The sequence below is a fragment of the Protomyctophum parallelum genome (assembly GCF_964188405.1).
Source record: "Protomyctophum parallelum genome assembly, chromosome: 13".
NCBI lineage: Eukaryota > Metazoa > Chordata > Actinopteri > Myctophiformes > Myctophidae > Protomyctophum > Protomyctophum parallelum.
Window position 1 is genome coordinate 7,982,013 of NC_139708.1, and position 68,737 is coordinate 8,050,749.

General features: G+C 44.2%; 3 protein-coding genes across 7 annotated transcripts in view; 2 read left to right on the plus strand and 1 right to left on the minus strand.

Annotated features, from left to right (window-relative positions):
• kpnb1 (karyopherin (importin) beta 1) overlaps positions 1-19,547 on the plus strand; it is a 28,476-nt gene extending 8,929 nt beyond the window's left edge. For all 4 annotated transcript variants that reach the window (XM_083780177.1, XM_083780178.1, XM_083780179.1 and 1 more), the window contains exons 9-22: positions 485-586; positions 946-1,170; positions 3,327-3,518; positions 4,815-4,945; positions 6,999-7,146; positions 8,346-8,417; positions 9,464-9,608; positions 10,541-10,623; positions 11,112-11,219; positions 12,075-12,218; positions 12,697-12,802; positions 13,681-13,795; positions 15,113-15,274; positions 16,383-19,547. In XM_083780177.1, the coding sequence (XP_083636303.1) occupies positions 485-586; positions 946-1,170; positions 3,327-3,518; positions 4,815-4,945; positions 6,999-7,146; positions 8,346-8,417; positions 9,464-9,608; positions 10,541-10,623; positions 11,112-11,219; positions 12,075-12,218; positions 12,697-12,802; positions 13,681-13,795; positions 15,113-15,274; position 16,383 (1,734 nt within the window). In that variant the 3' untranslated portion in view covers positions 16,384-19,547. The remainder of the gene's footprint in view (positions 1-484; positions 587-945; positions 1,171-3,326; positions 3,519-4,814; positions 4,946-6,998; positions 7,147-8,345; positions 8,418-9,463; positions 9,609-10,540; positions 10,624-11,111; positions 11,220-12,074; positions 12,219-12,696; positions 12,803-13,680; positions 13,796-15,112; positions 15,275-16,382) is intronic.
• A 4,860-nt stretch (positions 19,548-24,407) lies between these two features.
• On the plus strand, positions 24,408-49,135 carry LOC310868763 (uncharacterized protein). Of its 2 annotated transcripts, XM_083779225.1 has the most exons (10): positions 24,408-26,793; positions 28,854-28,915; positions 31,362-31,466; positions 32,492-32,629; positions 33,046-33,194; positions 37,956-38,124; positions 41,015-41,143; positions 42,088-42,223; positions 47,159-47,295; positions 48,997-49,135. In XM_083779225.1, exons 1-9 carry the CDS (start codon positions 24,944-24,946, stop codon positions 47,271-47,273), a joined length of 2,853 nt encoding a protein of 950 aa, XP_083635351.1. In that variant the 5' UTR covers positions 24,408-24,943; the 3' UTR covers positions 47,274-47,295; positions 48,997-49,135. The 2 variants fall into 2 exon arrangements, with proteins under 2 accessions (XP_083635351.1, XP_083635352.1); XM_083779226.1 differs by lacking the exon at positions 31,362-31,466.
• Positions 49,136-55,397: 6,262 nt separating this feature from the next.
• On the minus strand, positions 55,398-56,954 carry LOC310868453 (tubulin-specific chaperone E-like; the record flags this gene model as incomplete). Its single annotated transcript, XM_083778911.1, has 1 exon — positions 55,398-56,954. One exon carries the CDS (start codon positions 56,952-56,954, stop codon positions 55,398-55,400), a length of 1,557 nt encoding a protein of 518 aa, XP_083635037.1.
• Positions 56,955-68,737: the final 11,783 nt, after the last annotated feature.

Here is a 68,737-nt window from a genome sequence, read left to right on the forward strand (position 1 = left end):
TGCTTGACCCCACAAATGGCCTTTTGTCTGAATTTTAGACATGGTGACATGACATCCATCTATTCTGTTACTATCACTCACATTATTATTATGGTAAATCATGCATCCCGCCTTATGTGTGACATCTAACTTCAACCAATGTATCTAGGACTTGCATACACTTTCATGCTTGTTCAAAATGTTTATTATGATCAACTTATCTTGTTAGTGCTGTGTATTTACTGTTGAGGTTATTGAAAGCTGTAGAAAATATCTCTGAGCTTCTCAAAAGTGGAAAACACTTGGATTTTGTTGTGCTGTTGTACTGTTGGATTTATAAATGAGAGAACCAGCTCCAAGGGCTTTCTGGGGACAGCGTTGGAAAGCACCAACCTATTATTTACAGAACCTTAGCTGACTATATCTCTCCTCCAGCAGTGTTTACAGCATTACTCGTTAAAAGTCTTTGGTCTGTTCCTTTCCTTCCTTCCTTATCCAATGTTAGGCTTCGGAGCAGGGACGTCCCCCAGAGCATACCAGTAAATTCTATGCCAAAGGCGCCTTGCAGTACCTGGTCCCCATCCTCACACAGACACTCACCAAACAGGTAGGAACCATTATGTCTGTTAATACTTTGTCTCTCTCTCTTTCCCCGTCTGTCTGTCCAATATTCAATCACAACATTGCCAAAACAGACCCGTTAACATCTTCTGATACAGTGTATTGTTTTCAACATGTTCCTTCAAACTCTTGTTTGTTCTCACTCATGTGCCTCGTGCCACCCTACTCTTCTCTTATTGTCTGAACCTGCTGTGCTTACTCTTCACCTCATCCCTCTCTTTCTCTTCTGTTTCATTACAATTCAAAAGTGTAACTTAAATGACACGGTACAGTGGTCACATACACGCATCCAAAGAAAGCCCCAAAGTGAATGACCCGTTAAAACAACTCTCCCCACCCTCCCAGGATGAGAATGACGACGACGACGATTGGAACCCGTGCAAAGCGGCTGGTGTGTGTCTGATGCTGCTGGCCACCTGCTGTGAGGATGATGTGGTCCCCCATGTCCTGCCCTTCATCAAAGAGCACATCAAGCACCCTGACTGGCGTTACCGTGATGCCTCAGTCATGGCCTTCGGCTCCATACTGGAAGGACCTGAACTCAACCAGCTGAAGCCCCTAGTCATACAGGTGACCCGATTCATTAAGACTACTGTTGGTCCATAATATATGTATATTTCTATTCTATTTGATTTGTACACGGTTGGGGCCCGGGGCAATTGCTGCATTGCTGTGGTTATGTGACGCATGCTGCAGAGTTGAGCTCAGTGTCACAATGAATGTTATTTAGTTTTTTTGCTAGTGAAAGTTGCACGAGTGCATATGTTTGAAGTGAAATGTAAGCATACCATGAACACACTAATCAGTGTTGGTTGCCATCGTCATTTCTGTCGTGTTGTATTCTTCAGCTTGGAGCTATTAACCCATTCTGACCTGAGATCAGATTCACACGAGGTTTCCGCCGGACACACACTGGTCTGATCAACCCATTCTGACCTGAGATCAGATTAAAAAAAATGTCACAGTCGTTCTTCGATTTTTCAAAAATAGATAAAGCATAACATGATGCTAACACCAAAATGGGTGCCCGGTCAGAATGGGTTAATGTGATTTTGCGATTATAAATGAATGGCTTGAGTACTTGATATCAGCTGGAAAATGTAAGGGGAAATGATAATTATATATACATTTTTAGTGTTTTCACACAAGACGGACGCATAAACATTTGGAGTGGGATTGTGCTACTTCTCTATGCGGTAAAGCTAGCTGACCTATTTTCTAAGTCTCGTAATTTCGGCACATTTTGGATTTGAGTCGGGCGATGTGATGCAGCAGGCTAATTTGGAAGATGCATTGTGTGAGCAATAACACCGGCATAGGAATTCTATAGTGTCACTCTCGGTAGCATTATATTTGCAACATGCTTTTATGCACAAAGACCAGCTGTGCGGGAGGCTCCAGAAATAATACAGGCTCATTGCACAAATATAAATCTAAATATTTGGTATGAGAACAATGTTGATTCTCTTTTACCCATTATTTAACACTTTTCTAAAATCACTTTGCAATTTTGATTGTTTAACAGAACACTGTTTGTCCAAATGAGGTTTTGCATAATGCAATGCGATTGTTATAATTTATTGAGGCCTAGGTGTTGCTTGTGTCTTTTAACAAATTCATTAGCAGCATGGGAAGGAGCAAGTAGACATTTAACATTTTATTTCTACTGGTATAGTTGATTGTTATGGTTGTGACCAGCTAGTGATGCAGTATGATGGACACATGCATGTAGACCTGGGCTGTGCTAAATGTCAGATACTTGATGAATCTGAAGCAGTTAAGATTTCATTTGGTGCTTTTGCAGTTATTCACTTTATCAAAAGTACTTATTTAACCTTTTCTTGGCTATGTTCAGTTCGCACAGCATGAGATGTATGGTAATCTGTCTAAACACTTGAATGTCCTTGCTCTCCGTTTTTTTCTGTCTTTCTCTGGTAATCTATCAATTCCACAAATCACTGCGCGAGACTGTCTGTCCTCCTCGTATCTCGAAAGACTGAACGAATCGCTTTCACTTGCTGACACCCCAAGGGAGAACGGTGTTGAGTGTGAAGTCTGTTGTATCAGCGCTTCTCCATAAGTGGCATGTGCCACGATTCAATGCGAAGACATGGGTCTGCACTAGTATAACAATTTCACTTCCCCTAAATTGTTTTTACAGCATGCCTGTGCAGTAGTCTAGCTAGCAAGTCCATGAGGGTCAGTCTGTATCCGTTTGTCCTTTTTGTTTGTACTTTTATGCTGACATTCCATACTTCACAGCCCTACTCTTGTCTAAACCACAAGGAGCTTTTGTAATGAAGGCAAACCTAGTGATGTGGAGTTGTCTGGTCTATGATGATAAACCATGCACCACGCTGAACGTGTGATGTATAACATAACCATTGTATCTGAGACCTACACGCATGGTTTTTGAGATTCTTACACAAACGCTCCTGTTAACCCATTCTGACCTGAGATCAGATTCACACGAGGTTTCCACTGGACACACACTGGTCTGATTAACCCATTCTGACCTGAGATCAGATTCTAAAAAAAATGTCAGTCGTTCTTCGATTTTTCAAAAATAGCAGACCTACAAGCTCGTAGCGCGCCACTCGGTGGCGCGCTATGAGCTTGTAGATCTGCTATTTTTCAATAGCTAAAGCATAACATGATGCTAACACCAAAATGGGTTCCCGTTCAGTTAACTCAACTCTGTCCATTTGGTCTCTCCTTGTCCCCAGGCGATGCCCACCCTGATAGAGCTAATGAAAGACCCCAGTGTGGTGGTGAGGGACACCACGGCCTGGACAGTAGGCAGGATCTGTGAGCTGCTGCCTGAGGCAGCCATCAACGAGGTCTACCTGGCCCCCTTGCTGCAGTGTCTGATAGAGGGACTGGGGGCTGAACCCCGAGTGGCCTCAAATGTCTGCTGGGTAAGCAACACTGAAGATTACACAATGACACATTTAATCTATCCATTTTCATTACACTGTAATTATAAGATGGACTTAATTATTTTAACCCGTTTAGTCCCGAGGCTGAAAAAACGCCTTCAGAAAATCTTCAGTTTTTCATTCAAAAAAATGTAAATTGCACATGGCAACATCTAAAATGTCACAGCCGGTTTTAATTTAAAGGTACAACATATAGGCCTTCCGGCATTATGGGTTAAGATTGCTATACGACGACATGAAATACTACTATAACAAGAATATACCATTGGAAACCAGGGGACATGGTGGCATGGATGCAAAGCACCACTGTTTCGTTGCACCTCTGACCTGGCATCAGAACCGTAGGTTTAGGTTGAATATTCAACACGCTTGCTTTGCTGGGCTTGTAGTTGTCAAGCTACAGCTGCTGTTGTGCTGTGAGACAACCAATCTTACCGAAAGCCTTTCCTGTTCAACAGGGGCTAAAGCTAGGTAATCGGAAATAAAAACGCTGGGATGCTTTACTTCTTTGTTGAGAGAACAAACATTCCATAAGTCTCAGAAACCACAAGGTGCTTCAGTACCTCATACGTTTTGTAATGAAAGCAAAGCTAGTAATGATGGTGAGTTGTGTCTGGTCTATGATGATAAATCATGCACCACGCTGAAAATGTGATGTATAACTTAACCATTGTATCTGAGACCTCCCAGTACACACAGTTTTTGAGTGTGCATGTTACCATCAATGTATTAAAATGTCTTCATAGTTCTATGAAATCGACTTGATTCGTCTGAGCGCTTTAAAGTTAGGAGCACATGGAAGAAGGAAATCCCTCAATAATGTAACATGTTTTTTGCTCTGGTCACAGGTACATGTTGAGTGTCTAGTTATATGTAGGGCCACAGCCCTGTCATATTTAAAGCTACAGTGATATGGGTGACATTTATATTACACGTCTTACATTGAATGCCGGCTAACTTTAGAAGCACTGAAGACCAACAAAGTAATCACAAACTGGAAAATGACCTAGCAGTCCAGTCACAAACATGACTGACTTGAAGTAGGGTTGCAGCAGATGCAAGAAATTTGAATCGGTCGGTTACGCAACCATAACACATTATTTAATGCATCAAGATTACACAAGTGTTAAATAGAGAGTAGGTCCCTTCTTGAGCAGGGAGCACATGGTTCTGGGGAGAACAGAAGTGATTGCACTAGTGGTTGCATGCATGCTGAAATGTAAGACCACCTTACCACCTATACATAATGAATGAATGATTTGTTTGCTCCTCCAGGCCTTCTCCAGTCTGGCGGAGGCCGCCTACGAGGCCACGGACGCAGCCGAGGACCAGGAGGAGCCCGCCACATACTGCCTGTCTTCCTCCTTCGAAATCATTGTACAGAAACTGCTAGAGACCACAGACAGGTCAGACAGACGGGTCAGACAAACTCCCATACAGCAAAATACACTTTCCTGTTATCTTTAAAACGTCATGCTTTAAACGCCAGGCAGGTCACCCCCCCCCCCCCCCCCCCCCCCCCCCCAAAGAAAAACGGGGAAAGAAAAAACTTATTTTTGAATTTCTAAAATTATGTAAGACATACAGACAAATGACACACACAAAACTAACATTCTTCAATGGTATGCCATCTATCCAAAAGAATAGTTGAGCTTTTTGCCATGGAGATGTCTGCCATTATCCCAGTACAACAGAGCTCAACATCTTTCCAGAAATCATGACACGGTTACTCATGATAAAGCTCAAGTAATCTATTTTCATTCTGTGCATTATGAATTATTCTTTTTGTAATACTAATCGGTAATATGGTGGATTATGTTAATACAATATAACTTTGCTTATATTGTCATACAATGGGGGTGGTTGGTCTCTCAAATTGTCAAACACTTGAAACGGCCTTAAACTTTGCTTTAACCCATTCTGACCGGGCACCCATTTTGGTGTTGGCATCATGTTATGCTTTAGCTATTGAAAAATAGCAGATCTACAAGCTCATATCGCGCCACCGAGTGGCGCGATACGAGCTTGTAGGTCTGCTATTTTTTGAAAAATCGAAGAACGACTGACATTTTTAGAATCTGATCTCAGGTCAGAATGGGTTCATCAGACCAGTGTGTGTCCGGCAGAAACCTCGTATGAATCTGATCTCAGGTCAGAATGGGTTAAGAAACAAATGCACAATAGTGATTTACCTACTAAACGTCATACAGTGTGTCTGCAAATGTACCCCCTCCAACCAATCGACTCTACTTTGACCTTGCTATGACTGGTATTGATTTAGTGATGAATAGTTTTGTCGGAAAATTGATTTACTCTCGAGGTGGTATTAAAAAGGTCTCAACGTCTTAACCCATTCTGACCTGAGATCAGATTCTAGAAATGTCTATTACATCCTGACAGTTTCATTATTAATCCATTCTGACCTGAGATCAGATTCTAAAAGTGTCTTCGATTTAAAAAAAATAGCAGACCTACAAGCTCGTATCGCGCCACTCGGTGGCGCGATATGAGCTTGTAGATCTGCTATTTTTCAATAGCTAAAGCACGACATGATGCCAACACCAAAATGGGTGCCCGGTCAGAATGGGTTAAATGAAAAGCGCTGAAGCCTGCAGAATCTGAAACGGGAGCTTCTCTCTGTATTTCAATACCCTGTTGTCTCCTCCTCTCCTTCCAACATTCATTATCTATAATAAATGTTCTTGTTTATTTCATTACAAACCAGACAGTGTAATACAGAGGAGACAGTCTTTGGCTATGGTGTCTGCAAACAAAATAAGTGTCTATTCAATTCATATCCGACACATTTCCTCAGAACGATTCACCAAAAATAATGTCTGAAATGGGCATTCATCAAAAAAAGGTTACATAAAAGGATTGTGCTGTAAGAATGCTAACAAACCATGTAAGTGTGTCTGGTCTGTGATGAGAACCATGCACTACGCTGAAGACCTGATGTATAACTCCAACACCAAGATCTGAGACCTACACACACTTTACACAGCAATTCAGTGACAAAATACAATGCCTCATGGGAAAGTCGCCAAAGCACGAGCAAAGTTGTCCTTCAAATATTTTGTGCTCGTTGAACCTGGATTCTGTTGCAGGTGACACGTCAACTATGAAGTTATTAAAAGAACCACACAAATTAGGGTTGTTCACCTTCTTTGGTGCCGTTTTCAATTGGCTTTGACACATCTACAATTCAACACAGTAGGAAACATTAGAACGTCTATCTGTTTTATCTCCATTTAATCCATACAAAGAATGGAGGGGGAGAGCGCATTTGTTTAAACCTCAACAGAAAGAACAATGCTTGGGTTAACAAGCATACGATTTGCACCTGAAAGTTAATATTTGGATATCTTTTAAATAAAGCTGCTTAATTGTTTAGTCACGGTTAACTGGGAAGGCAACTCCTTTGTAGTCAGTTGGCTTGACACCATTTGTGTGTTCCAGGCCTGACGGCCACCAGAACAACCTGCGTTCAGCGGCCTATGAGGCTCTGATGGAGATCGTCAAGAACAGCGCCAAGGACTGTTATCCTGCCGTCCAGAAGACCACCCTGGTCATCATGGAGAGACTGCAGCAGGTCCTACAAATGGAGGTAATGGATGGGAAGGAATCGTCGTATTGTGACAATGTTAAGTTTTCATTTAAGTTGTTCAAAACATTTTGAAATGGCACATCCACAAGCGCGCAGCTTGTTGTGAGCTAGCCTCGGTACCAGGCTTTCATTTTTGTTGGTGCAAAAATGTAAAGCCTGGAGGAACGCATTGGCCGCTCTGGTCTAAAAGTGGGAGTCAACCCTACCGGGTGGGCGTCGCTCCAAATGATGTGACGTAGCGCTGCACTAGGGGGGAGAGGAGGGGCCGGGGTTGACTGACAGATCGAAGAGATCCAATCAGGGCGTGCGCAAATCTCAGCCGCGACCCGCCCCTCTAGACCAGAAACCTAACACGTTAGCTCAGGCTAGTTGTGAGCTTCTACTGTAGATTGGCTATTTTCAAAAATAGTCCAAAGATTTAAGAATAAGTGAAAATATAACATACAATGCTCACTTGGACACTAGTATAATGCTACAAACAAACTGGTCATTGATGATAAACCATGCACCACGCACCACGTTTTTACTGTTTTTTTGTCTTCTTTTTTGAGTTTATCTTGTCTTGTTTAACCCATTCTGACCAGAGAGATCAGATTCATACGAGGTTTTCCACTGGACACACACTGGTCTGATGAACCCATTCTGACCTGAGATCAGATTCTAGAAATGTCAGTCGCTCTTCGATTTTTCAAAAATAGCAGACCTACAAGCTCGTATCGCGCCACTCGGTGGCGCGATATGAGCTTGTAGATCTGCTATTTTTAAATAGCTAAAGCATAACATGATGCTGACACCAAAATGGGTGCCCGGTCAGAATGGGTTAAAAAAAAAAAAAAAAATCATGATTCTGTAACTCGTTGTTAATATCTGCATTATCAATAAATAAATCTTAAAAGAATATATATATATATCGATATAATGTTGATATATTATATATTACCCAACCATAGTGAAAGGTTGAATGAATGGCTAACAGAGGAGGGTGGGAGGAATCGGACAGATTGGATGAAGGGACGAGTGGAGAAATGAAACTAGCAATGCATCAGATTTTTCACCTGAAAGATGGCAGCAGCTCTGCCTGAAGCTGACTGGCTCTCCCTCCAAAGAATCCTCCCTCTGCTGCTGCTGCTGTAGTAGCAGCATTTCATGTACTGTGATGCCATTGCCGATATAACATCCTGTCCCCTCTCTGTCTCTAGTCCCACATCCAGAGCACCTCAGACAGAATCCAGTTCAACGATCTGCAGTCGTTACTGTGTGCTACTCTACAGGTCAGAACAGTCACACACACACCACTGTCATCTCCCCCTTCTCTAGTGTATGTTGCAATGTGTGAAATTCCACTTTTATACTGGATCCAGTTGACTTGGAACTTGAATTTTGAATGGCCATTAATTGAGATGTACAACTAGTTTGTTGTGCCTTTTATGGGAGTGTGGATATTTACTTTATGTGAACAAGCTGCTGATACTAGCAGAGACTAGAATACCTGAGGCCATATTATGTATGAAAGTTCACTTAAAATCCTGGGTTCCTTTCTGAGTTCCTGGCTGCATGTTTTTAAGCATCATTAAGAAGCAACACAATTCACCAGTTCTTAAATATGAAATGTAAATATGCATGTCTGAAATGGACACTCATGAAATTAAAGATTACATAAAATGCTCACTTTAACACCAATATAATGATGCAAACAAACCGTATGAGTGTGCCTGGTCTGTGATGATAAACCATGCACCACGCTGAAGCCTGATGTATAACCCTTACCACTATCTGAGACCTAATACTACATTTTGCCAGCGGCACCAGCCAGCAAGCTGTGCGGAATATAATGCAAAATGTGACAAAATGCAACGATGTGTTTCCAAGTCAGCGAAATGTGCCGAGAGTCGAATGTTAATGTTGCTATTATATTTTTATTGAACTCTGCACACAGACTAATATACTTGCTCCTGCACCATCTTGATATCAAGTGTCCCTTTCATACATGCTGATCTCTGCGTAGATAGTGCCTCATAATGTTTATGCATTCACACCATTGATGCATATGGCGGTGGTCATTTATTTTTACCTGCCACATTAAACTGTATCTGCTGTATTCAATGAGTCGATTTAAATATGAATAAGTTCAATGTTATGCATCAGCTGTTTTGACTGGTTTTGGTTTATTGACTTGCGATTTATATATTTGATTGTGTTCATGGGAGTTTTGACAATAGCTTGCCTATATAAGTGCCTTATAAGCTGCTGCTGTTGTTGGTTGGTTTTTATAAAAAGCATCTTGTAATCTATTGATGGTTTTGGACGTGCTTTGCAGAATGTCCTTCGTAAGGTACAGCACCAGGATGCCCTGCAGATCTCGGATGTGGTGATGGCCTCCCTGCTGAGAATGTTCCAGAGCACTGCAGGCTCTGGAGGGGTCCAGGAAGACGCACTCATGGCCGTGTCCACCCTGGTGGAAGGTAAACACGCACACAGATATACATGCATTACAGATATGTTAAAGACTTCGGATGATTGCTTTGATTATCATTTCCTTTTCTTTCTTTTTTTTCCCCCTTTTTTTTCTTCCACATAATTGATTGTCTTTGGTTTCTACTGAACTAAAGTGAAAAAAATTTATGAAGTCAACGATAGATTCTGTTCTAAAGATAGTGCCACAGAATGTAACATGAAACATAATCATTTCAATTCACAGGGGGCAGGTCAGGCCTCCTGCTTTAAATCACATCCATGTGTTTATCGATGAAAAACAAACTCATTTAAATTATGAATGGCAGCGGCCCTGCATTACATACAATTCTCAATTGATCACCAGTAGCACAAACCATGTGAAAGTTGTATGGTCCGTGATGATAAACCATGCACCACGCTGAAGCCTGATGTATAACTCCAACACCAAGATCTGAGACCTGCACACTGACCCTGGTACTAGGTTACATGTCACCTAGAAGTGTTTACAGAAACAGTGATTTACTGATTTGCCATCTGTTAGCTTACTTATACCAAACCATACATATCACAACAGGAAACATTTCATAAATAAATGCGAATGATGTAGGGAGCATACTCTAGGTGTTAAAACTTGTGTAGTGCTTGTATTTGTGCTTCTTGTTGGGTTTAGAGTGTTTTATCAATGCAAGGTGCAATGACTTTGATATTACAAGACCTTAGAGGTTGTCTGAGTCATAGTAAATGGGCTAATCCAAATCTACACAGTAGCACTTTTAATTAAGTAATTATATTTCATTGAGTGGTTATTTATTTTGTCAAAGCAATCAGAGGCAATATTACACCTTGGATGGCCATCTGAGATGTGATTTCCCCTAGTACTGCTACTATCTAGTATCTATGTCAACTACCAATTCTCTAATGAAGGTGTTATATTTTTCAGTGCTGGGCGCTGACTTCCAGAAATATATGGATGCCTTTAAGCCTTTCTTGGGTATTGGACTCAAGAACTATGCTGAATATCAGGTGGGAACTTCTGAAAATCACTTTCTCTCTCTCTCTCTCTCTCTCTCATTCATATTATGTCGAGTGACGTCAGTTCCTCTGCCTGTTGTGAGTTCTACAGTGTGGATTTTATGAGGTCACAGAGTGAACCAGGGTCTCTTTCACCCAGGAGACTTCAGACAGCATGGCCTGTCTACTGTAGTCTTTTTGGTTTTGCGGGTCCCCACAATCACTGTATGCACTAAAAGTATGAGCTACACTACATGGACAGTGCACACCTCCAGAACATTGTGCCTGTCGATTGATGTCCTACCTACCTGATTCCCCCACGGCTACTGCTTAGCTAAAATGGAAAGCCTGTTTATCGGTTACAGGTTGTTTACAATAATGTTTTGTCTGTGGATTACAGCTTCAATGTGCAGTCACCCCCTAGGACGCCTCCCTCTAACCTGCTGTTGTGTTGCAGGTGTGTCTAGGACGCCTCCCTCTAACCTGCTGTTGTGTTGCAGGTGTGTCTTGCTGCGGTGGGTCTGGTGTGTGATCTTTGCAGAGCTTTGAGTACCAACATCTTGCCTTTCTGTGATGAGATCATGCAACTACTGCTGGAAAACCTGGGGGTGAGCTAGCTGTCCCTTCTCTAATTGTATCTTCTTCTCGTCCTTTTTCTGTTTTCACTTGAACACCAGTACAATGATGCAAACAAAGCATGTAAGTGGTGTCACGGTATGGTCTGTGATGATAAACCATGCACCACGCTGAAGCCTGATGGATAAACCATTTACCACTTTATCTGAGACTAGGGATGCACCGATCCGATACTCGTATCGGAGATCGGCGCCGATCCAGGCTAAAATTCTAGATCGGGTATCGGATCGGTGGCCGATCCATTATCCGATCCGATCCGATCCGATCCGATAATTATGTGTAATTACAGTATGAAAACAACTCTACCTCCTCTGTGACACAGCAGTGTAGTATTGACAGTATAACATGTGGAATGCAGCCAGGCTAGCCTGCGCACACATTAACCTGGTCTAATTGTTGCACAGTTATTTAATAAATAATTCAGTGCATTTATATCTGTGTTTGTTACATTTTGTTTTACAAAGTTGGGAAAGTAATGTTTAAGTCAAGCCTTGATGTTGCCTTACACAAAATAATGATTCCAGACTCCACACAGTGAGGCATACAGCTTAATAGGTTATTAAGTTTCTTTGTGGGGGGTATCGGATCGGTACTCTGTATCGGCAGATACTGGACCCCCATGTATCGAAATCGGTATCGAATGCCAAAAAGCCGGATCGGTGCATCCCTATCTGAGACCCATACTGACTTTCTCCCACGGAACCGGCCAGAAAGCTCTGCGGAATATAATGCAGAATATGGCAAACAAAAAGCTCAGAAATGGATCATTAGTTAACATGTACTCTACAGATTTTTGTTATTGATGTAGTACGTGTTTCTGTGTGCAGAACGAGAACGTCCACCGCTCAGTGAAGCCCCAGATCCTGTCGGCGTTCGGTGACATTGCTCTGGCCATCGGAGGAGAGTTCAAGAAGTACTTGGACATTGTCCTGGACACACTGCAGCAAGCCTCACAGGCCCAGGTGGACAAGGTAGGACACACACGTGTGTGTGTGTGTGTGTGTGTGTGCGCGCCACATACACACTGTAGCATGCCACACAGGTGCACAAGGCACGACTTGACTCACGCCCTACGTGGTTCACAGGTTCAGTGTGAATAAACGAGTATGTCTGGTCTGTGATAACTCATGCACCACGCTGAAAAGCCATTACCACTGTATCTGAGACCTACACATGCATAGATGCTCTATAGTATGCTCTCTCATTCCACGCAGGTCTGGTTGGACAAGTTAATGGCACTTTTGATATTTCGCTGCACATACAGGCGCACACACACCCAACATAAGAACGCAGGCAGTGTGCACAAGCAGGCCTCAGGTTGACGTTGCAGAAAATAGTAAAGGACTTAGTTTAGTTAACAATGTTCTGTTCTGCACCCGCTCCGTTGTTTTACTGAGTTTATTATATTGGGAATGTAATTTGTGTGCTGCTGTGTATCTGTGTGTTTAGACGGACTACGACATGGTTGACTACCTGAATGAGTTGAGGGAGGGCTGTCTGGAGGCCTACACAGGAATCATCCAGGGCTTGAAGGGAGACCAGGAGAATGTGCACCGTAAGAGAGACACACATGAATACATTTACTCACTTGTACAATTTTACACACACTCTCAGTCTTCACATCAACTATCTCTCACTGGCCTGACGTCAGTTCCTCTGCCTGTTGCGAGTTCTACAGTGTGGATTTTATGATGTCACAGAGTGAACCAGGGTCTCTTTCACCCAGGAGACTTCAGACAGCATGGCCTGTCTACTGTAGTCTTTTTGGTTTTGCGGGTCCCCACAAATGTATACTTCCAATGTAGTCCCATGTTTGTAAAATAAATTATAAAGAAAAGCCTGTGGTAGGATCACATTTCAGCATCATAGCTGCATAATGAAAATATGTTTTTTCTTCAAGGGATAGTCCTTTCAGATTGCTTTCCTAAATAAGTCATTCTGCTGCTATGCACAAATATAACAAATAGTGCTGCACGATTCTTGCTCATCTTTGAATTTCGATTTTCCTCACGATTCTCATTTTTGCCATGAAAACATTTGTCTGTAGTTGCTGTACATTACATTCAAACTACTGAGACTTTTAAAGTCTCTTGGAGCAAAAACATAACGGTAACTGAAATGAATTTGACAGCCAACTAGTGCTGCACGATTCTTGCTTAAATTTAGAAATGAGATCGCATGTGTCTTAAACTCTGAATCTGGATCTTTTTTCGATTCATTGTGCAGCACTGATTAACCAATCAAATAAAAGTCTTCTGCACATATCTTGACCCGGCAACTACTTCTAATTAGATACACTGGTCTCTGCAATTATGCAGGCTTATTTGCGAACGGATCTGGTTTTAATGTTGTAGTAGGAGGGCTGTTGCTGTAGTTGGACAGTATTTCTTGGTGGATCTTAAGTGGTTTAATGTTTCTCTCTTGTCCCTACAGCTGATGTTATGCTGGTGCAGCCGCGGGTGGAGTTCATCCTGTCCTTCATCCACCACATAGCTGAGGATGAGGATCACTCGGATGGAGTGGTGGCTAACGCTGCCGGCCTCATAGGGTAAGGGGGTGAGGAGGATGGAGTGGTGGCTAACACTGCCGGCCTCATAGGGTAAGGGGGTGAGGAGGATGGAGTGGTGGCTAACGCTGCCGGCCTCATAGGGTAAGGGGGTGAGGAGGATGGAGTGGTGGCTAACGCTGCCGGCCTCATAGGGTAAGGGGGTGGAGGAGGATGGAGTGGTGGCTAACGCTGCCGGCCTCATAGGGTAAGGGGGTGGAGGAGGGGCCGGTCCTGGCTAACGCTGCCAGCCTCATAGGGTAAGGGGGTGGAGGAGGGGCCGGTCCTGGCTAACGCTGCCAGCCTCATAGGGTAAGGGGGTGGAGGAGGGGCCGGTCCTGGCTAACGCTGCCAGCCTCATAGGGTAAGGGGGTGGAGGAGGGGCCGGTCCTGGCTAACGCTGCCAGCCTCATAGGGTAAGGGGGTGGAGGAGGGGCCGGTCCTGGCTAACGCTGCCAGCCTCATAGGGTAAGGGGGTGGAGGAGGGGCCGGTCCTGGCTAACGCTGCTGGCCTCATAGGGTAAGGGGGTGGAGGAGGGGCCGGTCCTGGCTAACGCTGCCAGCCTCATAGGGTAAGGGGGTGGAGGAGGGGCCGGTCCTGGCTAACGCTGCCGGCCTCATAGGGTAAGGGGGTGGAGGAGGGGCCGGTCCTTTGCAGCTCAGAGCAGTTGTAAAATATTTTTCTGAATGCGATGGGAGGAAAAGTGGTTTCCCAAGTGGTCATGCATTACCCATGTTGGTTGTATTTAATGCGGTCTGGTCTGTGAAGAAAAATCATGCACCACGCTGAAAGCCTGATGTATAAATCTTACCACTGTATCTGAGACCGACACACACTCACTTAAAGATTTTAATTTAACATTCTGTAATATGAAGTTTAACATTCTGTAATATGAAGTTTAACATTCTGTAATATGAAGCAGGGCCATGTCGTGCTTTGTCAAACATCGCATTTACAAAAACAAATTGTAGACGCTTTTTGTCAATACATTTATACAAGCTAGAGAGAAAACGATTAGTTTAGTAAAGCTTTTATTTTTATGATCAGTACTTTATTTTAGATTTTTTACAAACACATAAAACGGAACCTAAAATACAAACACAGGCAACAACAGCAGAGTACGTATTCATGGACAGACGAGATAGATAAGGAAACTAGGGCACTCCCACAATACATGAATAAGTGTACCGAGGTCCTCATCACACCTCCAGCAAACCGGACTGTCTCTGAGCTTAGCCTTGAACAATCTTCTGGAAGTCCTAGTAAAGCTTTTCTAATTTCCTCATTCTGATGATCTTTCCTCGTACCTGCCTCTACAGTGACCTGTGCACTGCGTTTGGTAAGGACGTGATGAAGCTGGTAGAGGTTCGTCCACTCATCAACGACTTACTGACGGAGGGACGGCGATCTAAGACCAATAAAACAAAGACCCTAGCAACCTGGGCCACCAAGGAGCTCCGCAAGCTGAAGAGCCAAGCCTGGTCAGTGGAGACGCACACATGAAGCCACTCACTAGATGTACACAGCTATTTCACACAATTAATAAAATAAACACACTCACTAAAATACTTATTACGATGGACAGTCGTCAGGCACTTGGACATATTTTATAGTAATAGTCTAAAGCCACACAATCCTATTCATTTACCGGTTAATGCATTAATTCCCAGTCATCAGTCACTGACTAAAGACTTAATCACACGGTATAGAGACTGGCAATGCCAGAATGTGTAGAGCACCATTTGATTGGTTCTCTGCCATGTGGCCTGTTTTGATTCAGAAGATGGCTTCTCACAGCTCATTCAGAGCTGGCAGGTTGGAACTCTTCTGTCTGCAAGGCCTGTGTTAAATGGAGTGCATAGCCAGACCAGCTGGCATAGCGGTGCTCGCCAGGGAGCCCTTAAACTATAGTACTCTATGCTACTGGGTTTAGGAACATCAAACTTGCAAACATGATGTCCTAAAAAGGGCACTTCAGCGGAAAAAACATCTGACACTGCAGAACTTTATTGGACCTTAACTAACGAACGTAGACCCTGTCTCAGGACAAGCCAAGGCTTTTAGAAAAACGTGTAGGTCATAGGATGTAACCCTCGACTGCAGTTTGTCTGAAACTCAAACGTGACAGGAGGGTAAAATCTCCATTAGTACCAGCGATTTTTGCATGTTGTGCTCTAAACAAAGTATGTTGTGACGTCTTGATTGCTTTGTACTTAAATGCTAATTCAGTCATAATTAGGACTGATTTAAATTACTTACTGTAATTTGGTAAAGTTCACTAATATTGGCAGAAATCAAAATCATGCACCACGCTGAAAGTCTGATGCATAACCCCTTTCCACTGTATCTGAGACCTACACGCTTAATGTATTTGAAACCTTTATGATTGATGAATTTTAAAGGAACATCTGTAATATGGAGAAATGATTAACATTTGTCACGTGATGGCAGTGATCGCAATCATTGCTCTTGTGTGGCACAGTAATTAAATGGAGCAAATGCTCTGCATTGCCCTGATGTAGTTTATAAATTATTTTTCACAAAAGGTACTTTTTCTTTTTTAACCGTCTTGTATTTCTCTCCATCCAGATATGGCACTATCGGGGAAGAGAGAGATTGACATCAGTGAACAATGAGGAAAAAAATTTGCCCCACTGGAATTAAATCTTCTGTCTTTCGCGCATGTGGCCGGGTCAAAGCAGAAGCCAAGTGTGCGCTGGGATGAGTGTCTGTGTGTGAGAGAGCGAGCGAGCGTACGAGAGAGAAAGCACGAGCGAGAAACGTGTGAGCGAGCGAGAGATGAATGACATCACACCACCTTCTGAGTACAATTCCAGCAGTCGCCGGCAGACTAGCAGCGACTCCCCATCCCACCCCCGACCCCTTCAAACGCCCTTTGACCTCTCGTGAACCCCCCCCTGTTGACAGCCTGTGGACTGAACTGTATCTTGACTAGGACAACAACCCCAATCAAACACTTCTCCTCTGCGTTTGACGTATCTGAACTCAGTCTACACACCCTATCCCATAAAAAAAAAAAGCTGGACTTGCCCCCTCCTGTCCAATTTGTCTATCCCGACCTTCCTCCTCCCTTGACCCCCCTCCTCCTCGCTGTTGTTAGGCTAGCTGTATAGCGCTGTCCTGACGAGCGAGCCAACATATAGCAGTCTGCTACGATATGACACGTCACCAACCAATCCTCACCTCCTCTCGGGGAGCATCTACCGCCAGAGACCAACTGCCAGCAACCTATGCTATGATAATGGCAGGGCTGGTGGCAGAGGGAGGGGGCAGTTGTTTTTGGAGTCGAAACAAAAACACAAATGACAGAAGAAAAAAAGACGATATCACAATACGGGAAAAAATGCAAGACTTTTGGAATCAACACTTGATGAGGAAGCAAGTGGAACAGGACTCTCTGGACTTTGTTGCTCTATGACTGATCTGTGGATTACTCTACTACTTCATTTTTGTTGCTATTATTTTTCTCTTCTTCCAAGCACTCTATGGTTATGGACTTTGAATAATAATAATAAAGAAAAACACAAATCCCAACATTGCAGAGATGGTCTGAATTGGACATAGTTTGAACCGGAGAAGAACTCTTGTAGATACAAAAAACAAAACGGGAACAGAACTTTAATCAAACTGTCGGGGTTGGTCTTCTCTCGGGAGGACAGACAGACGGACGGACAGACGGTGGAGGGAGAGGTGAGGCCACCCTCTCTCTAAATGGTCTTCTACCCATCAAGAACCCACAGCTGGCCGCCCCTGCACTCCACAGCAGTCTGTCTGGTGTGATGGGGTGGTGGAAGGAGGGTGAGCTCCTGTCTGCCCTGTCCTCCTCCACTAGTTGAAAACTAATGCATACATTTATAGAATGGTCAGTTAAAATAACGGCTAGTAAACCTGGAGAGACCGGGGCACTGGTTCTGCTGTTTTTGCTAGTTGTGGGAGACAGGCCGGCCTATGTAGGCACATCGTTGGCAGTAGTAGGAACCCTGTTTACCGCCACGGAAATCAGTCACCCATTTCTCCTTTTCTTTTGGGTTTTTATCTTTTTTTTTTTTTTTCCTTTATAATTTCTTAGTTCTAATTTCAACTGCATCGTAAGTTGCTTTTCGTTGTCTGTGTGTGGGCTTCGTAGATTGACCTGACCGCGATACAAATTTCAGCTCATGTGTGTCAGAGGATGTTACCCTTCTGCGTGCTGGGTGAGCTCCTGTGCAGTAAACGCACCCCTTCCACGGTGCTTCCTCCTGGACAGTTTTGATCTTTCCTGGTCTTGACTGCGACCGTGGTCTTTACCAAGGCAGTTTCCTTCCTGTGGTCCATCAACTGGCTCTGTCTTAACCCCCCCCCCCCTTTTTTTTGTAGCGGTTGTTGGGACTCACCAGGCCTCTGTCGAAATGTCCGGGAGAGTTGAGCACCCTTTTTTTTTTTTTTTACATTTCAAAACCAACGGGAATGCTCTTAGAAAAGAAAATTAGCACTAAATTCTACCCCCCCCCCCCCCCCCCCAAAAAAAAGGAAACTACGTTTAACACACTTAATAAATCTCCATTATGTACTAGGGCTGAAATGGGCCTGGAGAAGAGCGTGCCAAATTACTAGCAAGTCTAGCTTGGTTAATGGGCTGAATAGGCAGCCATGGTGGGACGCCTGCCTGCCATGGGACAGAGATCCAGTTAGCCAGTTGGTCCATGTCGTCGTTGAGCCATACACAATTAACCTGTCCAATTGGACACCTTGTGCTTGAGTTGAGTTGTTTCAGTTCCCTGCTGGTTGTAGTCCTTTCACTGCACTTGGTTTTGGGGAAAAGGGTCACTCACCATTTTTGCTTGTTTGAAAAAAAAAATTGAACTGAAGTTTGTATAAGGTTATATTTTTCCATTGCTATGAAAAATAAATAAAAGAGAAAATAAAAGGATATGAAACATTCCCCAAGCAGTTCTGGTGCGTTGGTCTGATTCCCTGTTTGTACTGTTGAGATGGTTCCTTAGAAAATGAACTCTTCTTAGACTGTTATGATTCTGCACTTGATAGACTCAAAGAGAGGCAGGTATCTATTTGATTTGACGCTGGACATGTTTGCTTTGTTTGTTCTCTGATTTTGGTGGCCATCTCCCACTTTTTTCTTTTTTCTCCAATGTAAGTGCCAGACAAAGAACCGTGTGTCTCAAATTGATACAATTAATATTGTAAATCTTATCCATTCGGGAGGTGAGGTACAGATCAGCACTTTGATAGGACATGCTGATTATTTATATGTAAATCGAAGGTTTAGTATGATTTCTACTGTACAACAAGGGGCCTTCAAGTGGCACGATTCCCCAGTACATGCACACACGGTTCTGTCTGTGTCACTGTCAGGGTTGGAGGAGTTATTTCACTTTCCGCTGCCAGCAAATGGGTTGGAGCTATACTCGAATATTGGAGGGAAATAGTTTTTGTAATTGAAAGAGTATCATACCCAAGAAATATGAACACAAGGGTAAATGCGCTTGGTTATTAAATCAGAATTTACATTTGGGTGAAAAGTGATCTTAGGCCTTTGGTGGCTTTTTTTCTGCTTTTGTTGACCCACTGGGTCATAGCTTGGAGCCGTCACACCATGGAAAAACATTCTTAATTGTGTTGACATGATGAACCTGGCAACTCCATCATTACTGAATTGTGAATTATTTAAAAGCCAATCTGCTTTTTATTTCGTATTCAATCTTAGTGAACTAATAAAATCTATATTGTACTGAACACTGCTGCCCCCTCCTTTTTCTGATGGGTCACAACCACCAGAGTTGAATAGCTAGATGTATGAGCTTATAAAGCATTGCACTGCAAGCTTGTAAGTGGGCCATTTTGGGTGCACAACATACAAGGAATAAATTGGGCTTAAGCCATTCTGACCTGAGATCAGATTCATACGAGGTTTCCGCCGGACACACACTGGTCTGATGAACCCCTTCTGACCTGAGATCAGATTCTAAAAATGTCAGTTCTTCGATTAAAATAAATAAATAGCAGACCTACAAGCTCGTATCGCGCCACTCGGTGGCGCGATATGAGCTTGTAGATCTGCTATTTTTCAATAGCTAAAGCAAGAGGTTGAACATTTGTATGCCGTTGGGTGTGATTACAATGGCATATAAATTTGACATTTTCAAATTCTGAGGAAATGTTCATGGTTGTAAATAATTTAAATGGGATGGAATACATTGACTGCTGCCATATTCCAATCACTTTTTGGCCATGTTCAACCTATGCTTATAAACTGGTAAAGTAATAGTTTTAAGTGTGTGTGTGTGTGTGTGTGCCCACCAGTTTGTGCCAACAAAAACGGTGCCACCACTTTGCTTTTCCTGTTTCATTTGATATATCCATCACTGCTAGATCATTTGACTTTCTGAATTAATTTGGTTCCCTGTTCAGGATTTCCTGTTCAGCTGTTTGATGAGGGACAGTGCAGTGGTTGCCCATTCCTCTGCAGGAGTAGACAAATGGAACTCACCGGAAGACGGTACCATGTAGGGCAGTGGTTCTCGAACTGGGTACCATGATGCAAGTCCAAGGGTGCCGTAGAATACTTTTCATAATTTGGATCACACGTCAATATCACTTCAGTGTAGCCAATTAGACCCTTTAATAGTAAAACAGACCTGACTTGCAATTAACTTTTCACTCTACAGTATACCATGTCTCGGCTATTCGGCTGTTTTTGGTGAATGGACTTTCACCTTAAGAATAGGGATACTGGGCTTTAAGTGGTTAAAGGGCAAGTAAAAACAGTTCTTTCCTATAATGAAAACTGGTATTTCAAATGTTCCTCATGACATACTAGATTATAGCGGGGAAAGATTTACATATTGTAATATGACGTGTACATACATAATTTGGTATGTGGGCACATAGGCTATTGTGAAGAGAAATCCAATGCAATATTCAGTTTAACATATTTGGAAAAGTTTGTTGAAGATGTCACCTTCAGGATCACAAATTTACACCAGGTATAAGAGTGGGTGAGATTTAGTGCAAGTGCTTCACACAGAATTAAATGTAATTGTATTTATAATGTAGTGGTGACACTGATGAGCAACCAGCTCCAATTTAAGTGGGATTAATCATTTGGCACACATGATTTAGTGTTGACTTTTTTTTCTAACACGATATAGAGAACGCCATCTTTGGGACCACTTAAGTTGGAAACGATGTGTCAGGAACGATGCAAGTCAATATTGCACCTAGGGTAAGACCATAGAGTTATCTATAAGGCCAAGGGGTCAGAGAAGTTTGTTTTAGTACGCTGTGCTGACATGACTTCTTAATCCTTGAGTTTCCACATAATAAACCAATGGGAACGAATTGGGAATGAATGGAATTAATTTAGTGTTCATGTTTTTCACCTTTAAATTGACATACAGTAAGCTGTTTATAATCTTTTCTGACAGCTAAAGGTTAGTTTAGGTCAGTAAAGTCTTGAAGCCCATTAGCGGCATTGCACGTTCATGAGATTATTCCCAAACTAAATCTGTGTAAAGCCTGGCATCTAAAGGTGAAATTCGGGTACTGCATACGATGTCATTCTGTACTCAACTGGGTGAGTTTAGTTCTAGCTGCTGTTGTCTCATATCTTGATCCACAGGTCTGAGCTCTGTCCAAATACCTGTGCTTTCTGAAATGAAAATCTATCAAACAGATAATTTTAATTTAGTAATTTTAATTCTGTAGCTTCTGTTCTCATTGGAGGTGTTACGGTCAGTCTTTTTCTGTCCATGTCATGAAACCTTTTTTATTTGAAACTGTTATCTCTTCTGAAAAGAAAATTGACAAGACAGTTTTTTTTTTACTGTACATAAGATTGTCTTCACTGAGATTGGTTGTTTTCCATTTATTTTACCATGGAAGAAAACCTACAGGGTCATTTTCTTTCTGAACCTAGTTCTTTAGTTAAGAGCAACATAAGTTGTACAGAGAGTACAATCGGGTCATTGCAGAGTGACGTAAATAGTAAATGATGATCTGCATTTTAGTGGTTGACTGATATGTGATGTCGTTATTTAGAGAGACGCTGAGCAGGGTGGCTCATGGCCAATTTATATATATAATGCTGATTGTTGCTGCTGTTGCTTTTTGGCATCTGATAAAATACAATTTAACAATGGAAGGAGACGCATTGAAACATTGCTGAATTTAAATGACATTCCGGCTTATAGGTGAATGTATATGGCAACGCTAGAGCGTGCCAAATTTAGTGGAGAACTCTGACCGATCAACTTCAAACTCAGCTTGTGCACCGCCAAAGACCAGAGGGAGTGCAGTGCTGTTTCCAAGTGGGAAGTTGGTGGGATATCAGTCATCAATACCAATGTGAATTTCTACTATATTATCATACCTGCTATTATATTATGTTACAGGCAGCTGCAATTACTGTTATTGCTACTACTGCTGTTGCTATTGATTGTATCTTAAGACTGTTGTGATTTGGCATAATAAAACTGAATTAAATCGAATCAATATGAAGTTACAGATATAACAACTCTAGTGAGTTACTTCTATGACAGGGGTGTCCAAACGTTTTTCAAAGGGGGTCATATTAGAAAATATTAAATCACCTAAAGGGCCAACTACAATTACTACATTACCAAATGTAACCAGACATGCAAGGTAAAAAGAATAATACAAATGCCTTTCTTTGACCCCTTCAGAATGAGGATCCTGACAAATTATACTCTGGGAAATGCCCAGGTGAATAAAAAACTTCAATGTAAAAATGTCGTTCATAATGCAATTCAGGTAAGAAGAAGATAAAATTCATTTACAAGGTTGATGAGAGTTGAAGCAAAGATTACAGACAGACAGTACAAGTCCGTTTAAATAGAATACGTTGTAGATCTCATCACAGACTACATCCTGCTCCTCCAGAACAGGAAACCTGTTGCAGGGGCCTCAGATGTGAAACTGTCGAGGAATGAATTCTGAGAAATAAATATATCCCTTATAATGTATCTTAACTCTTTTCAATGAACTGTGTTCTAAGGAACTACCGTTGGAATCTTTAGTGAGGATCTATTTTACGTCCTTTGTTTGCTCAGCTGTGCCTAGTACTGTTGTAAGGCAGTGTATAGTGACTGTTTCTTCACTTCTTTATCTGACCTAATCATTCAACAGACCCTCATGTGACATTATGCAACATGTCTGTTTCCCAGTTGTAGCTGTGGGCAGGTATAAAAACGGAATCCCTGTTATTCAATGAGCAAGACTGGGTTTCCATTGCTTTTGAAGTCTGAATTCTTGTCTTGCCTTGTGTATATTTATGTTTGAGCATCCACTACAGATTCTGCATTCACAAAACTATTTGTGGTTAAGAGAAGGAGGGGAAAAAAAACACCTATTGAAGAACGTAGGTTGCTGAAAAGGTTGTAATAAAACAGGTCAACTAAGGGCCAAAAAAACAACTCGTTCAGTCTAGGCCCTGAGACTCTGTATACCAGACGTGTGACAAAAACATACATTCACAACACATGCACTAACATGCATCATGATGCATGCTGCTGTTGGGTTAAAAGTTCAGCAGACAAAAACATAATGGTCAACATACAGCCAACAGACAGAGTGCTTAATTACAGAATTCCTATTTTCAACGTCACCATAATTATTGACATCATAGACTGCCAGTATACTGTCTACCGGCCTCCAAAATTTGGAGGCCGGTAGACCGGTTACCTGTTATCATAGTATTTGGAGTCCAAATACTATGATAACATGCAGGTAAGCGGCATATATACTATGAGAAGGTATTGCACTAAGAACTGCTTGACATGTGGGACATTCTGTTGGTATTCTCTCTTGTTTTGAGTGACCTTGCCAGTCACCCGAGTATGGGTCCTGGTCCTGGAACTGTGCTACCCAGCCTGTGCATATCTTGCCTGTAAACCCATGCATGAAAGAGTAACATATAGGGTGTGTACAACAATTTGTCAGCTTGTTGAATCCTCCAAAAATATACATGACCTTCCCCATGCCATGCATGACATAGACTGAGTAGTCTTCACTCTCCAGATCGGTTACATAAATCATGTTGGGCTTGAACCACAAACTCCATGAAGCATGTATCAGAACTCTACAGAGTTAGTAATGTATTGTAGATGATATCCTATATGTTCTAATGTTCTATCAGCACAGCTGTCTGTCTGGCTATAGCATAATGGATGGAAGATCATGGAACCTCAAGGGGATGTTACTGGAGGCAACTTTGCCCAGTCCAAAGACTGTTCATAAATGTAGCCTAAAGCCATTGTTTATTCAACGGGGGGTTTATTATTCGCATATTAAGTCTTGTTTCATAATGACCATTGCTTTAAATTAAATGATACCCAATAAAACATTATTAAAAAAAAATTAATGATGAGAAAGAGAGAGAGAGAGAGAGAGAGAGAGAGAGAGAGAGACGTCTACACTGTACAAGTGTACAGTGGGGGTGTAGTGTACATGGGGGCTGGTCTGATAACTGCATACACAGTAAAACCCTGAGGGCTACATTTGGTTCCATTTGCACCACTCTGGGAGTGAAATCCACACCGAGGGTCTTCACAGTGTGTAGTAGGCGGAAGTGTGCACTGTGCAGCGGGTGGGGTAAGGGGTTTGATCCAGCAGCAGCCAGCCTCCCCTCCGGCATCAATCAGGAGCAAAAACCGATTATTGATGTCGCCGTTGCTGCGCAGCCGCCCATTACATGATCCATGTTGTCTACGGAGGAGGAGGAGGCTATCATCATCTGTTGTCGGGCTAGCTACCCTGAGCCTTTAGCGGGGCTGCTGCTGCTGGCCGCTGCACACTTATTACATTCACATGCATTGTTGTCGCCCCGTAACGTCGCCGTTTAGCTCCCCGCACGGCAACGCCGAGTGGATTTATTCACGCCAACGCGACCGGGTCGGAACTTTAAATGGCTGTGGTGCGGTTCTTCTTCTCCGCCCGGCTGCCACTGCCAGGCTAGGTGGGCTACCCTAGGCTAGCGTTCAGGCTAGGAGGATGTGCTTGCAGCTGCTAGCTAGCTACCGAGCTGTTTATTTATATCAATGTTATGTAAGAACGGAGCCCCGTTGTAGCCTAGCTAGCTATACGGAAACTAATCGTAATAACAATAACTAATAATGAGTAACGCGCAACAAGATATGTCTCCAGATTTCGTCTTGATGCGCCTGGTGTCCGCGGCCGAGTACGACCGGCTGGACGAGCCGGAGGAGCTGATGTCAGGGGGCGGCGGGTTCGGCGCTGTCAAAGCCGCGCTGGGTCATCACGAGAACAACATCAACAACGGCTTCGACCTGGACCGGAGCATCAACCCGTCCACGGGCCTCGGCTCGGCCTCGCCGCACTACAGCTCGCCGCTGCCCAGGAAAGGAGAGATGGACGGCGGGGTGGTGCTGAGCCATCAGGCCTCGCCGGGGTCCGAGGCTCCGCTGTCCCCTCCGCCGGCCGGAGCCGGGGACTTCTTCCCGGGCGGCACGGGGGCACACGCCGGCTCGCGGGCGCAGCTGATCGTTTTCCAGAACCTGCTCCGATCCAGTGACGGGATTCTAGAGTGCGGGCTTGAGCAGCCGCCTCCCGGCTACCTCCATCTCCCGGTGGGTACCGGCGGCGGGGAGGCTGACAGACCGCAGCCTCAGCATCACCTGGACTCGGGAAGCATCACCTCACCTGGAGGTGTTGCGTCTCCTACCGGGTTCGACAGCATCTCCTCAGCAGACGACGACGTGCAGCAGCAACAACAACAACAACAACAACAACCACAGCACCTCCAGTGGCACCCGATACTGAAGTTGTCCAAGGTTGTGTCGGAATCCCAGACTCAGCCGGTTCTCCCGCTCCTGGACTCTGAGTCCGGTCCGGTTCTGTGCCACCGGCACCGCTTGCTGCTGACAGATCGGCTGGCCAAGTGGCCCCCAGGACTCTTGGAACAAACACTACGTCTGGGTCTCCTGGACCCCAGGAAGCCCTGCGCTCCTGGGGGGGAAGACCCTGTCCTCGCCCTTGCGCGGAGGCTGGGCCAGCTGGGGCACAGCGTAGAGATGAAGGAGGGCATGGAGGGTGTTGGAGGAGGAGGGGAGGGAGAGATGGTCCTTCCTCTGCCCAGGTGCTCCTGCCACAGTGTTCTGACATCAGGCACGGGCAGCATGGGCCCGGGCGAGGACCCAAGTGAGACCAGTGACGCCCTCTTGGTCCTGGAGGGTCTGGGATCTGAAGACGTGGGCGGGCAGGTGGAGGACAGGGACACAGAGCAGGGCGAGAGGGCAGGAGGAGGAGGCATGCTGGGAGGCGCGGGGTCTATGTTCTCAAGCGGGACGTTAAGTGTTTTGATGCGTCAGGTCCACCGGCTAGCAGAGGAGGCGGGGGTCTGCACCGACCAGAACTGCCGCCAGTCGCTGGCTGTCATGGGTGCCGCTGTGTCATTAGGTCCCTCTACTGGCCCCCTCACAGACACACACCTAACCACAGGCACCGCCCTTCCCAGCGGCGCCAACACCGCTCATATCTCCACATCCAACCCCTGCTATCACCCTGTGCAGCCTCAAGCTCCCCAGGCCACAGCGGCCCTGGCCGGGCTGCAGGTCTTGCCGGACTCCCTCCCGTCATCCAGCTCTGGTCCCGCCGGCCCCCGGCCCCAACACCAGTCTCGCTCCCAGCCCCAGAGCCGAGCCACCACACCCAAGCTGGGCATCAGCTCTGGGGGAGCGGGGCGCTCGGCTTCCCCCCTGGTCGTCCTGGAAGGGGACATCGCCGGACGAGGAGCGGAGGGGCACAAGACCCCCCGGAGGAAGTCGAGGAAGGGGGGATCTCTGAAGGTGCGTCTCAGTAAGTTGTTCCGAACCAAGAGCTCCAGCGGTGGCTCAGGAGGCCTTCTGGACAAGAGACCATCCCTGGCCTCATCCACCTCTTCTGGGGGCAGCCTGCTCGATGTGTGGGGGTCCACCTCCAGCAACCAGGAACAGGACAGTGCAAGGTAAGAGGAAGCACTAATGGAAATAACAGGTGTAACATAAATGATCGGGGGGGGGGGGGGCATTGGAAATATTAACTTTAATACATAAAGTTACTGAACTATAACTGTTTGAATTTGTGCTACTGCTCCGATTATTATTACTAAGATCCATTAATCCACTAGTAAGTACACTACTGCTATGGCTTCTACTACTAGTACTAATACTGCTCGTTACTACTATTTCTTCTACTAATAACAATCTGTTATTTACTTTGCATCTAAAGGAATCAGTTGGCAACATGTTTGTATCAAGGCATAAGAACAAAGTGGACTACAAATAACATGAAAAATCCAAAAACAACTCCTTTTAAGACTATGATCATACATGATCATAGTCTTAAAAGGAGTTGTTTTTGGATTGCACTGTAATTCACCCTGGATAAAGGCATCAGCTAAGTGCCAAGACTTATAAAATGCGTTCTTCAGTGGTCACTTGGATACATACAATGCCTTTAGGACAGTGGGCATAGAACCTCGTATAAATGTAGTCATGGAAATAAGCATCAGTTCGTGATCCGCAGATATATAGTGATGCGTTACCATGGCGAAGGCAGCCCGTGCTTGGTCCAACATTCCAGTGGCAGTTGTTGCTGAAAACTATTCAAGCACTGACGCTCGCAGCAGCTTCATTCCTGTTGTCAGGTCATGCCAGTGCTTAGCCCCTCTCGGAACCCTACATAAAGCTTTTCTGAAATTTTGATGAGTTTTATGTAGGGTCCCTGTTCATGACTATATTTCCGTATGGGAATTCTCGAACGCGGACATAAACAACATGCTCTCTAAGATTGAATCTGCGGCGTTTGACGGCCTTTTTTTGTTTGCGTTATTCTGAATTCGGGAACTTTAAGTACCTATACATTCCGCTGCGAATATCTCCTGTGGCGCGGAAGCCGTTAAGTATTTTTAATCTTTGTTTGACCGATTTGGTCGCTTTATTTCTTCTTGTTTGTTTACCGTTTATTGTACCGCCTCCCGGTGTGCGGTTGGCTTGTGCGGCTACGTCCCTGCCTCTGATCTGCTCTGTCATAGCTATAGCGCCACTAGCTAGCCAGATAGGCGGTACAATGAGGTGTCAATAAACAAGGAAGGAAGAGAAGAATCAAAGCGACCAAATCGGTCAAACAAAGATTAAAAATACTTAACGGCTTCCGCGCCACAGGAGATATTCGCAGCGGCATGTATGGGTACTTATACTTCACAGATTCAGAAACCCTCACACGAAAAAATGTCGTCAAAGAGCGCAGACAGGCGTTATCCACGTTGTTTATGTTTTATGAATGTCCGCGTACCAGGTGGCAGGATACTGATGCAACAGGACCCAATGCACTGGGTCTAACAAATGTCAGAAACTTCAGTAGCATTGGGTTCTGCTTGGAGGGCTAGCCAGTGCTCCTGATGTCATCACAATACATCATCCTTGCACTCACATGTAGGGCAGTGATCCTTTAGAATGTTAATGATTCCTGTTCATTAACGATTCCCTCTTATCGGTTCCCTTTAACGATTCCTATAGGGGCTTCGAAATGAAACCTTACAGGACTGTAACTCTGAGTGTGTACGAATGGAACCAAATGGACCCATGTTTGTACACTATCAAAGTTATGGTTGCACTTGAAATGAAAATGTTTGAGTGGTATAGTAATTGCATAGCAGACGTGAAGTCCACATACCAGCTCTGACAGTGTGAGAAAACTGGTTCCGGAAACGGTTCCAAATGTGATGGAACCGGTTCCTCTGGTTCCAGATCCCAACCCTACTCCCTAGTGTTGTTGTTGTTGTTTTTCTTTCTGTTTAATTTTTCTTCCTTTCACTGTTCCTCTCATTCAATGCCTCTCACTTTTTCTTCATCTTTCTTACTTTCCGAGGACACAGAACTATTATGTTAAAGCCCGGCACCGGTCCATGACCTTAATGATTGTGTTGTTGTTCTGCACATTCCAACTGTTATGACTCTTTCTACGTCTGTCAGCTAAATATGTGATACGTGTGCGTGTTTACCATGTGTGTTGTTTGTCTTCTAGACTGCAGGTCTCCAGGCCCCAGAGTGCCTTTGCACCTGTGTCCTTCACTCCCCCATTCACTGGTAGGTTTGTGTGTATTTCTGCATCCATGCAGTGGGGTATATCAATGTTAGCATTAGGTGTGTGTGTGTGTGTGTGTGTGTGTGTGTCCATGTGCACATTATCTGTAGTTAGGGATGGGACGATACTCATTATTATCGTTTATAGAGAAAATGAAAAACTGCTCTCAATAATGCCGAGATTTTAATTTATTTTTAAGGTGTCCGCCATACACTAGCATGAATTGGCTTTTGTTGAGCTGCAAATTCTGTACCACTTTCCTAAACCACCTATAAACAGACCTGTAAAGAGTGCATTTGGTACGCTTTTATTTCGCTCACACAAATCGACTGCTATGTTTGGTGAACGTTCCCTCCCAGTATAGCGATGCTTGGGGGTTCAAGTGGTTAACAAAAATAGTTAATTGTGGCATTTAAAATTGTAAGCATATCTTGATTATCGCGATAATATCGCAATTATCTTTTGACACAATATAATCATGATGACATTCATTTTCATAACGTTCCATCCCTATCTGTGTGTGCGTGGGCATACATAGTCCTGTATAACTCTGTGTTGTTGGGTGCAGGCAGTGTAGGTGGGCATACATAGTCCTGTATAACTCTGTGTTGTTGGGTGCAGGCAGTGTAGGTATTTTTACCTGACATTGTGTGACTTGTCTCTCCTCTGTGCCGCTGCCGGTTCCAGAGGAGACCTTTTACCCGCCTCTCTAAAGCCCTGTCCTTTACCCTTTGATAGATAGATACAGAAGAACACTGCTTCCCAAACACTGGGCTGCGAACCATTTGTGGGTCGCGGACACATTTCTATTGGGTTCGCGATTAAATATCTGTTCATTTGGTTTCCTACTTTTTTCTCTTTTTCTTTTTAAGCAATGAAACTAAATAATCTTCATGAATTAAAAACAAACTCTTTTTCTAAATAATGTAATAAATACATCTAAGAAAAATCTAAGAAATTCCATTAATTAGAAAACAAATGTTGGCCTGGGCCGTGGCTCAGCGGTCCAGGCACCTTGGTAGTCCGAGTCTCACAGTGTGCCGCGGGTTCGACTCCCGATCCCAATGGCCTTTACTGCATGTCACACCTCCCCCCATCTCTCTACCCATTTCCTCTCAGCCTACTGTCTGTCCCTCCTATAGATAAATATATACCGGTATATAAAATAAAGGCGAAAGCCGCAAAAAAAACAAAACAAATTAAGTTGTGAAAATAGCCGATCTACAGTTTGGGTCCCGAGGAGGCGTCCCATTCTTCTTTTGGGTCTGGTGTTAAACAGTTTTGGAACCACTGCAGTAGAACACATCATGTCAAAGGTGCATCAAATGCACCACCATAGAAATGTTAAAACAACACAGACAGACCAACACCACAATAATAATAACAACAGAAGAATAACCAGCTCTGTTTTGCATCTAACAGATGGCATGCTGTTTAGGGCAATCTATAAATAAATACCATTTTCTGAGCTTTTAGATCCGCTATTGCACAAATTTCGAATAGGGCTTGAGTGTTTTTTTCCTTTTTTAAGATATATTCTTTGGGCTTTTTCTGCCTTTATTGATAGGTTGAAAGTAGATTGACAGGAAATGGGGAGAGAGATGGGGGGGGGGGGGGGGGGGGGGGAAGACACGCGGCAAAGGACGTCGGGATCGGGAGTCGAACCCACGGCACGCCGTCAGGCTGGCTCAGCAGCCTAGGTGCCCAGACGGTTGAGCTAACCGTCCGGGCCGGTGGCTTAAGTGTTTAATGGCTACAGACTACTAATAAATATCCTACAATTGCTACAATTGTAGGATATTTATTATGGGCTCTTGATTTGAGTTAGAAAGTGTATTTATATAAACATTCATGGACAAAGACCTAACTGTGAGGCTCCGATGCGATGGGCTTCTATATACAGTTAGACAGGCTGATGCTCCAGGCTGTCCAGGTGCACTAGAAGAGGATGGATGAGTCCTAGTCAGCCTCTTGTGGTACTTTTCATTCTAAAATTCCAGGTCACGTCAGCAAAGTTTCAGGACATGACGCATGTCATTATTCATGATCAGTTGTGCATTAACCCATTCTGGGCGGGAACCCCTACTCAGCTACTTTTGATTTCTTGAATATATGTTTTTAAAATTGTTAAGTGGTTAAAAAAACTACCCAGGTATTGCTGCTGTCCTCTCTTCTCTTCCTCCTTACATAATAATTTGTCTTCACATTTTTCTTCAGCTGTTCCCTCAGCTAACTTTCTGTTGTTTCAAAGCTGTTAACATCTAACACCTCTTCTTTTCTCTCTGGTACTCCTTTCTACCTGTGTACACTGTGTGTGTGTGTGTGTGTGTGTGTGTGTGTGTGTGTGTGTGTGTGTGTGTGTGTGTGTGTGTGTGTGTGTGTGTGTGTGTGTGTGTGTGTGTGTGTGTGTGTGTGTGTGTGTGTGTGTGTGTGTGCGCGCGCGCGCAGGTGAAACGGTGTCTCTAGTTGATGTGGATATTTCTCGGAGGGGGGTCAGCTGTCAGCACCCTCCGACCCCCCCTCCGCCTCCCAGACGAAGCCTCAGTCTTCTTGGTACATGGCACTTCTCCCTTTTCCCCTCAAGCCTTTTCTTTTCTTTATGTTTTTCCTTTTCATCCAATGTTTCTCTCTTAGCTTCTTTATATTACACATACTCATGTCATATCCTAAATGGGTTCTTGTGGTGATCATAGCATGTGTCTCTAGAGTGAATATATAATATATATGTCTCTAGAGTAAATATCCTAAATGGGTTCTTGTGGTGATCATAGCATGTGTCTCTAGAGTGACACCTGAGGAAATGACACTGCTCGGGTAAATGGACTCGCTCGCTCTAGTCACAACATGACACGTCAACGATGTCACACCTCTGAACTTGTATATTTGCGTTTAACAGCATGTGAAGAGCTAAGTGATGTCACTTGTGCTCCTTCCACCGTTTGGTATTTCCACCGTTTGCTCGAAATGGAAAGGGAAAATGTCTGATTTTGATGTCTAAGTTCAATTCCCTTTTAATATGGTAGTGCTTTCAGCTCCAAGACTCTGTCAATTTGCAAATGGGAGTTTTCTAAATGAGTCGACACTGTGTAAGGTGTAATTTACTTGTGACTGCAGTTTATGTTAACTCAGAAATGCTGATCTGCTATATTATGATGTAAATTAAAAGGAATGACCTGGGTAAGACACGATGCATGAATAAGGTTCTAATAGATGGATCTATTAGAACCGTGGTTCTCAAAGTGGGGTCCCCAGAATTAGTTTTTAATTTAATCAAATAATTTTAACCACTTTTGAACTATTGGCTATTTGTAAATATCTGTTTTCAAAAAAATCTTGAAATCATTAAAAAAATATATATGAATTTGTTGACATGAGAACCACTGCATTAGAACACAGGTCATCAAATAGAATTGACCCGAGGCCAGAGAATCTCACAGAGCCAATGCTTCTGGGGCAGGGCTGCTACTGTAATTGATGATCCTTGCAAAACGCTGAGTCAAATCAGAGCTGGGATTAGCTGTAAGGTGTGGGCAGGAAGAAAATGGCAAAAATATTGAGGACGATGCTTGTTGCTTCAGATGACTTTGGTGGGCCTCCCCAGCAACAAGGGCCTTTCCTAGAGCGCATTGTGGGGGCCTCGATGCAGTCTCTGCCCCCACGACCTCTGGCTCTCCCCCCCACACTCAGCACCATCCAGCACAGCCTCAGCCTCAACGGTACACACACACACGCACGAGTGAGCGCATGCACACACACGCGCGCACACAGAGGGCATATGTTCATAGCATATGGTAACTCAAATCAGATCAAATTCCATTTTAAATGTTATTGCCCTATCAGAGGGATTTATTTTGTGACAGTTTGCAATACAAATACAAAACAGTTGATTGTTTTTCATAATGATACATACATTATATAGGCTTATACCATACAGACATGCATCACCACGATAACCACGACATACAGAAACGCAATCACCATGACGACTTGCTACTTTTGATGCTTTTCAGCTTTTGTGTGACACTGTACTATGATCAAGGACAAGTAGGGCGTTCATTTATAAAAAAAAACACTGAGAAAGCGGTTTCTGCCGAATAGCAACGATATATTTGTGTGTGTATGTTGATTCCAGACACCTTCCTGCGCGGTCTTCCTCGACCGGTGCCACTACGGCCAGACGGCCACCCCCCTCCTCCCAGACTGACCCCCCGGCCTCTCCTCTGCCCCCTCAGCAGGCCCGATGCCAGCAGTTTCGCCACCAGCCTCAGAGAGCTGGAGAAGGTACAGTTAGATGCTGCGTGTCACCATAATTAAATTTTACTTGACCATTAACCCATTCTGACCTGAGATCAGATTCATACGAGGTTTCCACTGGACACACACTGGTCTGATTAACTGTCACAGAGATAATTGCGATTAACGATTTTTGATTCGATTTTTTTTCCGCATTGAACATTGGAACATACAAAGGCCTTTGTAATAAAACATTCCACAGACAAATAACGTATTTATAATATACATATTTATTATTTTTATACTTTCAAACAAATGTAACGTTGGTGACAATAGCTCAACTACAAGCTTACAACGTATCAATTTTGTGCTTGTAGGTCTGCAATATTTGGAGAATATTTGAAAATGTGTGAACCTTTTTCAACATGGAAATGATTATGCAAAATAATTGTGATTAGGTGATTTAGGTGATATTATGTAATAATTGTGACAGGCATTGGTACTATAAGTACAGTAGGTCATGCGGTTATGCCACAGAGGACCGCTGTGCATCAGTCAGAGGTGCAGCGCTTCACCTTAAATGCAATTTGCGCTCCCAAGGTGTGTGGAATAATAAGTGTCTTACGAAGGCAGCAGCTAATTATGCAATCTGTTCAGCTGTGCTTGGGACTGCCTGCCTTCTGGCTGTGTTTGAAGCAGAGCTTAAAGTTGGGTTGAAATGGCATTTTGCCAGTAGTAATAGCTGAATGGGTAAAGAAGCCATCTGGAAAACAGAAGGTCTGGGGTTCATGCCCCGACCCCCGGTCGGTGTGTCGAAGTGTACCTGAGCAAGACAACTTATAACCCCAGCCTCCTGCACCCTGAGTGCTGTACTAATATCACTGCTCCTAATAGTTAGTATGGGTAAATGGCCCAGAGGACAAATTTCACATATTTGTGCAATGAGGCTGCCATGTTGGATACTGCTGCATACAGCACTGCCCTCTAGTGTCGGTAGCGTGTTAATTTGAGCTTTGTGTGAAAGATTGAGGATGTCATAATATTGGTTGAAATTGTTTGGTACTTGCTGATGTAAGACTGCGTCATATTTAGTTTTACAGGAAGAACTCCTTTTTTATTTCAGCTCAACTTTAAAAGTTAATAATAATAGCTCAGATTTATATAGCGATATTAATAGCCAAATTAGCTTTACATAAGGAAAGGGAGGAACCAACATAAATTAGAAAAAACCCTGAAAACTATTAAGACACATGTGCTAGATTAAAATCTATAAAATGTTAGCATGAGTTGCAGTAGACTAGCTCAACCAGTCCAGCACAAAAATAAACAGAAAAGTGTGAGATGCTGAGAGTAATGCTGACATTTAGCAAGAGAATGCTGTCACACAATGCAACTCCAACTGAGAGAAATTGAATTTGGGCGACTTGCTCAGAAAAAGAAATGCAGTTGGACTGGCAGAGTTACATAACAAAACAAACTCCTCGAGTAAAAACAGGACAATGATTTGTCTTGTATTACAAAAATTTAAAGTATTCATTGTATTTTAGGGATGGGTCCGAATAATGAAAATAAATGTATCAAATATTATATATATTTTAATAATAAGACAATCTGTTGAAAAGGCTACATTGTCATCCAAATCCTGCCCATAGTAACTACATTTTAGAGGATATCTAGTATGGGTGTAAAATTTATTTATTCTCTATTTTGCGTTTACAGTCAGGAATTAATTAAAAATCAAATTTTACCTAGGATGGTCATTTAAAAAATAAATAGCCAACAATTTCACCCAAACAAATCCCCGACCAGAACATTAAAACTCGTTATTAATAGAATATATAATAATTTATTTTCATCTTGGTCACTTTTACACATCCATATTGTATCTTCATTCATTGCTACTGGAAAAAACAACTCTGCTTATGTTTAGTGCATTGAATGTTGTCCTTGAATGTACTGTATCTGTTGGTGCATTGTAAACAAATTCACCTGCTACAAGTACAAATAACATGGGCTGTGATATTCACCTGCTACAAGAACAAATAACATGGGCTGTGATATTCACCTTCTAAAAGTACAAATAACATGGGCTGTGATATTCACCTGCTACAAGAACAAATAACATGGGCTGTGATATTCACCTTCTAAAAGTACAAATAACATGGGCTGTGATAGTCACCTTCTAAAAGTACAAATAACATGGGCTGTGATAGTCACCTTCTAAAAGTACAAATAACATGGGCTGTGATAGTCACCTTCTAAAAGTACAAATAACATGGGCTGTGATATTCACCTTCTAAAAGTACAAATAACATGGGCTGTGATATTCACCTTCTAAAAGTACAAATAACATGGGCTGTGATATTCACCTTCTAAAAGTACAAATAACATGGGCTGTGATATTCACCTTCTAAAAGTACAAATAACATGGGCTGTGATATTCACCTTCTAAAAGTACAAATAACATGGGCTGTGATAGTCACCTTCTAAAAGTACAAATAACATGGGCTGTGATATTCACCTTCTAAAAGTACAAATAACATGGGCTGTGATATTCACCTTCTAAAAGTACAAATAACATGGGCTGTGATATTCCAGGTGCGGTGCTGTTGTAGATTAGGTTCCATTTCTACTTTAGGCTGGAGATGCAAGGAGGAGCTTGACTATTGCCGTCATTGTGTGGGACCTTTAAGGTCATCACCCCCATCCCCATGATCACACGATGCTTTTCGTTTTAATATAGCCTGCTGTGATAATGACCACCTGCTTTTTAGAGGCAAAGAAATTAAGCGCAAAACCGGCCCTCACAAATGTAGTGAGCGCATAAAGGAGAGAGGCACACAGACGGGGGCCTATTTTGACATTATGTACAGTGCAAGAACGTTGATATTTCTGGTGACGTGCCGTCTTCTTATTGATATGTTACTGTCATAATCATGCTGCTGAGGCTTAACGTTGGATATTACTGGGAGATAAGTTGAGGAATGGAACAGACTTTTCTGTATGTTTCTTGCTAGTATGCGCACCAGTGTGTGCCGACACAAACACGTGTACTTGAATTGTGTGCCCACCCATGTGGGCGTGCATCACTTTATATAAGATGCGGTGCCCTTAAAATAGCAATATGATGTCTTACATAAGGCTTGTGATGTAGTTTTGATTAAAATGACAAAAAAAACTGTGTTCTCAGGCTGGTGAACCTGAATAAAACATTTGTGTGTACAGAATGCACCTAAAACGATATGCTAATTCAACTTGTGTATTAACAAAAGTGTATTCACTCCAACCAAGAAAAACACCAGCTGATGTCACTAATTAAAATGCCTCGCCTGATTTAATTAAGTACAAAGTATGAAGTGAGAAGTGGTGGAAAGTAACTAAGTAACATTTACTCAAGTATTGTACTTATGTACACTTATTTATTTTTTTACTTTACTGGCTCCAATATTCAATACTTTTACTTCTACTCCAGTACATCTCAGAGGCAAATATTGTACTTTTAATCCACTACAATTATTTGAAAACGTTAGTTACTAGTTACTTACAAAACATACATTAACACAATGAGCGCCCCGCGCATGGTGCAATATTAATTAATCAGGAGAGTATACCTGTCAAAGGGATCAAATGTGTTACCCACCTACCGGAATATATATTTTGGCTATTTGAAAATAGACCATCTACATGCTCACCATTCATCGCGTTGTGAGCTTGTAGATCAGCTATTTTCAAAAGCTTTTGAATAATTGCATAATGAGTACTTTTCATGCCAATACTTTTTGTACTTTTACTCAAGTAAAAAAAACAATCAGACTTGTATTCTTTTGAAGTGTCCAGCACCAGCTCTATTATTTAGGAGCAGTGCCGTTTTAGTGTTTTGAACTGTCACTCTGTGTCCAGCACCAGCAATCAACTGGATGTGCACAACCCACTGTTTTGAACTACTAACTAATTTATATGCCTTATGTCGGCTAGTTACATTTGTGGACTTCAGTCAAGTATGCCTGATGCCAGCACGTTATAAGCAAAAAACGACACTTTGTGGACATAAAAAGGTCTTTCAAATCTTGAAATATGTCATGGTTTGTTGAAGCGCTGGTGTTGATTACCAACAGCCGTTGCATTGTTGATACTAAATACTTGCACCTGCTTTATTTCAAACTATCCCAAAACAACTGATTAAGTTCCCCCACATAATTTTATTTACTTATTTGTGTCTAAAAGGTTCAAATAGCAGATGACAACGTGTGAGAAAATCATTAAACCGCTTTTAAACCGGTGTCCCTCTTTTAGGCATGATTATGGGCAGAATCGTGTTTTGAACGGTTCAAACATTTGGCGGTGGTTGTTGCAATTACCAACCTGCGTCCACAATACGTCACCATAGTTTAATTACCAACCTGCACTACAATACGTCACAATTACCAACCTGCACCACAATACGTCACCATAGTTTAATTGCCAACCTGCACTACAATACGTCACAATTACCAACCTGCACCACAATACGTCACCATAGTTTTGCGCTATAACAAAACAAAACCCATGAAATGTAACAATGGTATACTTTCCGTAAAGCAATTCCAATGGTGAGAGCTGTGTTGTTTAAACCCAGCGAAGGAATTTTGGCCACGCACCGAAATACCTGTACCGTATGTATGTGTATCAAAGAATAAGAGTGTAATGTTGAGATGTTGTGGCTGGTACTGGGGTCCTATGAACTGATGTTGAGGTGGTTTGTTTTACAGTGTGGCTGGTACTGGGGTCCTATGAACTGATGTTGAGGTGGTGGTGTGTTTTGTTTTACAGTGTGGCTGGTACTGGGGTCCAATGAACTGGGAGGATGCTGAGATGAAGCTGAAGGGGAAACCCGATGGTTCCTTCCTGGTTCGGGACAGCTCTGACCCTCGATACATCCTCAGCCTCAGCTTCAGGTCCCAGGGAGTCACACACCACACACGCATGGAGCACTACAGGGGTAAGACGCACGCACGCACGCACACACGCACGCACATACCCCCCCCCCCCCCCCCCCCCCCCCCCCCCACACACACACACGGTATATAAGGCCAATATGTGGAATGAATTGTAAAATTAATTTTGTCACCATATCAAAAGTCCGGGGTGTTTTTAATTTGCTGTCATGGCGATACACAGAGCATTGTATCAGAGAGCATGAGTATGCCAGCCTACAGAGGTCTGCCAGGAAATCATCCGCCAGCACTATCAAACGATGCTCTTATATTTAGTGCAGTGCTTACTTGGGTACTTCAGGTATATATCATTTATAAATACTGTATATTTATATTAGGGCTGTCAATCGATTAAAATATTTCATCTGATTAATCGCATGATTGTCCATAGTTAACTGTGATTAATCGCAAATTAATCGCATATTTTGAATCCGTTCTAAATATACCTTAAATCAGTGGTTTTCAAGATTTTTCATATCAATGTTCATTATTTATTCTGCATTTGAGCCACGGACCACCATTTGATGACATTTAGCCTTCCAGACCCAAACTAAAGATGTTGGCCAATGATACCATTACGAGAGATAACAGGCCATGTTGATCAAAATAACATGTTTTCTAAGTTTTCTAATTGTGTAGACTTAAATTAACTTAAGTAATGCAGCTGTTTAACAATTATTCAACTCTTCAGTGTAAAATTGCCATGCATGTCTCAACCATTCTGTCAAACTTCACAGTGCGTTAATCGCGCGTTAAAAAAAATAGTGCCGTTAAAAGGATTGTGAGTTAACTAGTTAATAGTGCGTTAACTTTGACAGCCCTAATTTATATGTTTGCATTCATCGTTATGATATGCTATTGTATTGCCTAGCAAAGGTTAACTAAAGATTTTTGCTGCAAAGCCCGGAATACACTGTAGAGTGTAGAACAAGCCTGGGATTCTATTGTTTGTAGAGGGTAATATTGAGCTATGCCAGTTAGAGAGCAGACGTGAATGCCAAGTGATGCCAAGAGATGGTTTCTGTATTTTGTATGCCACCTTTTCTTTCCTATACTAAAGTAAAGCTTCATTTTCAGAATCTGTTCATGTTAGGTTTGTGTATTAATCACAGTTATACTCCTCCTATAAATTAATTATGCAGGGCGCTCATGACGAGTAGGCTCGTCTTAACCCATTCTGACCTGAGATCGGATTCATACGAGGTTTCCACCGGACACACACTGGTCTGATTAACCCATTCTGACCTGAGATTAGCCTCGATACCCAGGCTTTCATTTCGTCTGCACGAAAGATGAAAGCCTGGAAAAAGCTGTGGGCTGAACCAGTCTAAAAGTGGGAGTCAACCCTTCCGGGTGGGCGTCGCTCTAAATGATGTGACGTAGCGCTGCACTAGGGGGGAAAGGAGGGGCTGGGGGTGACGGACAGATCGATGAGATCCAATCAGGGTGCGCGCATTTCTGAGGCGCGACCCGCCCCTCTAGACCAGAAATGTCTCTGCTTAGGTCAGGCTAACCTGAGATCAGATTCTAAAAATGTCAGTCGCTCTTCGATTTTTCAAAAATATCAGACCTACAAGCTCGTATCGCGCCACTCGGTGGCGCGATATGAGCTTGTAGATCTGCTAAAATCTGCTAAAATGGGTGCCCGTTCAGAATGGGTTGTTAAGGTGTTTGATATCGCTGTAAGAAAGCCTCGCTGCCTGTGTTTCATTTTGGAATCTCTCCGGCGCCTACACAGTAGACAAGGCTGCTAGAACCCCCGCTCGCACTGCTTCTGTTTCACCAGAGCCATTACTGTATAGCTTCTGTTATAGCCGAAGTACACTCTTTTCTCTGAAACTACGCCGCTGTCCGTGGTTTTGAACAGATCGGTTCAGGTTATTTCTGATTATCTGCGACGGGAACATTGGCGTTTTCTAGAGCAAGGATTGGCCTAACTTAGCTCGCTTGCATTGATGCTGTTACTTTAGAGATAGATATATATTTTTTTGTGTCATGCAACAAAGGTGCCCAGCCGACATGGACTTATAGGACACACCATACAAATCAATGCTTCAATATTGCATAATTGTACAATAATTTACACAAACAAAACATTCTGCCTTTTTTCCCAAGCTTTACATAAGAAATCAGCTAAAACAAAAATACCTTTCCTAAAACAAAATTCAAGTTTTTCATAATCATCCAACCAGAAAAGGTTAACACAAATAGTTGTCAATTTACAAAATAATAAGTGTCTTAATTCATCATATAATGGGCAGTAAAACAAACTACTATACTGCTAGCATCCAAGATGGCGACAATAGGAGGCTTCATAGTACAAAAACGCCCCATATCACGTGGCACCCGAGCGCTACCCATCTTGTCCAGATGTTTGTAACAGATGTTGTGCTCTTTAACGACACCAATTTAATTGAACCAGTTAAAACCGGGACAGCATCCGCGTCGTTTTAGATTTTAAGCGTTGGCTATTCAGAAATGGCAGATAAACAAGCTCTTTGTGACTGCTATTTCTGGACATTCTACTGTGAGAACTACTGATGTGAGAACTACTGATTTAGAAGAACTACTGATGTTAGAAGGCATTCGTGGAACTGGCCTCCCGTCTTACGGACGAGCTACACACATGCATGTGTGCATAAAACATGCACACGCAAGCCCCGCATATGTGCACTTTAAAATAGGACTGGATCTATAAGCGCGTTTGTGCGTATATGTGGAAACGCACGCTGTAAAGCCTGGTGTAGCTCGGCCATTATTGGGGTTAAGTGTTTGAATGATCACACCCCTAAAAATAACATGGCAAATGCCTGACGTAAATTATCATTCTTTATTGTGCGTTCTTAATTCCTTTATTTATTTCTGTCTGTTGGTCTCTCTCTCTCTGTCCTCCAGGTACGTTCAGCCTGTGGTGTCATCCTAAGTTTGAAGACCGCTGTCACTCGGTGGTGGAGTTCATAGAGAGAGCCATCATGCACTCCAAGAATGGAAAGTTCCTCTACTTCCTGCGCTCCCGTGTCCCCGGTAAGTGGTAACCATCCACCAATCAGGGCTCTCTTGTTTCCGTCTATTAACACATTCTGACCTGAGATCAGATTCATACGAGGTTTCCACTGGACACACACTGGTCTGATTAACCCATTCTGACCTGAGATCAGATTTAAAAAAATGTCAGTCGCTTTTTTAGATTTTTCAAAAATAGCAGACCTACAAGCTTGTAGATCTGCTATTTTTCAATAGCTAAAGCATAACATGATGCTGACACCAAAATGGGTTCCCGTTCAGAATGGGTTAATGTGTCAATATACTGTATGTGACTGTCCTTCCTTCCATCTGTCTGTCAGTTGTTCTCTTTGTGTCTACAGTGACTGTCCTTCCTTCCATCTGTCTGTCAGTTGTTCTCTTTGTGTCTACAGTGACTGTCCTTCCTTCCATCTGTCTGTCAGTTGTTCTCTTTGTGTCTACAGTGACTGTCCTTCCTTCCATCTGTCTGTCAGTTGTTCTCTTTGTGTCTACAGTGACTGTCCTTCCTTCCATCTGTCTGTCAGTTGTTCTCTTTGTGTCTATTTGATAGACAATCTTTCACTTTAAAATTTCTCACTTTAAAATCCGATTCTAAATCGTAGACCTCTTAAAGATTTGATGAATTGAAATGGTTATATTTATCGTAATCGTGAGCTGTTACCCAGTGTTAATTTTGACAGCAACATTTGGAGGTAGTTTTAGTCATAGTCTACTGCAAATAAAATTCAGAAACTATTGAAAAATGTTGAGAAGATTTAACTTGAATCTTCTCTTCTGGGGGGTCCCTGGCACAAAACCCTTTTTTGATGTGGCGGGTCAGCGGCCAAATACAGAATACTTTGCGGGTCCTTGACTTGAAAAATCAAGTCAAGAAATGGAGAACTACTACTTACTATAGAGTGTTTTTGACATAATGTGTAACGTTTGTGTGCATGCGTTCCCAGGCCTGCCCCCTACTCCGGTCCAGCTGCTGTATCCAGTGTCCAGGTTCAGCAGTGTGAAGTCCCTGCAGCACCTCTGTCGCTTCTGTATCAGACAGCTGGTCCGTATAGACCACATCCAGGAGCTGCCCCTGCCAACGTATGTACACACACACAGACACACACACAGAGAGACGCACACACACACACACACACACACACACACACACACACAGAGACACACACACACACACACACACACACACACACACACAGACACACACACACACACACACACACACACACACACACACACACACACACACAGAGACACACACACACACACACACACACACACACACACACACACACACACACACAGAGAGAGACACACACACACACACACACAACGTGTCATACTGCATGAGAATCAGTAGATCTTTTCTTCTTTAGATTTTCTTTTCCTCAACGTTTCTGCTTAATTTCTGATGGTATCAGTGAGAGAGAGACAGGAAAGGGGGGGGGGGTGCATGGATTAAAGTTCTCAGTCACCACGAGCCAATCTACAAGCTCTCAATGTGTCTGCAATTGTTTTTGGTTATTATTTTAAAGGGCCACTTCACCCCTTTTGCAACCAGATCATATTTTAATGATGTTTATGACACAAGAAACACTTTCCTGGGGTTTTGAGATATTTTAGTCATGGCAAAATGTTCATGACAAAAATTTGTCATGAAAATATGGTCTCACTTCCATCCTGGACTACAAGTCACACCTCCACGCAGCCTCCCCCGATCCACAAGGAGGTGCAGTGCACCAAAGCATGATGGCCATTGTGGGAGAGTATGTTTTGCACGTCCGTGTGTGTGTGTGTCCTTCCGTCCGTCCGTCCGTCCGTCAGTCCGTTATCAGCTAATCACCGTTGGCCCGATCCATGCCAAACTGTGCACACACACTCCCTGGATGCCAACGACAAACCTCTGCCCCAAATATTCCTCAACGGCCTGTTATAGCGCCACCATGAGGCCGATTTAGGCAAAACGCATTATGTAGATTACTCGTACACATTTTATCTATACATCACACAATTCGTTATACACTATCTCCATAGTCATGTGATCAACACGGAGCTGCACCATTTCCCATCTTCCATCCTGATTGGCTAAGATTGGCTTCCAAAGCTCACACGATTTGTCTGTTTCGAAAAAATGCCACAAACACAGTGTGCAATTTCCGTGAAATTATACACGCACATTTCCACTAGGCCGAGGACGACATGCCACAAATTTCCCCCCCAAATCAGCCTCACGGTGGCGCTATAACAGGCCAATTCCTGTTTTTAGTGCTGCATCGATCTGTATACAACTTATGTATGCGCACTCCCTAGAGGCCATGGAAAAACATTGTCCCTGCATCCCTCCACATCTGCCGGTTATAGCGCCACCATGAGGCCGATTTCTGTAAAACACATTGCTTATGTTAGTCGCACAGATTTCATCCAAATCTCACGCAAAACGGTCCACATGATCTCTAGTCATGTGATGAAGACGAGTCTGTTGGATTTCTCAGATTCTACACTGATTGGCTTACACACTATCTCTATAGTCATGTGTTCAAGACGGATCTGTCCGATATATCATTTTCCATCCTAATTGGCTAACATTGGCTTTCAACGTTTGCAGGATTGGCCCGTTTTGAACAAAAAGCCTCAAATCATCCAATTGCCATCCAAGGCATGGGACTGGAAATGGGACCCTTTTCACATTGGCCTATTATAGCGCCACCAGGAGGCCACAACCTGACCTGCCCTGGTGGAGACCTGTCCTATTATAGCGCCACCAGGAGGCCACAACCTGACCTGCCCTGATGGAGACCTGTCCTATTATAGCGCCACCAGGAGGCCACAACCTGACCTGCCCTGGTGGAGACCTGTCCTATTATAGCGCCACCAGGAGGCCACAACCTGACCTGCCCTGGTGGAGACCTGTCCTATTATAGCGCCACCAGGAGGCCACAACCTGACCTGCCCTGGTGGAGACCTGTCCTATTATAGCGCCACCAGGAGGCCACAACCTGACCTGCCCTGATGGAGACCTGTCCTATTATAGCGCCACCAGGAGGCCACAACCTGACCTGCCCTGGTGGAGACCTGTCCTATTATAGCGCCACCAGGAGGCCACAACCTGACCTGCCCTGGTGGAGACCTGTCCTATTATAGCGCCACCAGGAGGCCACAACCTGACCTGCCCTGGTGGAGACCTGTCCTATTATAGCGCCACCAGGAGGCCACAACCTGACCTGCCCTGGTGGAGACCTGTCCTATTATAGCGCCACCAGGAGGCCACAACCTGCCCTGCCCTGGTGGAGACCTGTCCTATTATAGCGCCACCAGGAGGCCACAACCTGCCCTGCCCTGGTGGAGACCTGTCCTATTATAGCGCCACCAGGAGGCCACAACCTGCCCTGCCCTGGTGGAGACCTGTCCTATTATAGCGCCACCAGGAGGCCACAAACTGACCTGCCCTGGTGGAGACCTGTCCTATTATAGCGCCACCAGGAGGCCACAACCTGCCCTGCCCTGGTGGAGACCTGTCCTATTATAGCGCCACCAGGAGGCCACAACCTGACCTGCCCTGGTGGAGACCTGTGCCGATGGGCACTTTATCTAGTTCTACATCTATAGTGTTAGTTAATTGTTTAGGAATCGGCACTAGTTTGAGGAGGCTCCTTTCACATTGTTTCACAAATAGAATAATAGAACTTTGCCATACAATATTTTTTCAGTCTTGAGATTTTATTTTGCTTGGATTGGAACCCGGGCCATCTGTGGGAAGGACTATGGCCTTATTGTGCTCTCTTACCAGGTGAGCCACCTTGCAGCCGGAGGGTTTTACAGTCAGCTAAAATACCAAGTGATGTAATTTATTGCCTCCTCTAGAGCCAGTCTCTAGACAAGACTCATAAAGTGGGAATATTTATGTATGTGTGTGCTGATGCGTGTTTGATCGTCAAAGAGGGGTTTTGTGGAATTGGTGCTAATGTGATATTTAATCAGACCAGTGTGTGTCCAGTGGAAACCTCGTATGAATCTGATCTCAGGTCAGAATGGGTTAACTAAATAAAACAAAAATGACTGGAATTGACAATGTCAGTGTGGCAATCGGAGCTGTTAGATTTATTAGAGCCAGTGGACTCCACCATCTGCAATTTGACGCCGTTTGAAAATAATATGAATATTATATAGCCTACCCTAATCCTATTTTAAGATGGGTTCTTGTGGAAATCGTGTGGTTAGTTTGTAAAATATGTCAAACCTTTGGTGAGGCTGCAGTTACATTATGCCTATACATATATTTATTTGACATGGAGAAGAGTATTTTGACACTGTTACATTATTATTATTATTATTATTAAGAGTATTTTGACACTGTTACATTGTCGCACCACAGTGGTTAGTAGAGGGCATGCATAAAGTGAGAGGAAAATCGAGTGGCAAAGTGACTTTAACGTTTAATGCAATCAGATAGGACTTTAATGTTTGGATGTATAGGCTATCAAGGCTAGAAAGTATTATTTTTTTGCGACTCAGTAGGCATTCTCGCATTATTTCCACATGCATACCTATAACCGAGACCTAAATATGGCCGAGTCTGGTCGGGGGTAGCCTCGGTACCAGGCTTTCATTTTTGTTGGTGCAAAAATGTAAAGCCTGGAGGAACGCATTGGCCGCTCTGGTCTAAAAGTGGGAGTCAACCCTTCCGGGTGGGCGTCGCTCCAAATTATGTGACGTAGCGCTGCACTAGGGGGGAGAGGAGGGGCCGGGGGTGACGGACAGATCGATGAGATCCATTTAGGGCGTGCGCAAATCTGAGCCGCGACCCGCCCCTCTAGACCAGAAACCTAACACGTTAGCTCAGGCTAGGTCGGGGGTAATGCCGAGGAGATAGAGACAGAAATCTCTCTCCTTGAGCGCAAGTGTAGAACCGGCGGTCGGTAGCAGATCTTGATATAGTATCCGAGGTCTGCCACGTGATCTGGGTCCGTCTTAGCTTAATCCGTCGTAACTTGCGTAGGCATTGATATTTATGGTGTTGGGATGTCAGGGGTGATGTCACCCTGACGTCCCGGCTGTGACGTCAGAGAGGCACTACGTTCCTTCGTAACAATACCTCTATACACAGAGAAGTTTCACAACTCTCAAAGTGCTAGACTTTGTAACCATATCATTAACACCATCATTAGCACATTCTCTGCCACAGAGTGCACAGCCATGCTGAAAGGAAGGTGGAAAGCTCTTCTATACCCGACAGTATGACATAGACCTGAAATCAATAGCTTAAAATGTTACCCATCAAGTATTATTTGTTGTGTGAGCAGATTCAATGACAGCATTTCACCGTTGGGGCCATGCATGCACAGAAGTAATCCGTCCTGCACTAAAGTTACATTTTGACAAATTCGCCCTGCAGACTAAATTAATTCTGATTGGCCTAGATGTGTCACTTGGGGGGGGTACAACATTAATTCCCTATAACGCTGCTAACCTGTTGTAACTGTCATAGTAATCCAAGTTTGTAGTGATGCCGATCATGACAAGAATACCTTACTATAGAATAGATCCTCTGAATGAAGATAACCATTGAAGACCTTTCCTTTTCAACATTTGGCATTTTTAGCAATATTTATGGAGACATTAGTTACACAAATTAGTGTAAGCAGGATAATGCACTGTGAGCATATGAGAAGAAATCACACCCGTGTGAATTAAGTGGTGCAACTCCCCTCTCCCCCCCCCCCCCCTCTCCTCTCTCATTAGCAGGAAACAATGCAGCACTAATACTATCTCTCTCGCTCTGTTTCTGGCAAACAGCGCCCCTACTGGTACTAATAGTCATATACTGGTGCTCATGACCACATAGGTACATAGTTGTACACGGACATTGCTGTTCCTTGGAGTTGTTGCACCACTCAAAAAATAACCATTCTTACCCTGCATGTAACAACTGTCTTACCCACACAAGAAATTGTCAATTTATCCATTTGTAACCAAACCTTTTAATTTTCTGTCTGTCTGTGTCTGTCGTCCTCCTTCTAGACCACTGATTGTCTATCTGAGGAAGTTCTACTATTATGATCCTGAAGAGGAGATGTACCTGTCAATCAAGGAGAGGGACCAGAATGGCCAGCCGGGGGTGGAGTCTCAAACGTAGCGCTGGAGCCTGATAGGTTGATGTGAGTTATTGGCACCAGCGGGGGATTCATACATCGAGTACTGAGCATGCTCTGTTGTGTCACAGTATGCACTTAACACTCAATGACCCCTGACCCCTTAACACTCAATGACCCCTGACCCCTTAACACTCAATGACCCCTGACCCCTTAACACTCAATGACCCCTGGGAGCTGAGCAGCTCCACTACTGCAGGTTGGGCTCTAACGAGCACCATGACCACTTCAGCCGTATATACTGTGTTGGCTGGGACGCACCAACAGTCTGTACGTGGCCCCTTACCTTTGGGCTCTAACGAGCACCATGACCACTTCAGCCGTATACACTGTGTTGGCTGGGACGCACCAACAGTCTGTACTCGGCCCCTTACCTTTGGCTGGGACGCACCAACAGTCTGTACTTGGCCCCTTACCTTTTTGGCCATGCACCCCCTGTTACCTCTTGACCTATAGTTGACACACCCCCACATGGAAATATAAATTGCATAAGCTAGTATATAGGGACATACATTTCCTATTTATCCACATATATGATATGCACATATATGAACCTGATGGCTTATATATGCAGCATAGGCTATATTCGGCATATACTTGCCATATATTGGCATAATATGTTAATATATTTAAAATAAAACCATAGCACCACCATTAGCCTTTTCATGTCGCGCACCCCCTAGGGCCTAGAAGGTTCTCGTGCACCACAAGGGGTGCACGCACCACAGTTTGGGAACCACTGCTCTACACCAAATCAACTTTGCTGGATATAGACGATCTACATGCTGACAACACTGTTATTATTATGTCCAGGAAAGGGACACTTTTGATGTGGTGAATGGCAGAACCAAATCCTAAAGGTAGCTCTCCTCCAAACCGACAACTACAGATTACTACAGACTGGCAGTCGACTGAAGTCTGGAGATCAGGTTTTTAGCACTATGGTACGGCTTTTTCAACAAGCTCGCTGCTATCTAGCGGTCTGCGACAGCGTACCCACCAGTGGCCAACAAGCCCCCTTGGCCCTGGCCGTAGATAAATGTTAAAAACCTACTATACGAAGAAGATGTCCATATGGGCTGGGCTTACATCATACTATAATTAACCGAATGTCTGAGTGTGTGTCTGTGTGTGTGTCCGTGTGTCTGTCAGAAACAGTGCCGTAACTCCTTACTGCCTGCACCAATCACTCCCACTTTTCACACAGGCATTGACCATATGCATATGGAGGGCGTAACGAAGCCCTTTTTTCGATTTGACACATTAATGATTATTAATTTATTTATTAGTCAATTACAAACGCACCCGGGCGCAGTACCCTTCACGGCCACAAGGGGGGACAAATATCTCACAACGGGTAAGGACTAGTGTAAATAAAGAAGAATCAATGAATCAATCTATACACCACAACTACCTCAACTCCCATTACATTAAGAAGTAAACTAATCGGCATGGGCCGTGGCTCAACGGTCCAGGCACCAAGTCTGGCAGTGTGCCGTGGGTTCGACTCCCGATCCCGACGGCCTTTACTGCATGTCACTCCCCCATTACTCTCCCCATTTCCTGTCAGCCTACTGTCTGTCCCTCTATAAAAATTATAAAATAATGGCGAAAGCCGCAAAAAACATTACAAACATTACAAAAAAAATAATATATATATATAAAGAACTATTAAAGATTAAATTAATCTCCCTTTTTCTTTTCCAGTTCTTTTTTTGATACCTGACCAGCTGACCTGAGAACTGACACGTGTGATTGGATACAGTCTCACTCCGGAGACAAGACTGCAGCCAATCAGCTCCCTCAGCTCGGCTCTGTATCCGGGTGGAGTTTCAGATGATCCACGCTCCTCCGACTCTCTGCTTGGCTCTCAGGGGGAAGGGGAGGGGCTTGGGGATGTGGAGACTCCGCCTCTCTGGTGATGTCATTGCTGAGCAGCTGAACTTGAGAAAAACTGACTGTTAGCAAAGATGCTAACTTGCAAAAAAAACAACAAGAAGAAGAACAAAAAACCCCAGCCTGAGTAATGAATATTTTGTCGCCTCTAGGATCCTTTTACTTTCTATGGTTCAAACAGGAAATGATGTTGCTTGTTCTCCATGCTCATTGGCCCAAAGACAATCTCCTCTCACATGTGGTAGTGCAAGCTTGGGTTTTTTGCTTTGTCTGGGCCCTAGAACAAGAAATTCTGAAAAGTGAAAAATAAGTAATTCATGATATTGATGGACTTTATTTGTTTAACACTTTAAAATAATATTGTAACATTAATGGAATGAACAATGTGTTAATATTAACTTAATATTGATCCCGTCATCTCCGCATTCAGTAGTAAGACATCTTTGTAGCCAAATTAAGTCTGTACACCACATTGAGATGTACTGTATTAGGAGTGCCATGGGAACATGCACATTTCTGCTCCCTCGGAAGTACTGGGATTCTAGAAGTGACAAAAATGCATTCCGCACTTGAACCGACCATTACGGCAATATTACCAAAAAGAGTGGGGGAAATAAAATTAAAATAAAAGAGAATGAACCTAACGAGGTTATCGTGACTACCCTGCTGTGACGTGACATGAATGGTGACATCACACAACTTGTTGATTCACTGGTGGTGAAGTGGACGCGTGGGTCTGTTCAGAACATTGTCTGAGTGAGACTGAGCTGTGGGAGAGGTTGAGGTCCTGGCAGAGACTCTGTCCGCTTTTACAACACTCCACCCCACGACGGTGGTTGAGGTCCTGGCAGAGACTCTGTCCGCTTTTACAACACTTCACCACCACGACGGTGGTTAAGGTCCTGGCAGAGACTCTGTCCGCTTTTACAACACTTCACCCCACGACGGTGGTTAAGGTCCTGGCAGAGACTCTGTCCGCTTTTACAACACTCCACCCCACGACGGTGGTTAAGGTCCTGGCAGAGACTCTGTCCGCTTTTACAACACTTCACCACCACGACGGTGGTTCGCAACCTGGGGTCACAGCCCTCATATGGGCTCTCAAGATGTCAGAGATGGGTCACAAACAAACAAATCAAAACAATGATTAATGAGGGAGAGAAGAGAGAGAGACTAAGAGGAAAGTATTCCACAACACGCTGAGACTCGAAAGACAAGCAGACGTTCCCATTGTTGCTCCAAAAGACACAGAAGATCAACCATCTTCTGTTTTGGCTCAACTAAACCTCTCATCCCTCTCATCCCTCTGCCCCGCGCCCCGTTCCCCCCTGCCCATCACCCTCTCATCCCTCTGCCCCGCGCCCCGTTCCCCTGTGCCCATCACCCTCTCATCCCTCTGCCCCGCGCCCCGTTCCCCCCTGCCCATCACCCTCTCATCCCTCTGCCCCGCGCACCGTTCCCCTGTGCCCATCACCCTCTCATCCCTCTGCCCCGCGCCCCGTTCCCTGCCCATCACCCTCTCATCCCTCTGCCCCGCGCCCCGTTCCCTGCCCATCACCCTCTCATCCCTCCGCCCCGTGCCCCGTTCCCCCCTGCCCATCACCCTCTCATCCCTCTGCCCCGCGCCCCGTTCCCTGCCCATCACCCTCTCATCCCTCCGCCCCGCGCCCCGTTCCCCTGTGCCCATCACCCTCTCATCCCTCTGCCCCGCGCCCCGTTCCCCTGTGCCCATCACCCTCTCATCCCTCTGCCCCGCGCCCCGTTCCCCTGTGCCCATCACCCTCTCATCCCTCTGCCCCGCGCCCCGTTCCCCCCTGCCCATCACCCTCTCATCCCTCTGCCCCGCGCCCCGTTCCCCTGCCCATCACCCTCTCATCCCTCTGCCCCGCGCCCCGTTCCCCCCTGCCCATCACCCTCTCATCCCTCTGCCCCGCGCCCCGTTCCCCCCTGCCCATCACCCTCTCATCCCTCTGCCCCGCGCCCCGTTCCCCCCTGCCCATCACCCTCTCATCCCTCTGCCCCGCGCCCCGTTCCCCTGTGCCCATCACCCTCTCATCCCTCTGCCCCACGCCCCGTTCCCCTGTGCCCATCACCCTCTCATCCCTCTGCCCCGCGCCCCGTTCCCCCCTGCCCATCACCCTCTCATCCCTCTGCCCCGCGCCCCGTTCCCCTGTGCCCATCACCCTCTCATCCCTCTGCCCCGCGCCCCGTTCCCCCCTGCCCATCACCCTCTCATCCCTCTGCCCCGCGCCCCGTTCCCCCCTGCCCATCACCCTCTCATCCCTCTGCCCCGCGCCCCGTTCCCCCCTGCCCATCACCCTCTCATCCCTCTGCCCCGCGCCCCGTTCCCCTGTGCCCATCACCCTCTCATCCCTCTGCCCCGCGCCCCGTTCCCCTGTGCCCATCACCCTCTCATCCCTCTGCCCCGCGCCCCGTTCCCCTGTGCCCATCACCCTCTCATCCCTCTGCCCCGCGCCCCGTTCCCCTGTGCCCATCACCCTCTCATCCCTCTGCCCCGCGCCCCGTTCCCCCCTGCCCATCACCCTCTCATCCCTCTGCCCCGCGCCCCGTTCCCCTGTGCCCATCACCCTCTCATCCCTCTGCCCCGCGCCCCGTTCCCTGCCCATCACCCTCTTAACCCATTAAGACCTGACCATTACGTTTCAGAAGAAACAAAAACCCTATGTTTCTATATCGGTGGTGGTCAAACTTTTTAATGTCGAACCCCAACAATTTAATATCTGCATTTGCCCGCCGACACCATCTGAAAATATGTTGTTCCAGGGACCCCCCCAGAAGCAAATATTTGAGTTAAAAACATTCGCTATGAAAGAATATATATATTCAAAGGTTTTCATGATTTATCAAAAAATAGCAGATCTGCTATTTTTCAATAGCTAAGTATTAGAGAAAAAGGAATCCCGCACACTGTCTTCACTTGAGTTTAGATTTATTGAGCAACGTTTCGGTCGTCAGACCTTCACGACCGAAACGTTGATCAATAAATCTAAACTCAAGTGAAGACAGTGTGCGGGATTCTTTTTTCTCTACTTCTCAGTTCCAGTTATCCGACCCACCTGTCCATTGTAGGTGTGCAGAAGGACTTTTTCTTATCGATAGCTAAGTATAAAATAATGGCTAATGTAGTGACGTGGATGCGTTCCCGGTCTTAATGGGTTAAGTAATGTAACAAGTCTGATGCCTTGTCCTGCTTGTTGTGGATAATTATTCCTCCTTTATCCAGTGGCTGTTGGGACAGCGTGAAGAATGGGAACCACCACTCTACAGGACAACAACCTGTGTGGACATTTCTGCAGTTGACTTAATGCTCATTTGACCTGCACCTTCCTGACTGGCTGTACTGTATGTACTGAGAATGGCGGGCGGGCGTGCGTGCGTGCGAGCGTGTGTGTGTGTGTGTGTGTGTGAGAGAGAGAGAGATTGTCCTTGAGCGCACGTTTTTTTCTGTATATATTTGAATGTGTGTGTGTAAATACTGTATGATGGTTATATTTGTAGCAGGTCAGAGAAAGTAGGTGGGTGAGGCGACATTGGCATAGTGAGTTTGTGTGTGTCTGCGTGTGTGTGTGTGTGTGAGCGAGAAAGAGAGCATGCGTGTGCATGTGTATGTGCCAGTGTGTGTGTGTGTGTGTGTGTGTGTGTGTGTGTGGATCATTGAGGTATGGTCTGCTTGGAGTTGAACAAGAATCCTCTTGCTAGACATCTTTTACTGGACAAAACCGCGTTACCAGAACAAGTAATAATAAACACTGTTGATGAAAGTAAAGAGACCTCTGTATTTCTCTGCATTTCAACACGCGCACACACACACACATGTAACAGGAGTGAGTCTTGTATCATAGGTACACCGTTAGAATGACAAACATTTTATTTCCAATTTTGAGGTTCCGAGTTTCAATTCAGTATGTTCATACAGTACCCTATTGTTCTGCATTGTATTATAATCAGGCACTAGACTTATTTGACATTCAATGTGATTTTTCCACAAATGAGTAGGAAAAATGGGGGTCGCCTTATAATCAGCACAATACAGTATATCCTAGACTAGACAGTCAGCTTAAATTGTGAAATATTGAGTAGATGATGTAAATGTGTTTACTTTTTGCCAACAGCCAATTATAAATGCCTACAACTTGAATAAGCATTTGGAGAAGTGACTGCTGGAGAAGAAACTACATGATGATGTAAGTTTAATAACAGTCTGTGCTGGACCCAAGCCATAAAATATTTCCTGTTATTACCAGTAATGAGTGCAGGGCCATGCAGAGATTTTGGGGGCAGATTCTCATGGGTGGAAAAAGGGCACCTCACATAATTATTTACACAAATTAAGGTTACATTAATAGTCAACAGATTTCAGATTGCATTTCAGCCCTAGCCCGACATACATTTGACCAAATACATACACATTTTGGGGGTTCTTGACATGAAAACATTTTAACCCATTCTGACCTGAGATCAGATTCATACAAGGTTTCCACTGGGCACACACTGGTCTGATGAACCCATTCTGACCCGAGATCAGATTCTAAAAATGTCAGTCGTTCTTCGATTTTTCAAAAAATAGCAGACCTACAAGCTCGTATCGCGCCACTCGGTGGCGCGATATGAGCTTGTAGATCTGCTATTTTTCAATAGCTAAAGCATAACATGATGCCAACACCAAAATGGGTGCCCGGTCAGAATGGGCACCACTGATGTAGCAACACATTTTTAGAATCAACCTTAGAATCAACAACGAAGAGGTTGGTTGCACACAATAGTTGAAGACACGCTCCCATGTGGCTTAAAGTGATTCTTTAGGAAATCTACTGTACTAGATATAGGCCTTTATTGATCCTACTAGGGATAGTGTTTTCACAATGTGTGTTTACACAAACACTCTAAACTAGTCATGGGAGGGGCTAGCACCCCTCAAAAATACGGTAATAAAAAAGGAGTAAACATGTAACACAGATGGAAGGAATAAGATACAAACGACCCAACATAAAATCTGTCTGGCTGTCTGCATCAACCACGCTGGTCTCGTATATACGCTGTAGAGTGCATTGCTGAAATTTGATGGAAGTATACCGCAGAAGTACCGCTCAAGGAAATGATGTTGACGCTTTACAAATCTGTTTACATTCTTCGTGAATGAAACGATTGAAAAGTGCTGTGATTGGTCAAAAAATATCGAACACCGACCTCCCAGTTTCAGGGAGGACACTTTAACCACAAGACCACAGTCTGGAGTACCAGACAGTGGCCGTTGGCTGTTGGAGTAAACCTGCTGTGGCAGGTTTATAACCTGTCCATTTGAAGGTGTGAACATGGAAATTAGTTTCCTTGTGGCCTTGTAGCCACAGGGAAGTGATAGCGCCTCCCTGACTTCCTTAGTTTGGATTTAATGGCACTTAGTGTGTACTAGTGACCGGCCATCCGGCCAACGTTCTATCTGATCAAGTGAGACATTTTGGATCTGTGAGATGTGGGGGGAAAAAAGAGAGTATCCCCCGTGCCCACCCCCATGTGTCTGTGGTGAGGTCATCGGGTAGGTTGTTTTATGATAAACGGATGCATAAAGTCTCATTTACACTTAGTTGCGCATCATACAAGAACAACCCACGTCGTTTATAGAGCTGCTATTTGCAGTGTGTGACACTATGTGCAACCAACAATAGCAGATATGCAAGCTCAGCACGTCACTTCGTGAGCTTGTAGATCTGCTGTGTCTTATGAAGTGTGTGTGTGTGTGTGTGTGTGTGTGTAAAGCAAATATTTAACTCAAATCTTTGCTTCTGGGGGTCCCTGGAACAAAATATTTCGAGATTGGCATCCGGCCAAATACATAATTTTGGGGGTCCTTGACATGAACAAGTTGAGCACCAATGACTAAGAAAACGTAGGATTTAGAAGAACCGCCCTCGGGGGGGTTGTGGGGTCAACTGGCACAGCATCTACTGTACATCTGGATGGAACCATGGCTGTTTGTGCTGTGCAGTAGGCTGCAGTAGGCTGTTTGTGCTGTGCAGTAGGCTGCAGTAGGCTGTTTGTGCTGTGCAGTAGGCTGTTTGTGCTGTGCAGTAGGCTGCTCAAGCTGTTGTTGATTGTTCAGTGAAGATGCTTATGGGGTTTTGGCCGTGTGCTAAAAAGCCAAGAAGAAAGCGATCTTGTTGGATGTTGTAATGTGTATGTGTGAAGCTGTGTCGTCATGCCCAGCGGACCAGCACCGTGTCTCCATCTTCAATGGAGTAGAAATCGAGACACTTCTGGTCATTGTCAATCAGGATCTCTGTGCCCTGGATCTTTGCGCTGGTGTAGGAGAGCTGTAGTTGTGTTCCGGGCACCTTCAGTAGTCTGTACAACAGTCTCTTCACTTTCTGGACCAGCATGGAGTCCGGGAGTTTCTTGACGATGGGTTTTTGGTCGGCTTTGCCTGGACAAACAAATGTGATGTTCATTAGCTGGTTTTTCAGAGCATACGGCTTCTCCTCCTCGAATTCACTGTCATCTGGAGGTCCTAACTTGTCTATCAGGCTCTGATATCGGGGGTGTTCTGATGTGAACTGGGTGCTGGGTCGGCTCTCCCCCGGGCCTCGGTGACCGCCTGCCTGAAGCCAAGCCTCCCCGAATATCTTGAGGTAGACGAGCTCTGCCGACCTCCGGTCCGGAGCCGTTATCTGGACCTTGTTGAGGATGGACAGCTGGCCGAGTTTGGATATCAACATCACATCTGCAGCCTGTACGCTCTTTGCTAGGCTCTGGACGGGGTTGTATCGAAATGACAGCTCCGACAGACTCTGCAGCTTGTCCAGTTCGTTCACCGCGCACCACTCGGATATTTTGTTGTGATTCAGAAGCAGGGTCTTTAGCACAGGGAACATAGACGTTTTACAACCGGGAGGGACATCGTTGAACCGAAGGGCATACAGACCGGTCCTGGACAGGTTCAGGTTGTTCAGTCTGGGCAGTTGTGACAGACTAAGCACACTGTCCTCAGCAATCTGGTTGCAGGACAGATCCAACAGCTTCAGCGACTCCAGGACGCCCACTGGCCTCTGCAGCTGTGTGATGGCATTGTTTTTGACGTAAAGCTCTTCCAGCTGAGGCCACATGGGGGCGCACTGTAGGATCTGCGACCAGGTGAGGGCGCAGTTCTGCAGGGAGAGGATCTTTAGACCGGAGAATGCGTGCCGTCGAGTCAGCGGGTCGGAGGGCAGGCGTAGTCTGCTGTAGCACAGCAGGAGTTGTTGTAGTCGCTCCATGTGCTGGGTGATGTCCGCCACGTCATCCCAGCTGCCCAGCAACGTTCCTCCCAGGTCCAGACACCGAACATGAGGCGTGATCGTCTTGATGTCGTCCCCAGAGCCGGACGCACACACCTCCTTCATCCTCAACGACACCACCTGAAGACTCTTTAGCCTTTTGACACACATGCTTATGGTCTCGTCCTTATCGACTGCTGAGACCTCCTCGCCCATGTCCGCGTACAGCTCCCTGATGGCGGTCACGTAGTGCACCCCAAAGCTGGCCTTCTTGGGCCGGACGAAGGATCCTCCGTTGGGATGCGTGCATTTAAAGTACTGCACTCCCTCGTGTGTTCCATTGTGTTTGCCTCGTAAGGGGTTGTCCCATTCTACGCCAAGCCAAAGCCCTTCCGTCGGAGGGATGGTTCCCACAAACCGAACTGTGCCGCGCTCTCCACTGCAAGACACCCGCCTGCCCAGTGCGTCAGCGGGAGCCTCTCCTGTGTCTACAACAGACATCATGGCGGTCTGGTCCTATTGCAACTTTGCTCTCCTAACATTGATGACCTTATATAGGCTGTCCAGGGGTCCTGGGCTGACGTCACACGCAACACATGCCATTGCCAAACAACACCGATGATCAGAATTCAGAGATTGATCAGAGAATTGTGCAACACTTGTCATAGCACATTTATCTGTATGGCACATATGTCATCAACAAGGCAATTCACAAAGTGCTTACATAAAACAAGCATTAAGATATCAAGACACACCACAGAGGATAAGAGACACATTATCCCATTAAGCCCCGAGGCTGAGTCTACAAATGGCTTCACGAGCGTCATGGCGGAACTTGCAACTGTTTGGGGCACCTTGCTACATGAATTGGTCCCTCACCAAAAATAGGGGATCTACGACATGTGAGCTTTTAGATCTGCTGTTTTCGGTATGTTACACAATGCACACAACGTAGTGTAAATAAAACTTTATTTGGATCATCTCACCTGGCTCCTTTCCATACAAACCTTTTGTCTCACGGATCACTGAGTCTACTCTATCCTGTATTCCATCTCTCACTCTCATACCCAAGACATTTCTTGAGCACACAGACCAGGAACCACATTATTCTTGATCATCGATTATCAGTTAATCGATTGTTACTTTTCTTTAATTGGACCCACACTCACAGCATGACTTTACGCTAAATACACCTGCAGATAATGTAAATGGCAGATGTCAGAAAGAGGAAGTCTCATAACTTGCACAAACAGTTTCATATGAGCATTCACATTAAAGAACTCACATCTTCCTAGTTCAGTCTTCAACTCCACTGGAGAGTGACAGAGAAGACCTTAACAGTCTCTCCACTATGGGACTCGTAATATGGAGAACATTCCTGTATTTGAACATGAGTGAGTGCCAGGTTTTATTTTTCAACGTTGACATTGTGAAGTGTTAAAATTATGTTTTAAGTTTTCTGAGTGTACCTTATCTTTTGAGTGTGTGTGCAACGTTTGACTCCAATCGGACAGTGAGTTCATGATCAGTGGCATATTGTGTGAAATGGGCCCCTCCTGCAAACTTTGAAAGTAACTCGACATGCTCTGTTTTTCACCTACAGTGTCTTTTTCCCGCTATGGAGGTAAGCAAAAGTTTGTTAAATAAAAATGTAAATGAGGAATTCTCATTCATTCATTCATTCAGATTATGATCATGATTATTCTTTTTTATAGAAGCTGTCCGGATCATATTAGCCGGATCTTCTTCTCCGTGCTCTGGAAGAGTGGAGATCTATCATAACAACAGCTGGGGAACAGTCTGTGATGACTACTGGGACCTGAAAGATGCGGAGGTGGTTTGCAGAGAGCTCAACTGTGGGACGGCACAGAGTGCCCCTGGAAATGCCCATTTTGGCCGAGGGTATGGTCCAATCTGGATGGCTGTTGGTTGTTCAGGAAATGAAACGTCTCTAACTCAGTGTCGATACTTTGGTCGAGGCGACTGTGGTCCAGGTGAGAATGGATGTCATAGCCTATGTCTCATCTCAAATAAAAAAGCAATAAAACACATCATCCAATAAAAGTTAACACTCCAAATAACTAAAGAACAACAAAAGAAACCAAAGCAATTAACAATCACAAACACTTACCGGTACTGTACTGTATGTGTTTGTGATTGTTAATTGCTTTGTTTTCATTGAAGAAAAATCAACTGCAAAATTATTATTTTATAATCTTTTCCCTTCCAGACTCTCTAATGCCCGGGCCCATGATGGTGGGTAGGACTGTAGGAGTAGGATGTGTGCTCCTGCTTTTACTGCTGTTGCTGACTGGTCTCTGGCTGATACACAGAAAGACAGAGACCAAAAAGACTCTGTCCTCTGTTATCTGTTTTAAAGAGTATGATGTTGAGGAATGAATAAAGTTCATTCTCTCTCTCTTAAACTTATACACTACATATTCGGTGGCTTGTGTGTGTGTGTGTGTGTGTGTGTGTGTGTGTGTGTGTGTGTGTGTGTGTGTGTGTGTGTGTGTGTGTGTGTGTGTGTGTGTGTGTGTGTGTGTGTGTGTGTGTGTGTGTGTGTGTGTGTGTGTGTGTGTGTGTGTGTGTGTGTGTGTGTGTGTGTGTGCGCGTCTGTGGGCATGAACACCTGCAGCTGATTGTAACAAATCAGTTGCAGGTGGATTCCAGAAGATGTTTTATTGTATGTGTGGTAGCATGTTTCCTGGTATAATAAAGGGCCCTCCCTATCTTTTAGAATAAAGATGAAAAAATATTATTATTTTTATTTTCTTTGCCCACCAGTTTTTTCACCCAGTGCCAATGTAATCCTGGGCGCTACACTTCCTCTGCCAACCAGAGTGGACTGACCTCATGCCGCCTCCTATGCATGAGGAGTCCAAGCTGCTTCTTTTCACCTGATGGGGGGGAGTTTCCCCAGCCGGACGCAGCGTGTGGAAGGAACACGTTATTCCGACCAGTTCCAAATCGGCTTCCATTCACTTTGAGATGAGATGAGATGAGATTAAATTTATTGTCAATGTACAGTACAAGTACAGCACAGTGAAAAGTATAATTTTGTATATATGTGCTATTTTCAAATAGCTGTTGTATAACTATAAATGTGGTTAATGTGGTCATTTCTTTTGGGGTTGTTTTCATAGATCTGGTTGCTTGTTTCTCTTGCAAAATCTGGCAACACTGCCCATTACAAGTACACCTGCTTTTTAAACAATGGCTGCCTCCAAGCAGAGGTTTGTTAGAAGACACTGCAGTGGGAAACACCGTCTGAAATGGTCAATCTTGTGTTACTTTGGTCTCAACAAAAGCAAGGAGTGCAGCTAAAAAGTCCCTTTTTTTGTTTCTGATGCTTGCTTTTTGGAGGAGACCTTGGACCTTACCTAACAAAAGACAGGCAAAATGAAAGGATCAAACATGAAGGCAACATAAGTCACACATGGGATCATTCTCCATATCATGGAGGGCCGCCATGCATAACTGTACATGACACAGGGAGCTTGTAAAGAGCAACAGGTTGTCGATGTGAGCTTCTCTGAATAAGGTAAGCAATAAACCTCTTAAAATATCACACATTCCCTTTCTATATAGATATTGACACCCTACACTAGATCATTTCTTTTTTGCATCAGGCCATTCTCGTGTGTGTAGAGTGTAGACTGTAGGCTTAATTTTTAGAGAACAGCTATAACTTGCGATAACCTACAGTATAGTGTCTTGCTATAGCTTGGTATAGGGATGTGATGCTGCTGTTGCAGCCGTGTGACCTATTGTGGTGGCCCATTGTCATTATGCCAATCCACCCATTGTCAGATTACATCTTCATCAGGTCATCTTCACCTGAGGTCATCACCTGACGGAAATCAGTAATCTGACATCAAAACGTTGTCGTCGTTCTTGACTTCCCTGTTCCATATTAAAGAAAAAGGCTCCTGTTGTGTATTAGAAACACAACTAAACTGACTAAACCAGAGAAGACTGGAGTTCTCTAAAACAAGCTAGAGACTTGACTACTGTAATGCACTGTATGTTGGTGTTACCCAAGCCTGTCTGCCACGACTTCAGTTAGTCCAAAACGCGGCCGCTCGCCTCTCAACAGGGACACGGAAGTATGACCACATCTCCCCGATCCTTGCCTCCCTACACTGGCTTCCTGTGCGCTACAGGATCCAGTTTAAGATTTTAATGTTTGCTTTTAAATCTGTAAATGGGTTGGCACCAGTCTATATTTCGGAACTTGTAACTACCAAAGTATCGACAAGAGCCCTGAGGTCGACTGACCAGTCACTTCTCAAGATCCCTAAATCAAAGCTGAAATCCCGGGGGGATAGGTCATTTTCTGTTGTAGCACCCACACTGTGGAATGAACTTCCACCTCATGTCAGAGCTTCTCAATCCTTGTCTGTGTTTAAATCACATCTGAAAACTCACTTGTACTCCTTGGCATTTGAACATACTGATTAAGAGTTGCTGCTTCCACTGCATTGTCCTTATGTTGCCCTGTTTATGTACTGTTGTTGTTGCTTTTTTAGTATTTCTTTGTGCACAGCACTTTGTTTCAACCTTGTTATATAAAAATATGCTTTATAAATAAAGTGGATTGGATTGGATACTGTAGTGAAAAACCTTGTCAAAGCATCAGATGATCGGATGAAGAACGCAGGCAAAGAGAGATGAAATGACGGTCCCATCAGAATTGTATTTATTGAAAACAAAGACAGCAGAGCTTAATTTGCCTTAGAGACCCTGAGCCTGGAGCTCAGGGACTCCAGGACTGACCGCAGCACGCAGTGCCTTCTTTATTCATGGCACCTTTGTTCGTTGGGATGCTTGGCTCCACCAAGCCAGAGGTGCGGTGGAGGAACTGAACCCCAGTCTACCCCATGGTGGGCTGGTACGTTACCCCACCCACCCGGATGCCTCCATATCCTTGTCTCCTCAAGTCATAAAGTGATGGGTGATGACTTATCATAGTTAATAATTGGATGACTAAATTAATAAGCCCTGCGCCCTATACTGTACACTGACAATAATGCCCGTAATTGGATGTACACTTCATGTCATGTATGATGGATAACATTTTCTCTGTACTAAAAAGTAAATGTTGGCACATTAAGCAAGATGGGTTAGGGTTAGTGGTGGATATTGCTTGCAATCTAATGATAGATATGTATCGCGATACAGAGGCCACGATACGATAAATATCAATATATCGATTTATCGATGTATATAGATTATACGTTTTTTCTAAATAATGACCATGTTGCACAAATACCAGAAAACCCCTTCAGGCCCACAGAGATCTTTAAATTAAAATAATATGTCTAAACATCCTAACAAGAGGTGCATTGCAACTTGCAAGGAGGGCTTTGATAACGTTAAACAGAGGTGCGTTCATCAACACTGTGTCACCCAGATAATGTATGCTGTTTATTGCTGTGTCGATACAGCAGCCTCTCGATCGATTCACCTATCGTCCGGATGTTCGATCGATATATTGCCATATCGATTAATTGAATGCACCACTAGTTAGGGTTAGGGATTTGAATTGTTCAAGATTTGAATTTTGTTTGGCAATCTATCTCCAGGACTATTTTCTGTGAGACTTTTCTAATGAACCTGTGTTTTAAATGACAAAAAATATGACAAGAATTTTATGTTTGGTTGCGTTCAGGTGTTGCGCTCTGAAAATAAATGGTGCATTTATATAGCGCCTTTATCCAAGGAGCTTTACAGAGATTGTGCATTACATTCACCCATTCACACACCGATGTCGGAGGAAACCATGCAAGGCATACCGGGAGCCATTAGGGCCGGGGTTCAGAGTCTTGCTCAAGGAGTAAGGACATTTCGACACTAACTCTGGGGCAGCCCGGGTTCGGTCATCATGATGCCATCAGGGCCTGCCTGCCAAAAACATTTGCATAAAATAACTTGATTTGAGGTTAAATGTGAATACCTAGGGGGTGACCCAAATCAGGCCCCTGATCCAGAGTTCAAGAGCTCAAGCGACAACAAGCGCCCACTTTGGTTAAATTGCTTTGCGTTTAGGCTACCACACGGAATTCTGTCATGTAAACTCTCTCTGTATAGCCTATAATGTTCAAAGTCTGATTATTAATTCCCCCTTGTGCCATTATCATCTGCAGTATGATGATGCATGGATAATGAATGGCTCACCCCCCTCCATTGTTCTGGAAATTCCATTCTGGAAAGCCATGGATAGCTAATTACCATATGCATCACCTGATGCATGAATCACCCTCCATTCCTCCGTTTGTCCACTGAAATTAGTTGTACTATTCTGCTATGTCTGTCTAAAAGTACAGTACTTGTTACTAACAAGTTGTTAGAGTTAAAGGAATATATCCCACCCTTTTCACATTGGCCTGTTACAGCGCCACCAACAGGTGGATTTTTGAAAATGACTCAAATCATGAACGCAATTTCTCTTTTCTCTTCAAAGTACAGGGAAAAATCTCTAAAAACGGTTTTATGGGGCGACCTGTCCGGACTTTTGGGGCGACTTTTCCGGACTTTTGGGGCGACTTTGCCGGGCTTTTGGGCGACCGTTCTTCCCGGTCGGGGCGACTGTTCTTCGCTGTTTGGGGCGAGTTGGAATTGGGGCGAGCAGTCTCGTATTCGTTTGACATGTCACATGCTACTTAGAGGGATAGTTCAGATTTTTTAAACTTAAGCTGTATGAAATACTTGCCATTAATAGTGGTTGCAACTGTATTAATTGATTGCAACGGAGTACCGTGGTGGGAGTTCTGCTCTGGTTTTGGTGAAATATTAAGTAGTTCCGGTCATTTTGTGTGTGTGTGTGTGTGGGGGGGGGGGGGGGGGGGGGGTATTGTTGACCTATTTCTAAAATATTAGTGCAACTTTCGTTCATCTTTTACCCCTCTATCACACGGAACTATATTTTTTGTGTCCATATCACTACGCCCAAAAAATAGTTGAATGAATATCAACATCCTAATACATCCTAATACTGGGGGGTATGACAGGCAATTCCTGCTGTCAAAATATGTCGGCAACAAGTCTGAAAGCATCTGGAGGAGTCTCCTGTCGATTGCCGTCAATATAAATCTGTGCCGACTGGTCGGAAACCCGTTTATGAAGAACCGAGTATGTTTGGTCGGTTGACGACCTCGGGAGCCGTCGACATCTGTGTGGTAGTGATGAGTGGGGTAAATACTCTACTGTAGAGTGGACCTCTAGTCTGCTCGTCATGTTTCAGGGCTGACTACTGGTGTCAGCCCATGGTGGGTCTGGTCTGGTGTGTCCAAAGCAAATGTGTTTTGTTTTGTTGCGGGATGCAGAGGGTCCAGAGTGGCCAGATTCTTTGAGTGAAACGAGCGACCAGGTCTATGAAAACAAGGCCAAAAGAAACAACCAGTTTCACCATCCCTAGATTGCTTGAGCCCTATTTTTTAAAGAATGGACGACGGACAGACTGGACGTTCGTTTTAGCTCACTCGACGTGGCTCAAGTCACCTTCAGGTGGCACGCCTCCAATGGTTTTCCAATTATAGTGACATAGGGATGTCAGTTTATCACACCAGGCAAGGGATGATAAACTGTAATTGCAACTATTATGAAGCCACTCTGATCTTAGGCAGCCATGACAGTCATCCTCCACTTGGGGGCCCCCAAAATCAACTGCTGACTTGACTCACACCCTTCTTCCACTTACTGGAGTGGACAGGATACAGGTCTGTGTAGTGCACAACATAACATTGGACCTCAAAAGCATTTTTTGAAGTAGATTTTCATTGCTGTTTTTCTTCTATTTGCACTGAATGGATGTTTTCTTGGTGTCTTTGATTGTGTATTGATTTTAATAGTGTATTGATTTGATCTAATCTCTTCTTTTTATTAATGGGAGTTTATTTCTGTATGGACAATTACTTTTCTTGACTATTCTATAGGTAACGTTTGGTTTAAGCCTAAATTAGATAATGCCATGTCAGAGTATTCCTTACTGCTCAACTACAGCTGAGAACAGAAGTCATATAATATCACATAGATGTTTTAAACTCCTTTTTAAGTTCAGCTTCATTGTCAAGCCTCCATAGGCCTAGGCATACTGATCTAAAAAAAAAAGAAAAAGAGAAAGAAATACATTGTAGGCCTATCCAATATCCACAGTCACAGTGCATGAGACTGATCAGCAAGCAGACAACACAAAGAGAACAATAGGACAGCATAGCACAACATTACAATGGAAGCAATCTATTGGATACTGTGCTGAATGAAACTTGGAGTTCAGCTGAAACAATGCGACTTCAGTATATTGTAGTAGATCTACAAGCTCACAGTGCATCACTCTGTGCCGGCGCTGCAAGCTGGTATATCTGCTATTTTTGAAAAAGCTTGAGTTCAGGGACATTCTGCATTATTATTAGTACTTGTACTTTTGGTACTTTAAGAACATTTTGATACCAATACTTTTGTAATTTTACTCGAGTAAAAGAAAAAGTATGTAAAGTTTATTGTTTATTGAGTATTTCTACATTGCAGTATTGATACTTTTACTTCAGTTGTAAAATACATTGAGTACTTTTCCCACCACATGGGGACTGTGTCCATTTTTCCATTCGTATCTCCCAAGTGCTCCGTTGGGTTACATTTTGCGCTCGCTCAGCGGCGTCACATTCTCACTGAGGGTTTTATTGTGCATGCGTTTGGTTTCAGCATGCTCATTCAGAGGCCCCCAAACAAAGGCCTTTCACCCCCGTCCCTGCCCTCTCCCCCTGCTCCCATTCCTTCTCTTTTCTCTCCCTCATGCCAGCTAAAAATACCTCTTTTTTTTAGGCCTGCACATACAGGCCTTTGATGTAGCTGGCCACTCCAGGCCCACGTGCGTCACGTCTGACGTCAATGCAGCCGGATGGAGGGGTTTCTGTGTGAGGGGGAGGAGCCTGCTGGCTGGCGTGGGTGGGCTAGCCCACATCCTATTAGCTATAGTGCTTATAGCGTGTTCATTCAAACCTGTGGGTTTGGCCAGCCTGCCTGCTCTGCTGCTACAGTAGCATAGTAGTGTAGCATGATGCATGTGTACATTGTGTGTGAGACACACAATGTGAAAGGAGCATGTGAAGAGGGAGTGAGGCGAAGGGACTGAGGGAGGGAATCACGGTGAGGGCGGGGAGGGGTTGAGAGAGAAGAGGGAGAGAGAGGAGAGAGACATACACACGGAGACAGAGAGAGAGTCAGACAGACACATAGACAGACAGACAGGCCGCTGCATGTATTTTATTCCCCAGGTGACTTAACAGGTGATAAGCAGGTAATACACCAAGGGGTTATTACACAACAGAATGACTACTGTCATATACATAGGTTACAGACTCAATCGGGTTCAGTTGGGGACACAAGCGCAAGATTGTCAACGATAGAAAAGTCTGCCACGCTTTATAGACGTTTGAGACGTTTTGAGTCCCTTACGGAGCTATGTGTGTGGGTGGCTGTGTGGGTGGGTGGCTGGCTGGCTGTCTCTGAGCACGAAAACAGCATGGATGTTTTTCCCCACCTGTGCGCAACCTAACACACACACACACACACACATATTAACTGTATATGTGATGATTTCGGGTGTGCCAGTACAGTACAGTGACAGTACAGTAGAGGGTACAGTAGAGGGACCCCCACATGGTAACTGTCATTTCTCTACCGTTTTGGACGCGGGGTGGCTCGCCGGAGTCTGGAACTGATTTCAGGAACGGCAAATAGGGGATCTATGGGCAACCGTAAGACATTATTAAATAGGGGATGGATCTATGGGCAACCGTAAGACATTATTAAATAGGGGATGGATCTATGGGCAACCGTAAGACATTATTAAATAGGGGATGGATCTATGGGCAACCGTAAGACATTATTAAATAGGGGATGGATCTATGGGCAACCGTAAGACATTATTAAATAGGGGATGGATCTATGGGCAACCGTAAGACATTATTAAATAGGGGATGGATCTATGGGCAACCGTAAGACATTATTAAATAGGGGATGGATCTATGGGCAACCGTAAGACATTATTAAATAGGGGATGGATCTATGGGCAACCGTAAGACATTATTAAATAGGGGATGGATCTATGGGCAACCGTAAGACATTATTAAACCAAATAGGGGATGGATCTATGGGCAACCGTAAGACATCCGAAATAGTGTAAAATATAGATGATAAGAAAGGACAGGTCCAAAACATACTGTATATTACAAGATGAGCTGGAGCCTGGTGGAATCTATCTAAAGGACAGGTCCAAAACATACTGTATATTACAAGATGAGCTGGAGCCTGGTGGAACATACTGTATATTACAAGATGAGCTGGAGCCTGGTGGAACATACTGTATATTACAAGATGAGCTGGAGCCTGGTGGAATCTATCGTGGGTGAGGGTCATCGGTAAATCCTGGCTAAACTGACGGTGAAGAAATTTACATTGCAACACCAAGTATGAACACGACCCATAATGGAACACCCCACATATTGATGAAGTATGAACACCACCCATAATGGAACACCCCACATATTGATGAAGTATGAACACCACCCATAATGGCTGTAAAGCAACTTTGGGTACTTAGAAAAGCGCTATTATTATTACCTCAAATCTAACTTAAGAAAATACTACAAAAACAAACAAGACACAGACAAATCAGATGTCTCTCTCTCTCTCTCTCTCTCTCTCACACAAACAAACAAACAAGACACAGACAAATCAGATGTCTCTCTCTCTGTCTCTCTCTCACTCACTCACTAACAAACAAACAAACAAACAAACAAACAAGACAACAGACAAATCAGATTTCTCTCTCTGTCTCTCTGTCTGTCTGTCTGTCTGTCTGTCTGTCTGTCTGTCTGTCTGTCTGTCTGTCTCTGTCTCTGTCTCTGTCTCTGTCTCTGTCTCTGTCTCTGTCTCTGTCTCTGTCTGTCTCTCACTCACTCACTCACTCACTCACTCACTCACTCACTCACTCAAATCAGATTTCTCTCTCTCTCTGACGAACCTTTAACATTGAACCTCACCTGTGTGAGTGTCATCAACTTCCTTCCTGCAAGGTTCAGTGTGGCCAGTGGTGGAAAATAACGAAGTACAATTACTTCGTTACTGTACTTAAGTACACGTTTTGAGAATTTGTACTTTTATTTACTATTTTTATTTTGCTGTACTTTTACTTTTACTTCGTTACATTTACAATTAAAAAATCGTACTTTTAATCCGCTACATTAAAATTGGACACCTTCCGTTACTCGCTACACATTTCCGCGCAAAATATGCGAAATATGCGGGGCTCGCTTGATCGCCTCACTCATTCGTTCACATCAAGGGGCTGCTTCAAAACGCCACTGAGAAACTTCCACTGACATGAATAGCGGAGGGGCGGAGCTTCGCGCCAGATCAGTCTCTATCCTTTTAATACTCTATGGTTCACATTCACGCAGAAGCATGTTGGTGCGGTCCGGTGAAAAAGCTGGACAGAAGCGCCCGTCTATATCTCTCTCGCTCTCTCTCTCTGGTGCCGTGAATAAATTACAGCGAGCCGTGGTGTGTGTGTGTGTGTGTGTGTGTGTGTGTGTGTGTGTGTGTGTGTGTGTGTGTGTGTGTGACGTGCGCTGCATCTGCTGATTATATTGCAGTTCTGTTTTCGTCACATACACAGCTTAACGTCAGGAACGTTACACTCACCGATCCAGGTGATTGCAATAATAATCACTGTAGGCCTAGTGCCCTAGTCTTACCGTGCATTGCATGTAAACGTCTGTCAAACGGGATGGTTGTTAAAGTTGATATCGGTTTTAACTTTCTCCCGCAAAAATGTAATCCACATTTGTGCATAGGCCTATAGCCTACTGTAGGCTTTTTTGACTAGATTTAGAAGACATTTTCAAGCTCTTGCTACTGAAATGACAGATTATTTTTTATGGAGAAATCATTTACATGCATCTCAATGGGAGACAGTTTGCCCTCACAGAGTGGAGTGGATGGGGCTTAAATAGTGAAGGACTAATTATAATGCGTGAATTCACGCAATTATGTCTGTTTTGCAAATTACAATGGCTCTCCCCATTCTCCCCTAAATGACTGTCTACCCCCATCTGAAATATATTTTTGTGTGAGCTGCTTGCAACCTGAGTTGTTTGTAATGTTTGTAATGATAGTAAACACAAACATTGTCCTAACACAAACATTAAATGCCATTGATAATGAATGGCCAGTTTCTAGTGTTTATCCCAACACAAACATTAAATGCCATTGATAATGAA

Excerpts from the sequence above, each read along its gene's own strand:
- LOC310868763 (XM_083779225.1), top strand. The coding sequence starts at position 24,944 with ATGAGTAACGCGCAACAAGATATGTCTCCAGATTTCGTCTTGATGCGC. Across the intron at positions 26,794-28,853 it reads CAGGAACAGGACAGTGCAAG|ACTGCAGGTCTCCAGGCCCC; the intron begins GTAAGAGGAAGC and ends TTTGTCTTCTAG. Across the intron at positions 31,467-32,491 it reads ACGAAGCCTCAGTCTTCTTG|ATGACTTTGGTGGGCCTCCC; the intron begins GTACATGGCACT and ends TTGTTGCTTCAG.